Source organism: Heterodontus francisci, chromosome 17 (assembly GCF_036365525.1).
Source record: "Heterodontus francisci isolate sHetFra1 chromosome 17, sHetFra1.hap1, whole genome shotgun sequence".
Taxonomy (NCBI): domain Eukaryota; kingdom Metazoa; phylum Chordata; class Chondrichthyes; order Heterodontiformes; family Heterodontidae; genus Heterodontus; species Heterodontus francisci.
Genome location: NC_090387.1, coordinates 48321002 through 48393090, shown reverse-complemented (window position 1 = coordinate 48393090; position 72089 = coordinate 48321002). Strand labels below are relative to the sequence as shown.

At 41.4% G+C, this 72089-nt stretch overlaps 1 protein-coding gene across 3 annotated transcripts; it reads left to right on the top strand.

The window, feature by feature from the left end:
• Positions 1 to 31195: 31195 nt before the first annotated feature.
• n4bp1 (nedd4 binding protein 1) lies at positions 31196 to 61862 on the top strand. Of its 3 annotated transcripts, XM_068049388.1 has the most exons (7): positions 31198 to 31709; positions 33286 to 34853; positions 51303 to 51433; positions 51834 to 51930; positions 53889 to 53996; positions 56683 to 56790; positions 60822 to 61862. In XM_068049388.1, the coding sequence occupies exons 1-7, from the start codon at positions 31368 to 31370 to the stop codon at positions 61078 to 61080; spliced, it is 2613 nt and encodes an 870-aa protein (XP_067905489.1). In that variant the 5' UTR covers positions 31198 to 31367; the 3' UTR covers positions 61081 to 61862. The 3 variants fall into 3 exon arrangements, with proteins under 3 accessions (XP_067905490.1, XP_067905491.1, XP_067905489.1); XM_068049389.1 differs by lacking the exon at positions 53889 to 53996 and having other exon boundaries at positions 31196 to 31709; XM_068049390.1 differs by lacking the exons at positions 51303 to 51433; positions 51834 to 51930 and having other exon boundaries at positions 31197 to 31709.
• The last annotated feature ends 10227 nt before the right edge of the window (positions 61863 to 72089 follow it).

Here is a 72089-nt window from a genome sequence, read left to right as displayed (position 1 = left end):
TAGAGGGGCATCTGTTGTTCACAGCATTTCTCCTGTATCTGACGAAGGGAGAACAGCATGTCAACAACCACCCATTTATACTAACCCTACAGTAATCCCATATTCCCTACCACCTACCTACACTAGGGGCAATTTACAATGGCCAATTTACCTATCAACCTGCAAGTCTTTGGCTGTGGGAAGAAACTGGAGCACCCGGCGAAAACCCACACGGTCACAGGGAGAACTTGCAAACTCCACACAGGCAGTACCCAGAACTGAACCCAGGTCCCTGGAGCTGTGAGGCTGCAGTGCTAACTACTGCGCCACTGTGAGTTTCTGGTAGGTCAGTCCATGGCCTCTTTCTGTGCCTTAAACTTTCTATAATTCTAACTCGCTGAGTAAAAAAAATCTCTCCTTTGTTATGATTTTAAATTTGTCTCCTCTATTATCTAAGCATATAATTTAGATGTTTCTGGTGTGGCTCAATTAGTAGCACTCTCACCTCTGAGTCAGAAAGTTGTGGGTTTAAGTTGCACTCCAGGACTTAAACACAACAATCTAGGCTAACACTCCAAGGGAGTGCTGCACTGTCAGAGGTGCTGTCTTTTGGATGCAATGTTAAACCGAGGCTCTGCTTGCTCTCGTAGGTGGATGTAAAAGATCCCATGATGCTATTTTGAAGAAGAGCAGCGGAGTTGTCCCTGGTGTCCTGGCCAATATTTATCCCTCAATCAACATCATTAAAACAGAATCACTTTGCTGTTTGTGGGAGTTTGTTGTGTGCAAATTGGCTGCAATGTTTCCCACATTGTAACAGTGACTACACTTCAAAAGTACTTCATTGGTTGTAAAGCCCTTTGGGACATCTAGTGGTCGTAAAAGGAAGTATATAATGCAAGTTAATAAAAGCAAAATACTGCAGATGCTGGAAATCTGAAATAAAAACAAGAAATGCTGGAAATACTCAGCAGGTCTGGCAGTATCTGTGGAGAGAGAAGCAGAGCTAACATTTCAGGTCAGTGACCCTTCTTCAGAACTTCTGTTTTTATTTTATATTATATATATGCAAGTCTTTCTTTATGTTTCACTGACCACTGAAAATAGTTTTTCTCTATTTACCTTAAAAAAGACATAATAATTTTGAAAGTCTAGGAAATCTCCTGTTAACCTTAAAAGCTCTAACAAAAAGAGTCCCAGTTTCTCAAGTAAAATAAAAGCAAAATACTGCAGATGCTGGAAATCTGAAATAAAAACAAGAAATGCTGGAACCACTCAGCAGTTCTGGCAGCATCTGTGAAAAGAGAAGCAGTGTTAACGTTTCGGGTCAGTGACCCTTCATCAGAACTGACAAATATTAGAAAAGTCACAGGTTATAAGCAAGTGAGGTGGGGGTGGGGCAAGAGATAACAAAGGAGGTCTAGATTGGACCAGGCCACATAGCTGACCAAAAGGTCATGGAGCAAAGGCAAACAATATGTTAATGGTGTGTTGAAAGACAAAGCATTAGTACAGATTAGGTGTTATTACACTGAATATTGAACAGCAGCAAGTGCAAACCTGAAAAAAAAACAGTGGGTAAGCAAACTGAACAAACTAAGATGAAATGAAATAAATGCAAAAAAAAAAGATTGTAAAAAATGTAAAAAAGAATGTAAAAAAAAGGAAGAAAAAATAACTAAAAATGAAAGTAAAATGGGGGGCTGTCATGCATCCAGGATTGCAAACTCAGATAGACAGCCCATAATGCAGGACACCACTAAGATTAAATGGTGTCCGGCACGCCCCCCACCTGCCAAGAATGAGGAAAATTCATTTTGCCACATGAACATTGATTTTAAACTGCTGATGGTAAAGAAAGAATTTGCTTTAAAGAACAATTGGAAACTTTGGCTGGAGAGAGATATTAGCATATCCATAGTATATTTCAAAGAACAAAGGGGCCACTCCCTGCTCCAATTTAATCCACAATGGACTTTTGATTACCAGATGTTGAAGTTGGAAAGGCTAGCATTCCAGGTTAACTGCTAAGATGGCCGAATACACAAACAGACGTGGTCAGACCAGTTTGACCGTATGACTGGCTGACTGTTGGAGTTGTTAGAATTTTGAACTTGCCACAGAGTGTTTGAAACTCAGAAGGCTGTTAGCTCCTAGACTGAGAACACCTCTCTCCTGTCTGTTCTCATCTAGCTCTCACCAGCTTCAGAAACCATTGAAAACATATGAACACCAAGAGAGAAAAGTCTCCGAGAGTGAACAAGGTTTAAGAAGAATACTGGGCCCCAACGAAAAGTAAGAGCTGTCTACAATCAAGGACTCTACGGCGAGCTGGAACCACTGAAACAGTAACAAGAAACCCGCTTTAGTGACTGCCTCAAACCTCACCATTTTATTTTCCTTCTGGTCTTTTCTGTCCTTATTTGTATGTGTGTATCACATGTGCATGCTAGTGTGCGCCCATCGTATATCCGTAGGCGTTAACTGTATTAGAGTTTAAGTTTAAGGTTTACTAAATTTCACTTTTCTTCTTTAAACCTAAGAAGGCCTGTTTGTGCTCATTTCTTTGTCTTATAATTGGAAAGCAGTGAGCAAGGATTCACAAAGGGGGAGCTCAAAACACAGTGTGTTTAAAATTACACTCTGCGACAATAAGACCAGGTGAAGGCTGAAAGGACCCCTAGACACCTTTTTCACCTGGCATGGAAAACAAAATTAACCAAGAAGCGATAATTAAATGATGCCAACCCTGTATTTAAAAAGTGATGCTAGGTGTAAATCAGAGGTCTGACCCAAACCCGTGCTTTTCTTGCCAGGGGCATTATGTTAAAATTGAGGCTTATATTTTGTCATTTATTCATTTGGGGATTGTATTGTCACTTCATAAATTTGCTGAATAAGTGCAGTGGTGCAAAAGGCTCTCTAAGGGGGACAGTGGTGTGGGAATGTGAGTTCATGCTACCCACATATCTCAAAGTTCCTCATTGTTTGTGGGATCAGCACAGATTTTAGTTCAACTGAACGAGGATGCTTTGTAAAGGATGAGAAGCTGAAAGAATGGGAATGTCACTCATCCATGTCTTGAGGGCCTGGGACATGTTGTTTAGTCACTATTCATAGTCATAAAGTGACTGAAGAGCTTAAGTGTACTGTTAGCGGGAATGAATCTAGAAGAATCACTCGACACTCAGGTCTGCTCCAATGTCAAACAGTTTATTGAGTTACGCCAGCGGGGAGCAGGTCACTGGGCTGTCCAGATGCCTCTCCACCGAACAAAGGAAAATCATCAATACTTATACATTTTCAAACAGTTACTCAGCCCATCTTATCTTGACCTCGTTACAGGCTGGTACCTTTGTCAGCATTCCACAAGGACATCTGCTTTCCATTTAATGAGTCTTTGTTTGAATTTGTGTTACTCAGCTCCTGTGTGGAATGTGGTCAAGTTGGCTAAGCCCCATGATGCCTTGCAACCTCTTCATTGTTCACTAAGATTATACATTACCGGTTACTCAAATAACATTTAAACAGTATGATATTTACTGCAGGTGCCTCTGCGCTTGGGAATACCCTACAACAATCTCCCCTTTCGGTAGGGAGACTAACCCCATTCTCCTTAACCAACACCATTTATTGTTTTTTTTTAACCCTTTAAACTCGCCCAGTATTCCCTGCCTCAACTGTGCTGGCCAGTCACGTGATTTCAGGAACTCCGGTCGTATTATATCATATTAGTGTGATCCAAAGGGCTTAGCCCCCCAGATAGACAAATTGTCTCTCTTGCTTTTACTCTAGTTTTTACCTACATTCGCCGCACATATCGTCTGTATGATCGGCAGGCCAGTATGCCCCATGTTATGGCCAGTATCAACTGTATTCCAACTAGCACATGAGAAATTATCCGAATCCAGGGGTGGATATTCACATTCATTCCCCAATCCCAAATCTTCTCCCACCAGCTCCGGTTCTGCAGTTCTGTGTCCATATCTTTCTCTAGCTTTTTGATTTTTGTCTGCAGTTGGTGGTTATGTTTTACGGATTGGCCCACCCTGAGCCTTAATTCCCTTAGTACCTCGGCCAGGTGTGGGATGGGGACTGGTTCTGGTTCCTCGTAATCCTGTAGGTGGTCATGGAGGTAATCAGTGATGTTGATGGTCTCGGTATCTCTACGCCAAACCTGGATAATTCGGGCTTGCCCTATAGTGACGGGTCATAAGGGCGTAAAGCAAAAATTAGGAAACGGGATAGGGCATTGTAGATTATTGTAGCGGTAGGAACTTTCTGTAGTGGAAATGCAATATTTCCCTTTACCTCCGTATCCTGTTCTTGCGAAATGCATGGGGGCAGGTATGATTTCTACGACACAACCGTCTGTTCGATTAAACCCACATTCATCCAATTCTCCCTGTCCCACTGGGTGTGGACATACTGTAATGTCTCCCCTCTGCTTGCATCCCGTAAGGGAAATTCTATATAGTGTATTTTTCCTGAGTATGGCAGAGGTTTCAGTTAAATAGTAACGGAGGGAGGTGTTACCCCGTACGACCCCAATATTTTCCAATTGGTAATGGGGAAATGGCCCTGAGTCCCATGTTACTGTGGGGATCATCAGGATTACCCCCACTCCTGTATATTTGCCCAATTCGCAGTCTGGGATCACTGGATATACTCTGGTGAGTCCTTTCAGTGTACAATTGTCCAGTGTCCCTTTCCTCTCTGCTAATCGAGCTAAATGTGGGCTGTCTATCCAATTGGGCACCTCCCCCCTTTGGATCTGATCGGGATTGTGTCGTATCTGTCCCATCATCCATAAGCCATAAGCGTGGCAGAGTTGTCCCTGCCTTAGCTTTCCGGCATCTTCCTTTTCTCTATCTATGAAGTGAGTGATGGTCTTGGCATGGGCTTCGAATATCGTAATTCCATCTAATTGTATCCCCATGCCCTCTTCTCCTAGATTGGCCTGATCCACCTGATTTTCCTCGGCTCTCTCTAAGAGTTCCTTCATTACTCCTTTAAGTTGTTCTACCTTTTCATTTAGACCTTGTATGTCCAGTGAGTTTATGACGGAAGTACCAGTATTGACTCCGATAGCAACATCGTTAACTACCGCCCTTTTTGTTCTATAAAGCTGATCCTGGCCTCGAAATCTAGTGGCACCCATGGCATCGGCAGCCTACTGTATTACAACCTTATTTAATACACTATACATATTTCTTGCCTGTTCTGTACAATATCCCGGCATTTGTATTCCCAAGATATTGATCAGGACAGGCACAATTTCATGTTTAACATTATCATATAATATTTCACCTTCGTTAAAAAGCACAATTCCATTCTCTGGTCCTTTAGTGATCGTAGGACATGGCAATTTCTCAGGTTGGGTGGTGTTTAATACGGGGCGTGGTGTCGGAGGGGGAGGAAAACATCACCCACCTCCTCATAATACCCTCATAATCCCACCCCCTTTCTATAGGTAGTCATGGGCTGAGGTCCGATAAGTGGTGCACACAATATTCCGAACATGCACCCATCAGGTTTTTTTTTGTTTCACTTTGTCGGATGCAGCTGACTCTTGTTGCATCAGTGGAGCACTGTATGCATACTTTATCTTTTCCCGAGTGGACTTGTAACCATGCATTAAAATAAGCTTTATCTCTACTCCAGTCCTTGGCTGTTGGGATACATATACCATCAGTGAAATAATACAAAGCTCCATAGTTCATGTCATTACGTTCCTCCTGTGTTTGTTGTAGTTTCAGTGGTGCATCAGCATTCTCTTGTGCTTGTATTAATCTCAGAGTTCCCAGTATCATGAGCTCCTAGAGTCGAAGTGCCCCCTGTGGTTTCATCGCTTCAGGTGTTTTAATCTGGGGATTTAAACAAAATGACCTGGTCGTCACCAGGTGTTAGTTCCTGGTCTACTCATTTCCTCACCTGTATGGGCCGAAAAAAATCTATTGTTTATGGGCTAATAGCTGTGTCTTTTATAATCATACCATTTCTATCTCATCAAGTCCGTGTCTGTACTGCCGTCGGATTTGCATCTGAGCACGCTGCGCTCGTGCCTGAGTGTTGATCCATTTGAATACCACCCAGACTCCGGTTAACATCATCACCACTCCCAGTCCCCTGAACAATCCATTCTCTAATGTGTTTCACCACTCCAGGTATCATATGGCATACCAGGTGGTCTCCATGTTAGGAACTATCTCAGGCTCAGCCATCATTCCCTTGATTATATTTTTTCAGTTGGGACCATGTATTTCCATCGGCCCTTCCCTTTACCATTACTTTGTCTCCCACAACAGGCACCTTTGTCTGTTCCTCTTTCATGTCTGTTTCTATAGAATCTCCTGCCTCAGCTCATGCAGTTGTCTGCACAGTTCCTTCACAAATCTTTTAACCCTTTCTCTCGTGGGTCCTACTTCCTCACTAACTGCTACGACATACCTTGGCAGTCTCATCACCCTTCCTGTCATTAGTTCAGTTGCTCTACATGTAACAAATCACATCTGCACACTTACACTGGTATTCCAATGTCATGCCACATATTCGCAACTCTCAGGTGATCTTATCAAAAGATCAAATGTCAGTGGTGGGGAGAGGGGGTCACTGGTGGTGTCTGTCTGAGATTTTTGCTTACCTCCCCCTGCAGGGTCCTGATGTCTCAGGTTATGGCCAGACTTTAGATGTCGCTCTCTTAAAAACTCATATCTCCAAGAGAAAACTATCAATTGCCAGTCTTATCTACACTTTCCTGACTTTCACTGGAAAATTCGAGGCTTCTTGGAAATTTCACACTATATTAATTTAGCTGTTTGAATTCTAATTTCACCATTTGTTTATCCCCAGAATTCCTTTATTAGCTCTTGCATCAGCCAGATCTGATTGTCAATTCCCATTGATTATAATTCTATTTCATTTTGAGCCCTGGAGAACCTTTACAATTAATATTCATAATTCCTTAAAACAGAAATCAAACATTTCCATTTGATTCCAGGCATTAGTGTATATTGTTTGTGTTTTTTTTTAACCTTAGATGACATTTTAATTCCTTAAATAACTTGCCAAATTAAACTGGATTTTCGACATCTCAGATTATTCCAAATTCAAATAACAGTAAATTTCCCTTTGAATGCTTTGAATAACCACTCATATCAATTTAATTTTGTTTATCGATTCCAATTTCTTGTGCCCAGACTTGGTGATATTGCATTTTTTTTTATTAAAGACAGAAGTGCTTGCAACTATTTCTCCTTCTCAAGCACTTTGTCTCATTGATAAAGATAGCTGCAGCAAGGTTAATTTCTTTGCTTGTCTCCAAGGGGGCGTAGGAAAGCATTCTCCGCTGCGTTGCTTTACGTAACCCTCTTTCTTCCTTATCGAAAAGAACTAAACTCCATTTTAAATGTTTTTTTTGGTATCCTTAGGATTTTCAAACAACAAAATCTTTAGTAACATTATCAACTTCAAAGGAAACCATCTCCATCAGGAAACACAGCACTTTAGATTAAACTCCAATTGTTTCCAAACGTTTAGCATCTTTTGTAAGAGATTTCTAGTCCAAGGGTTTTATACAACCGGGATGATTCCAAATTCCAGTTCACATCAATGAGCATTTGACGTTTTCCTCAACTTAACAGGTTAGTTAACCTTAACAGTATTAATTTAATTCAGACTTATTAACTTATAATATTTATTAACCACACACAGAACAGAATAGCACGTGCTTTTTTTTAAAGATAGGTAAGTTACGTCATTTTTCTTCTTTCTTCAGGCACCTTTTCAAATGACTGTAATAAAACCAAAAACTAAAGAAAAAGTTATTTAACATTCTTACAACAAAAGACTTAACACCAGCTCCTTACACAAACTTTAATCTTTCCCATTATCTCCTTTGCTTATCCTTCTCTCCCTTAAAACAATATTCAATCTTTTGACATTTGCTACTTAAAAACGGTCAGTAAAACATGTCTTCAAGTTTAGACTGCAAAATAAAGCGATAGCAGAGTTTTCAATTAAAGCAATGTTTTAAACTTCAAATTGGATTTCTGCCAGACATCTTGAGACCTTCAAGGCTAAAGCTTATCTCTTAGAAAATTGTTCATTGCCTTTTCACAGTTGCAAAACCAACTTTAAAAAAAATAAAACTTTAACTTAAAATATAATTCAAATTTATATCCCATTCCTGGGTCCACAATCTTAAATCGAAATGAACACACGCAACAATCACTTTTCACACTCATTCAATTCCAAACAACTTAATAGACTCATGCTTTCAACATTAAAGCCAGACAACAAGAGTTAACGACAGTCAGTTCTACAGAACACAAGTTCTACAGAACACAAACTGTATGTCCCAGACATTCAATTCATTCGTGGACGCTTCCAACATTCACACATTCGAATCAAAGACACAGTAACTTGTTTTTACTCTAAAACTTAGTCTTTTATGTCACTCTGCCATAAACTTAGTGAATGCTTTTCTTCTTTTTGTCACCACTCCCTTTGTTTTGCGGCAGGGTCGTGGGGATTCCAAACTGAGTCAATCATCTTTCCTATTAACTTTTTGTGTTTCTCTGCCAGTTGGCAGGTAAGGGACCCCTCCGTTCCCCACTTGAGCTCCATCTTTTCACTGGCCATGCTTGGCTAGGATTAGAACCGTTAGAATCTACTCTCAGAAGTCCGCTTTCAACCTAGCGCAACTTGTAGTAGACCGTCTCCTGGCTAACTGTCAGGTCACAAGTCTGTCCGTATTTCACACCACAAGCTTATGATATATATACGCATACATATATTCCTAACCCTTCTCGACAGTGCCCTGCGAATCTTAACGAACTACCTACCACCGTTTGACCATTGGTCAGATCCTGTTCACAAATTTGGCATTCGTCGGTCGCGGAACACCACCCGGCCCCGAGATAAGTTTTAAAGTTACTCACCCGGTATTCCTGATGGCATCAAATGACCGCCGAATCCTGTTCTCAAGTTCGGGATCAGGCTCCAGCCAACTCCCCCTTGGCCCCTTTGTTCCCTTCGCCCACTTGATCCTGGCCGTCACGTGGGACTAGGTCCTCTTAATTCAGGCTCAGGCTGGGTGATTGGGATATCGGGGTTGCAGAACAGCTGACTTACACCTGATCCTGCCGACTACACCAATTGTTAGCGGGAATGAATCTAGAAGAATCACTCGACACTCGGGTCTGCTCCAATGTCAAACAGTTTATTGAGTTGCACCAGCGGGGAGCAGGCCACTGGGCTGTCCAGATGCTTCTCCACCGAACAAAGGAAAATCATCAATACTTATACATTTTCAAACAGTTACTCAGCCCATTCTGGCTGGACATGGTCCAATCACAACGATTATAGATCATATACATTGATTATTAGAGCCAATAGAAGTGGTTAATAGGCATGGAGAGACTGCACAACCGACCCATAGACAGATAGGGGATTACTCATGATGTTTTCCATTCCCTCTTATCCATTATCCTTGGTTCTCATGTACGCATACCATCGTATCTTGACCTCGTTACAGGCTGGTACCTTTGTCAGCATTCCACAAGGACATCTGCTTTCCATTTAATGAGTCTTTGTTTGAATTTGTGTTACTCAGCTCCTGTGTGGAATGTGGTCAAGTTGGCTAAGCCCCATGATGCCTTGCAACCTCTTCATTGTTCACTAAAATTATACGTTACTGGTTACTCAAATAACATTTAAACAGTATGATATTTACAGCAGGTGCCTCTGCGCTTGGGAATACCCTACAACATGTACCATATAACCATGGCAACATAATCATTGGGAGAGACTGAGATAAACATGAGTGTATCTTCTTGGCTCCATGTTATCTAAAGTCTACATTGTCTGCCTTTTAATGTATTGTAATTTAGTGTTACTATGCATGGCATCTAGAGATCAAAAGTAGAATTGGTATAAAGGTTTTGAGCAAACCACTATTTGCTGGAATTGTAAAGTGTGGTTCCTGAGCTCTTCTAGTGAATTGTGAACTCAATAATAAAGAATCAAGTAATGATATGGAATCATATTGTATGATTTGACTGAGTACTCATGTTGTATTGTGTAACATGAGCTCGTTAAAGACAAAGATCTGACTCTGCGGTTGTTACAACTGATGTCTGTGTTTCAAGAACAAAAGAAAATAGAACAGAAAACCGTCCAACAAGTGGTAGGAAACTGTGTAAGTGGACAGCCCTTAAAGAGTAAATGCAATGATAACATTTAAAGGGCTGCTGGAAAAAATTAAAAGTAATGCGATGGCAAAAAAAAGTTGAGAGAAGGAAAACTTAATTGTCACTGGTAGTGCCTTCCTTCTGATGGAGATCAGCTTCAAGTGTCCTTGCAGCAAATGGGATATTCCTGCAATTGGCTCTGTGCCAACCCAGAAACTGTGGAGCCAGTTCCTGACAATCAGTGCCATGTAGGTGTGCACAGGGCCTGCAGATATGGCTGATGGTATAATAGTTGTGTGATCAGTCTGGCTCTGGCACCTTTGCATTTGTCATCCTTCAAAACCAATCCCCATCATTAATTTGAACTTGAATTACTGACTGCTGGGATTTCTTCAGTTACATGTCTTCTTGTTCTGATTTCTGGTGAAAGTTTGCACTGTAAAAGTTGCTTTATTTCTTCATTTTTTCTGTTCTGCAGATTTCTTGCAAATGCCTTTTATTATATTATTATTATATTTCTGTCTTTGTCCAGTCAAACCTTCATGGGCCCAGTGTCTTATTCCATATTTTCCTCTTTTGTAGACTGACCAGCACAATAACTTCTATTGCTGTATATAAAGAACAAAGAACAAAGAACAGTACAGCACTGGAACAGGCCATTCGGCCCTCCAAGCCTGCGCCGATCTTGATGCCTGCCTAAACTAAAACCTTCTGCACTTCCGGGGACCGTATCCATCTATTCCCATCCTATTCATGTATTTGTCAAGATGCCTCTTAAACTATCTACACTCCTTTCCCTATGCTCATCATCCACCAAGTCCTTCTCCTTGGTGAATACTGATGCAAAGTACTCATTTAGTACCTCGCCCATTTCCTCTGGCTCCACACATAGATTCCCTTCTCTGTCCTTGAGTGGGCCAACCCTTTCCCTGGTTACCCTCTTGCTCTTTATATATGTATAAAAGGCCTTGGGATTTTCCTTAATCCTGTTTGCCAATGACTTCTCATAACCCCTTTTAGCCCTCCTGACTCCTTGCTTAAGTTCCTTCCTACTGTCTTTATATTCCTCAAGGGATTCGTCTGTTCCTAGCCTTCCAGCCCTTACGAATGCTTCCTTTTTCTTTTTGACGAGGCTCACAATATCCCGCGTTATCCAAGGTTCCCGAAACTTGCCACACTTATCCTTCTTCCTCACAGGAACATGCTGGTCCTGGATGCTAATCAACTGACATTTGAAAGACTCCCACATGTCAGATGTTGATTTACCCTCAAACAGCCGTCCCCAATCTAAATTCTTCAGTTCCTGCCTAATATTGTTATAATTAGCCTTCACAGTCAGCTTTCTGATGAAGTAGCAGACAAAATTTGGCTACTTTTGGTTCCACATATGCATTATTGTGAAAAAGAAAAACATATTTTTTCATAACAATGCTCAGAAAATTAATAACAGTAAGTGTCCTGCAAAACAAAAAAAAAGACTAAAACGCCTCAGCCCCTTTAAGAGCTTCATCACTTGTAGAATGTGTTATTTCTGGTGAGACTGCCAAGGACAATGTTATATGCCAAACTGAGCATGGGAGGAAATCTAACCTCATCTTTACTGTCTGGTTCAACCATCTCACTCTTAGCACAATTAGTTTAGTTTAGTTTAGAGATACAGCACTGAAACAGGCCCTTCGGCCCACCGAGTCTGTGCCGACCATCAACCACCCATTTATACTAATCCTACACTAATCCCATATTCCTACCACATCCCCACCTGTCCCTATATTTCCCTACCACCTATCTCTACTAGGGGCAATTTATAATGGCCAATTTACCTACCAACCTGCAAGTCTTTTGGCTTGTGGGAGGAAACCAGAGCACCCGGCAAAAACCCACGCAGACACAGGGAGAACTTGCAAACTCCACACAGGCAGGACCCAGAATTGAACCCGGGTCACTGGAGCTGTGAGGTTGCGGTGCTAACCACTGCGCCACTGTATCATTTCTCACAACTACACAATATCAGCATTTTGAATGGGAAAAGTAGAAAGGAAATAATGTGGAACAAAATACTCCAGAAAATTCTAATGCAAAAGTAAATTATTTTCAAATAAATTACTTCAATACACAAAATGTTAGGGTCAACAATCTGTGGGGTGGGGCACTTCTGCTGCAGACCCCTCAAAGCTCACAGGTTATGGGGCAATCCCTTCATTATCATGGCAATGTCAGACACCCACTTCAGGGCACCTATCCACCAAAGAGCGCAGAAAGTCTGGCAGATGAGTGGCTGACCGCTGGGGTATTGGATCCTGTTCCCCCATGACATCTGTCCCTTTTGTTTTAAAAAAAATCCAGTTCCTCTTCCTGGATCCAGGCCATGATCCCACACTGGCCACCTGGGTGAGCTGTACTTCTGCTGGTGATCAGTGTGGCATGCTTGGTCTCATCAGGTCTTATCTAAGCTGGGTCCCTCTGAGCGCTAGGAACACAGAAACTCCTGACATAGGAAATCCCCATCCCTGTTCTGAGCCCTTTCCCTGCCCCGCTTATGCCAATGGCCTCCATTGCCAACAAGCTGTGCCAGGTACTCCAACAATACATTGGGACCCAATGAATCCAACTCACAGCTGTTCCTTTCCTGTACACTCTGATCATAATTACTGTGGGAGTTTGCTGGAAGGGCTCCTAACGCTTGGCTCAAAATATGAAACTGTCATCTTGATGTTAAACTTATCAACTTGCCTGTTGTTTTTTTAAAGCAGTTTATACTTGAAAAAATCATGCTCTTTTTTCTTTTCTGATTCATAAAACTTCAATTACAACTATTTTGGTGCATTTTGGAATTTTTCATTCTATTTGAGAAGATAGGAAATTTTGTAGTTGTATCTATGCCCACTAAACTGCTGACCACCCAACTTCTGTTCTGGGCTCTCATGCTAGCTGACATGTAAATGATTCTCTCTCCTCAGATACCGTCCCACTCCTCTTCAAAACCACCATTATTATCCTCCTCCCCAAAAAACTCACCGTTGTCTCCTCTGTCCTTGCAAACTGCCACCCCATCTCCAAACTTCATTTCCTCTTCAAAGTCTTGAATGACTTCCCAAAATCTATCCCTATCTGTTCTACAACTCCATGTTTGAACCATCCCATCAGGTTTTCAACCTTACCCCAGCACTAAAACAGTCCTAACCAAAATCACAAATGGCACACACAATGATTGATCACATCATTCCCCTCCAACACCTCTCCTTCATTGTACAGTTGATTGTGATTGCTTTTCCTTCGTTCCACCCTCACCAATCCATTTCAACAGCAGCTTCCAAACCCCTGACCTCTACCAACTAGAAGAGCAATGGCAGCAGGTGCATGGGAAGACCACCACCTGCGAGTTCCCCTCCAAGTCACACACCATTTCATTCAGTTAAACATTGTCTCATGTTTGAACTAGACTGTTTGTAACCTCACTGCCCTATTTGACCCTAAGCTGAGCTTCTGGTCCCATATCTTCTCCATCACAAAGACCAATTACTTATATCTTGGTAGTATCACCAGTCTCCACCCCTGCCTCAACCCATATCCTGATGAAACCATCATTTGTGCCTTTGTCACCTCCAGCCTTGACAATACCAGTGCTCTCCTGGTTGGCCTCCCAACCTCCACCCTCCATAAACGTCAGCTCATGTCGCCAATATCCTATCCCATAACAAGTCTCACTCACTCATCAGCCCTATGCTCGCTGACCTACATTGGATTCCAATCCCCAACACTGCAAATTTAAAATTCTCATTCTTGTGTTTATGTCTCTCCATTTCCTCGATCCTTCCTATCTCTGTAACCATCTCCAGCCTTACAACCCTCTGAGAACTCTGCATTTAACCAACTCTGGTCGCTTGTGCATCCTTCACTCCCTTTGCCGCAACATTGGTGACTGTGCTTTCAGCCATCTAGGCAGTAAGCTCTGGAAATTCCCTTTCTAAACCTCTTCACCTCACTCTGCTTCTTTAAGCTTCTCCTTAAAACTCACCTCTTTGACCAAGCTGTTAGTCACCCCTCTGAACATGCTTTTCTTTTGCTTAATGTTGATTTGTGTCCAAATAGGCTTTTGTGAACTGCCTTGGAATGTCTTGAACCTAAACTCTGGAATTCCCTCCCTAAACCTCTCTGCCTCTCTAACTCCCTGTCCTCCTTTAAACAGACCTCTTTGACAAGGTTTCAGTCACTTCTCTGATATTCCTTTCTTTGTCTTGGTGCTGGAAGTTTGTCTGATTACAGTTCTGGGTTGCTTTGCTATGTTAAAGATGCTATAGAAATAGAAGTTGCTGGTGATTAATAAAAGTCTGAAATAGCATTTATTCTTCTTCTATTCAAAGCCAAAGAGAAAACAAGAGCTTGTACCAATTTAGTAAGCTAATTATAGCAATGGGCATTTCCACCCGCACCCTTTGGCAGATAGTTTCATTTTTAAAGACATAGTCCAATGTGTAGGGAGCAAGTTATGAGCACATTAGAAATATCTAGTGAAAGACTAAAAAGATACCAAAGTGAAATTTTTGATCTCCCAGCGTATCTTAACAGAAAATTAGTGGAAACCCTGGAGAAATGGTGTAAAGTGCTGTCTCTGCCATTTTTCCAGGATTTTTGCCAATCTTACACTAAAATTATGGTGGGAGATCATGAAAAACAGACAGTAAAGCCCCTAGTAAAAATAAAAAATGCTGGAATGCTCAGCAGGTCTAGTAGCATCTGCCGAGAGAGAAACAGAGTTAACACACTGAACAGGCCTGATATTAACTGTGCAAGTGGACGGATTTTGAGTGAGTTAAAATCTTGCCCAGCGTTTCAGGTTGATAATTGTTTGTCAGAACTGATGAAAGATCATCGACCTGAAATGGTAACTCTGTTTCTCTCTCCATAGATGCTGCCCGATCTGTTGAGTATTTCCAGGATTTTCTGTTTTTATTTCAGATTTCCAGCATCTGCAGTATTTTGCTTTAGTAAAGTCAGTAGGTCATTTTCACTACAATGATGCTATGTGCAAGTCAGGACTAGGGTTCCTAATCCTCCTGCTTTTGCTGGGAGCCTCCCAAAATCTCTCATTCATTTCCCAAGCACTGTCACTGGCAACTCGAGAAAAAGATCATTCAGAGACGACTTAACCTTTTGTTGCATGTTATTTTATTTAGATGGAGAGATTCAAAGTTTGGCAGACTGACATTTTTAAATAATGTAGCAATCAATCAGCTGTTCACCTCATCACTGCAACTGCTTGCCGCACCTTTTTTTATTCTTTCATGGATGCTAGCGTCGTTGGCAAGGCCAGCATTTGATGCCTATCCCTAAAATTGCCCTTGCAATGAGAAGGTAGTGGTGAGCTGTCTTCTTGAAACACTGCATCCATCTGGTGTAGATACACCCACACTACTGTCAGGAAAGGAATTCCAGGTTTTTGACCCAGCAATAGTGAAGGAACAGCAATATAGTTCCAAGTCAGGATGGTGTGCGGCTTGGAGGGGAACTTGCAGGTCATGGTGCTCCCATGCATCTGCTGCCCTTGTCCTTCTCGGAGGTAGAGATCGTGCATTTGAAATGTGCTGTCGAAGGAGGCTTGGCAAGTTGCTGCAGTGCATGTTGTAGATGGTACACATTACTGCCACTGTGCACCAGTAGTGGAGGGAACGAATGTTGAAGGTGGTGGATGGGGTACCGATCAAGCGAGCAGCTTTGTCCTCAATGGTGGTGAGCTTTTTGAGTGTTATTGGAGCTGCACTCATCCAAGAGACATCACACTCCCGACTTTTATCTTGTAGATGGTGGACAGGATTTGGGGTCAGGAGGTGAGTTACTCGCTGCAGAATTCCCAGCCTCTGACCTGATATTGTAGCCACAGTATATATATGGCTGCTCCCGTTCAATTTCTGGTCAATGGCAACCCCCAGGATGTTTCTATTAGGGGATTCAGCAATGGTAATGCTGTTGAAAGAGAAGGGGAGATGGTTAGATTCTCTCTTGTTAGAGATGGTCATTGTCTGGCACTTAGGTGGCATAAATGCTACTTGCTACTTATCAGCCCAAGCCAGAATGTTGTCCAGACCTTGCTTCATGTGGACACAGTATCTGAGGAGTTGGGAATGGTACTGAACACTGTGCAATCATCAGTGAACATTCCCACTTCTGAACTTATGATGGGGGAGATCATTGATGAAGCAACTGAAGATGGGTGGGCCTAGGACACTACCCTGAAGAATTCCTGCAGTGATGTCCTGGGGCTTAGATGCTTGAGCTCCAACAACCATAAATAACTTCCTTTGTGCTAGGTATGGCTCCAACCAATGGCAAGTTTTCCCATTGCCTTTTTCTAGGACTCCTTGCTGCCACATTTGGTCAAATGCTGCCTTGATGTCAAGGGTAGTTGCTCTGACCTCACCTCTTGAATTCAGTTCTTTCGTCCATGTTTGAACCAAGGCTGTAATGAGGTCTGGAGCCTAGTGGCCCTGGTGGAACCCAAACTGAGCATCAGTCAGCAGATTATTGTTGAGTAAGTGCCACTTGATAGTACTGTCAATGACACCTTCCATCACTTTGTTGATGATCGAGAGTAGACTGATGGTGTGGTCATTGGCCAGACAGGATTTGTCCTGCTTTTTGTGGACAGGATATACCTGGGCAATTTTCCACATTGTCGGGTAGATGCCAGTGTTGTAGCTGTACTGGAACACCTTGGCTAGGCGCGTGGCTAGTTCTGGAGCACAAGTCTTCAGTACATATAGGTTTGATATTGTCAGGGCTGGAGGCTTTGCTGTATCCAGTACCTTTAGCCGTTTCTTGATATCACGTGGAGTGAAATCGATTTGGCTGATGATTAGCATTTGTGATGCTGGCGACCTCAAGTGGAAGCCAAGATGGATTATCCACTCGGCACTTCTGGCTGAACATTATTGCAAATGCTTCAACCTTGTCTTTTGCACTGATGTTCAGGGCTCCCCCATAATTGAGGATGGGGATGTTTGCGGAGCCTCCTTCTCTGGTTAGTTGGTTAATTGTCCACCACCATTCATGACTGGATGTATCAGAATGGCACAGCTTTGATCTGATCTGTTGATTGTAGGATTGCTTAGCTCTGTCTATCACATGCTGCTTCCGCTTTTAGCGTGCATGTAGTCCTGTATTGTAATTTTACCAGGTTGGCACCTCATTTGTAGGTATGCCTGGTGCACTCCTCATTGAAGCAGAATTGATCCCCTGGCTTGATGGTAAGGGTAGAGTGAGGGATATGCTGGGCCATGGGGTTACAGATCGTGGTTGAATAGAATTCTGCTGATGATGATGACTCACAGCGTCTCATGGATGTCCTGATTTGAGCTGCTGGACCTGTTCTGAATCTGTCCCATTTAGCACGGTGGTAGTGCCACACAACCCGATGGACGGTATCACAGTGTGAAGTCGGGACTTCCTCTCCACAAGGACTGTGTGGTGGTCGCTCCTGCCAATACTGTCATGGACAGATACATCTGCGACAGGTAGATTGGTGAATGTAAGGTCAAGTAGGTTTTTCCCTCTAGTTGGTTCTCTCACCACCTGCCACAGGCCCAGTCTGGCAGATATATCCTTCAGAATTCAGCCAGCAGTGGTGCTACTGAGCCACTCTTGGTGACGGGCATTGAAGTCCTCCACTCAGAGTACATCCTGTGCCCTTGTTACCCTCAGTGCTTCCCAGTGGTGTTCAACATGGAGCAGTACTGATTCATCAGCCAAGGGAGGGCAGCAGATGTTAATCAGCAGGAGGTTTCCTTGCCCATGTTTGACCTGATGCCATGAGACTTCTTGGGATCAGGAGTCTATGTAGAGGACTCCCAGGGCAACTCCCTCCTGACTGTATACCACTGTACTGCCAACTCTGCTGGGTCCACCCTGCCGGTGGGATGGTGATGGTGGTGCCTGAGACATTGTAAGGTATGATTCCGTTATTATGACTAGGTCCTGAATATATTTAATGACCCAACCTCCACTGCCCTCTGGGGAAGAGAATTCCAAAGACTAATGACCCTCTGAGAGAAGAAATTCCTTTTCATCTCCATCTTAAAAGAGAGACCCCTTATTTTGAAATGGTGCCCCTAGTTCTAGATTCCCCCACAAGGGGAAACATCCTCTCAGCACCTACCTTGTCAAGCCCCCTTAGAATCTTATATGTTTCAATAAGATCACCTCTCATTCTTCTAAACTCAAATTAGTATAAGCCCAACCTGCTCAACCTTTCCTCATAAAACAACACCTTCTTCCCAGAAATCAGCCTGGTAAACCTTCTTTGAACTGCTTCCAATGCAAATATATTCCTCCTTAAGCAAAGAGACCAAAACTGTACGCAGTACTCTAGGTGCGACCTCACCAATGCCCTGTACAGTTGTAGCAAGACATCCCTACTTTTAGACTCCATCCCCCTTCAAATAAATGCCAACTTTCCATTTACCTTCCTAATCACTTGCTGTATCTGCATGCTAACTTTTTTACCGATTAGGCACACTACAGCCTGCCGGACTGAACATTGAGTTCAATAATTTCAGAGAATGACGGGCCCCCCATTTTACTTTTATTTTTAGTTACTTCTTTTTTTATATTTTTTTGTGTTTATTTTATTTTATTTCATCTTAGTTCGTTCCGTTTGCTTACCCATTGTTTTTTTCATGTTTGTATTTGCGGCTGTTCAATTTTCAGTCCGTTAACACCTTAGCTGTACTAATGCTTTGTCTTTCAACACACCATTAACATATTATTTGCCTTTGCTCCACGACCTTCTGGTCAGCTATTCTGTGACCTTATCCTATCTACACCTTCTCCTTTGTTTTTTTTTGCCCCACCCCCGCTTTACTTTATTATAACCTATCACATTTCTAATATTTGCAAACTTCTTAATCATGCCCCCTATATTTAAGTCTAAATCATTGATATAGACCAAGAAAAGCAAAGGACACAGTACTGAGCCCTGTGGAACCCCCTAGGACACAGCCATCCAGTCACAAAAACATCCATCGACCATTACACTTTGCTTCTTGCCACTAAGCTAATTTTGGATCCAACTTGTCACTTACCCCTGGATCCCATGCACTGTTACATTTCTGCAGTCTGCCATGTGGGACCTTATCAAGACCCTTGCTAAAATCCATGTAGACTACATCAAACAGACTACCCTCATCAGCCCTCCTCAAAAAATTCATTGAAGTTAGTCAGACATGACCTGACCTTAACAAATCCATGCTGACTGTCCTTAATTAATCCATGCCTTTCTAAATAATTAATTTATTCTGTCCCTCAGAATTTTTTTCTAATAATTTGCCCAACACTGAGGTTAGGCTGACTGGCCTGTAATTAATAAGTCCATCCCTTCCTCCCTTTTCAGACAACAGTACAGCGCTAGCAGTCCTCAAATCCTCTGGCACCACGCCTGTAGCCAGAGAGGATTGCAAAATGAGCATCAGAGCCTCCGCTATTTCCTCCTTTACCTCTCTTAGCAGCCTGAGATACATTTCATCCTGGCCTCGCAATTTATCCATTCATAAAAATGTCAAACTCCTTAATATTTCCTCTCTCACTATGTTTACATCATCCAATATTTCACAGTTCTCTTTAACTGCAATGTCAATACCATCCCAATATTTTGTGAAAAAAGAGACAAAGTAGTCATTAAGAAACATTCCGCCTCCAGACACAAAATGTCTTTTTGGTCTCTAACCTGTCCTACTAAATTTGGGAGCCCCACCCTTTTACTTGCTGCCAACCTATTTGTTCAGAACCTCCTCTATCTGCTCATTGAATGCCTCTCACTGCTCTGACACTGATTTACATTCAAGTAGCTATTTCCTGGCCACTTTTACCAAATCACATCTCAGCTCAGTAAAATTGGTCTATCCTCAATTTAAAAGTTTTACTCTTGGTCTATCTTTGTCCTTTTCTATAACTACACAAAATCTAACTGAATTATGATCACTACCACCAAAATGCTCTCCCACTCATTCCCCTTACACTGACTCAGTTTCATTTCCCAAAACTAAATCCAGAGTTGCCCCTTCTTTTGTTGGGCTTATCACATACTGGCAAAGAAAGTTCTCCTGAATGCATTTTAAGAATCCTGCACCCTCTATACCTTTGACACTGATTTCATCCCAGTTAGCATTCGGGTAATTGAAATCCCCTACTATTACTGCACTATTGATTTTGCACTTATCAGAAATTTGTCTACATACAGTCATAGAGTCATATAGTCATTTATGGCACAGAAAGCGGTCATTCGGCCCATTGAGTCCATGTCACCTCTCCCTGGAGTTTTGCAGTCAGTCCCACTCCCCGGTTCGATCCCCGTAGGCCTGCAAGTCTATTTCTCCCACGTGGCCATCCAGCTTCCTCTTGAAGCCATTGATCATCTCTGCTTCCACCACCCTTGTGGGCAGTGAGTTCCAGGTCATTACCACCCACTGTGTAAAAAAATGCTTCCTCATATTCCCCCTGCATCTTTTGCCCCTGGTCCTTGTACCATTTGTTAATCGGAACAGTTTTTCCTTGTCTAACTTATCTAAGTCTGTCGTAATCTTGTACACTTCTATTAAATCTGCCCTCAATCTCCTTTGTTCTAAGGAGAAGGGGAGGCAGTGGAATAGTGGTATTGTCACTGGACTAGTAATCCAGAGGCCTAGGCTAATGCATGGCTTTGAATCCCACCACGGCAGATGGTGAAATTTGAATTCAATTGATAAATCTGGAATTAAAAGCTAGTGACAATGAATCCATTGTCGATTGTTATAAAACCCATCTGGTTCTCTAAGGTCCTTTAGGGAAGGAAATCTGCAGTCCTTTCCGGATCTGGCCTACATGTGACTCCAGACGCACAGCTACGTGGTTGACTCTGAAATGGCCTAGCAAGCCACTCAGTTGTATCAAACCGCTTTGAAGTCTAAGAAAAGGAATGCAACCGGATGGACCACCTGGCATCGACCTAGGCACTGTAAACGACAACATCAACCCTGCAAATGTGACGAAATATAGGTATAATAGGAATAATTAGGAAAGAAGATAGATTATTAGGAAGAATCCAGATATAATCAATACATTACACTTTAAGAATAAAGATTCATTTCATACAATTAAAGATTGAATAAATTGTCAGTTTTCAAGAATCCCCTTTAAAAAAAAAGCAGGGTTAAATTTAATCACCCTTTTAGTTAAAAATCCATCTCAACATCTCTGTTAATTCATAATATAAAATAAAAATGAAAACATGCTGGAAATTTTCAGCAGGTCTGACAGCATCTGTGGAGAAAGAAGCAGAGTTAATGTTTCAGGTCAGTGACCTTTCATCAGAACTGGCAAAGGTTAGAAATGTAATAGGTTTTAAGCAAGCCATGGCTCAATTGGTAGCACTCTTGCCTCCGAATCAGAAGGTTATGGGTTCAAGTCCCACTCAAGGCTGAGCACAAAAATCAAGGCTGATAATCTTTCACAGCGGCACAGTGGTGCAGTGGTTAGCACCGCAGCCTCACAGCTCCAGTGACCCAGGTTCAATTCTGGGTACTGCCTGTGTGGAGTTTGCAAGTTCTCCCTGTGACTACGTGGGTTTTTGCCGGGTGCTCCGGTTTCCTCCCACAGCCAAAGACTTGAAGGTGATAGGTAAATTGGTTTAGTTTAGTTTAGTTTAGAGATACAGCACTGAAACAGGCCCTTCGGCCCACCGAGTCTGTGCCGACCATCAACCACCCATTTTTTTTTAATACTAATCCTACACTAAGCCCATATTCCTACCACATCCCCACCTGTCCCTATATATTTCCCTACCACCTACCTATACTAGGGGCAATTTATAATGGCCAATTAACCTATCAACCTGCAAGTCTTTGGCATGTGGGAGGAAACCGGAGCACCCGGAGGAAACCCACGCAGACACAGGGAGAACTTGCAAACTCCGCACAGGCAGTACCCAGAATTGAACCCGGGTCGCTGGAGCTGTGAAGCTGTGGTGCTAACCACTGCGCCACTGTGCCGGCCTTGATTCATACGCTTCTGTGATTCATACATGAGGACACCCAGATCCCTCTGCACCAAAGCACTCTGAAGTTTCTCTCCATTTAGATAATAATTCGCCTTTCTATTCTTCTGACCAAAAATGGACAACCTCACACTTATCCACATTAAACTTCATCTGCCAAATTTTGGTCCATTCACCCTAACCTATCCATATCCATTTGTAAATTTCTTATTTCTTTATTGCAACTTACTATCCCACCTATTTTAGTATCATCTGCAAATTTGGTTATAGTACCTTCTATCCCTGCATCCAAGTCATTAATATAGATTGTAAATAGTTGGGGCCCCAGGACCAAACCCTGTGGCACCCCACTGGTTACATCTTGCCAACCAGAAAAAGACCCATTTATCCTGACTCTCTTTTCTGTTGGTTAGCCAATCCTCTATCCAAGCTAATAAATTGTCCCTAACCCCATGTGATCTTAACTTGTGTATTAATCTTTTGTGTGGCACCTTATCAAATGCCTTCTGGAAGTCCAGATAAACTACATCTACAGGATCCCCATTATCTACTTTACTTGTTACATCTTCGAAGAACTCTAGCAAATTAGTCAAACACGATTTACCCTTCATAAAACCATGCTGACTCTGAAGGATTGTGTTTTGACTTTCTAAATGTCCTGTTATTGCTTCCTTAATAATGGATTCTAACAATTTCCCAACAACAGATGTTAGATTAAATGGTCCATAGTTTCCTACTTTCTGCCTCCCTCCCTTTTTGAATAAGGGCGTTACATTAGCATATTTCCAGTCCACTGGAACCTTCCTCGCATCCAGGAAATTTTAGAATATTAGGCCAAAAGTGAACATGTCATGGGATTTTGTGTGTGTGTATTTATATGTATAAATGTTCATACACTGAAAATCTTGACATTTTATTACACTCAATACTGTAAAGCTGTTCAATATTCAAATAATTTTATCACTGTTACAATCATCTGGTTCATGGTTTATGTTAATTTTCTAGAGGTAACTTTTAATTTGGGAATTGAATTTAATGCAAGACAAAGGAAAACACCTGGTTTGAGAAGCTGGCAACAAACCTCGGGTGGTTACAAATCAAAGGGTGCCCCATGTTTATTTAGTAAGGTCATAATGGGAAGTGTGAAGACCCTGAACAATGGGAACCTCACTGAACTTCTTGATGGAGATGGTGCTGCAGCTGATGTCTGCAGCTGCCTTAATCAGGGGTTTAAATTATTCATATGATTTCCAAGAACAAAGAGAAGATTTGGAGTTGGAAATAATTAGTTGTAAATTGCCCCTAGTGTAGGTAGGTGGTAGGGAATATGGGATTACTGTAGGGTTAGTATAAATGGGTGGTTGTCGGTCGGCACAGACTCAGTGGGCCGAAGGGCCTGTTTCAGTGCTGTATCTCCAAATAAAAATAAAGTGGGGGTGGGGAAAGAGATAACAAAAGGGAAGGTGTTGATAGGACAGAGGGTCAGAGAGAATAACTGGCAAGAAGGTCATGGAGCAAAGGCAAAAGGTGTGGTGAAAGTCATGATCCTTTTAATTAAAAATCCATGCCAATATCTTTGCTACATTGGAATATGTAAACTAATGGAACTGTGACACATTATACATGGTACACACTGATACCTATAATCTTAATGAGATGATAACGATATAGAATATAGACAGGTTGTCTGAAGAAGATGGTACAGAATGGTACCAAAGAACCATTATAAATGATCAATCACAAAATGGAACATCACTTATAAAAAAGATATTATGTGACCCTGAATTAACCCAAAAGAAAAATAGATTACTGAACGATCCTTGTTAAAAAGCTTTTAAGAATAAAACACATTTATGAAAATAAATAACCAATAAACCAAAGTCATGGGGCAGAATTTTACTGGTCCCTTGATGCCACGGGTCGCAGCGTGAGGCCTTGTAAAATTCTACGGGGAGAGGCCTGCCTCGACCCATGACGTCGAGAAGTGCCCGCCGCATATTACCAGCAGCAGGGGACCTCGGTGCGGCACCTCCCCCCGCACCCCCCTGCCCCCCCGGGTCTGGCGGCGGGCCCTTCATCTGCATATTCACATCAACATTAATGAGATGGAAATAAACTTACCTGCAGGCAGCAGCCATCCCACGCCGATTTTACGGCCGCCATTCATCCTTCGCGCACCTTCGGAACTCTGTACAGAGTTCCAAGGCGTGAACCTGGTGGGGAGGGGAGAGGAGTAAAGTTTTCAGGCGGGAGGGGTGGGAGAGCGGAGAAATCACTTTTTATTGGATGTGGGGATGGTGGAAGGGGTTGAAGGGCAAATGTTAAGAGGTTGAGGGGAAAGTGCAAGTTGGTAATAAACTTTCTTTTTATGCTAATTTCCCATAAACAAACATTGGGGGGGGGGTGGTAAAGGGCCTCCATTACTTATTTAATTTTTAATAAATAATCCTTTACAATATCATTTAAAAATGTAAATTTCTCCTAAGGGCTTGCAGCCCTTTAAAAATGACACTGGACACCGTTGCCGAGCTGCGGCCACCGCCCCCTCTACATCATCTGGGCGGCCGTTCCGCCCCTCCATTTAAATGAGCCCCCGCGTATAATATCGCGGTGGCTCCTCAGTGGTACTTCTCTGTCGGCAGGCCGCCAAGTTAAAAGCGTGCCGCCATGGAGCGCAGCGCGCTAATAAAATTCAGGCCATAGTGTTACTATAAAACACTACAAACATTTTGAACAGATAAAAACTCACAACTTCATGATAAGGGAATTCTCAACAATTAAATAATTAAGAATAATAGTAAATGATACAACCTTAAATGGATAATGAAAGAGGAAGTAACATTCACAGAGAAGTGACGCCCACATTTGCAAGGGATGACCTAATCAGATTGGAAACAATATAAACATAGGGACTTTATAGTCGAAAAATTAGAAGTATTGAATTCCTCAACAATGCTTCTTAGCTCATGGTAAAGGAAGCTAACTGCATGACAAGGTAATTCCACTCTTAATCGAGAGTTTGTCTTATTAGGCAGGAGGCTTACGCGGGGAATTTAAGGTAACAGTTTACCTTGAATTTTGATGGATATTCTTAGATGTTTTGCTGTAACATTGACAAGGTTGAATTTTTGGGATCCTATTTTAGAAATAAGATTATGTTTTCCATCTTTTAGTAATCTTTAATATTGTGATACACTTAGCCACTTAAAGTGTATTGCATGTTCAATTCTTTAATAAATTTATAAATAAGTTAGTAAATCGTCTCATTTAGCATTCATTAGAATGGCAAGAACCCCTCTCTGTACCTCCTTAAGTGGGGAGATACATATTGAAGAGGGAATCCCGTACCCTTATAATTTATTTAAAAATGGGCTATCTAAAAGATGGCAATATTCTCTGCTGATTTCTTTCTTTAAGGAAGAGCTAGTCCAGTTCTTCAAACCCAAACAAGTGTCTGTTAGATCTATCTACTTTAAACATAAGTGAGAGACATTAATAAGGGAGTTCTCCTGATTTGGTTTAGCTCTGATCAGGGGTTAAAGACATAAAATACTTCACAAAGTCCTCCTTAATAACATCTCAGGGCTTGTGTCAAAGTTGGGAGAGATGTCCCACAGACATAGTCATACTCATGAAATCATACCTTTCAGACAATGTCTCAGACACCACCATCACCATCCCACCAGCAGGACAGACCCAGCAGAGTTGGCAGTACAGTGGTATACAGTCGGGAGGGAGTTGCCCGGGAGTCCTCAATATTGACTCCAGACCCCATGAAGTCTCATGGCATCAGGTCAAACATGGTGCAAGGAAATTTCCTGCTGATTACCACCTCCTGCCCTCCCCACCATGAATCAGTGTTTCTCCATGTTGAACAGCTATTGGAAGAAGCATTGAGGGTAGCAAGGGCACAGAATGTACTCTGGGAGGGGGACTTCAAAGTCCATCACCAAGAGTGGCTCGGTAGCACCTCTATTGACTGAGCTGGCCGTGTCTCAAAGGACATAGCTGCTAAACTGGATCTGCATCAGGTCGTGAGGGAATCAACAAGAGGGAAAAAATTACTTGACCTCATCCTCACCAATCTACCTGCCACAGATGTATCTGTTGATGACAGTATTGGTAGGAGTGACCACAGTCCTTGTGGAGACGAAGTCCCGTCTTCACATTGAGGATATTCACCATCGTGTTGTGTGATACTACCACTGTGCTAAATGGAATAGATTTTGAATAGATCTAGCAACTCAAAGCTGGGCATCCATGAGGTGCTGTGGGCCATCAGCAGCAGCAGAATTTACTCAACCACAATCTGTAACCTCGTGGCCCAGCATATCCCCCACTCTACCATTACCATTAAGCTGGGGGATCAACCCTGGATCAATGAAGAGTGCAGGAGGGCATGCCACAAGCAGCACCAGGCATACCTAAAAATGAGGTGTCATCCTGATGAAACTATAACACAGGACTACTTGCATGCTAAACAGCGGAAGCAGCATGCGATAGACAGGGCTAAGTGATCCCACAACCAACTAAGCTCTGCAGTCCTGACACATCCGGTCATAAGTGGTGGTGGACAATTAAACAACTACCAGGAGGAGGAAGCCCCACAAATATTCCCATCCTCAACGATGGGGAAGCCCAACACATCAGTGCAAAAGATAAGGCTGAAGCATTTGCATCCATCTTAAGCCAGAAGTACCGAGTGGATGATCCATCTCGGCCTCCTCTTGAGATCCCCAGCATCACAGATGCCAGGCTTTAGCCAATCCGATTCACTCCAAGCGATATCAAGAAATGGCAGAAGGCACTGGATACTGCAAAGGCTATGGACTCTGATAAGATTCCGGCAATAGTACTGAAGACTTGTGCTCCAGTCACCATTTTTAAGCCACACTTCCGTTATTGCCACAACATTATATTCCCACACAGTTCATTGTGCTTGTAGTTCACCCACCTTAATCATCACATTTTGTGTGTTTATATACATGCAGTGCAAACCTGACTTTCTATTCCTCCTTATCCTTCTTAGTCTACTTGTATCTAATATCTACTTCCTTCTTTAATGCGGTCCAACACTCTCATTGCTTTATGCATCTTATTCTTCTTTTCTACTTCTATATGTGTTGGTCACTCCCTTAGTGGTTTGATCATCTTGCATTCAGCTACCTGTCCGTACTACCCAATATCTTAGGTTAATGTTTTACAAAATTGTATCACAATAGGATAATTTTTTTGATTTGAACTGAATATTATCTTTGGAATTTTATCAAGATGATTAATCATTTTGATTGATTCCTGAGATAGCATACTGAACTGACCCCTAATAATCAAAAGTCTCACATCAAAAGGAATCTTCATTGTGCAGAGGAAGTCCCTGATCTTACTCCTGCTCTGACCTCCCTGCCCTCGGCTTCCTATGCTGTTGCAGTGAGGCTCGGTCTGAGCCTAAGGAACAGCATCTCATCTTTTGATTAGGTACTCTACAACCTTCTGGATTCAACACTAATTACGTTCAACAGTTTTTTGCAAGTTCTCCCTGTGACCGGGTGGGTTTTCGTCGGGTGCTCCGGTTTCCTCCCATAGCCAAAGACTTGCAGGTTGATAGGTAAATTGGCCATTATAAATTGCCCCTAATATAGGTAGGTGGTAGGGGAATATAGGGAAGGTGGGGATGTGGTAGGAATATGGGATTAGTGTAGGATTAGTATAAATGGGTGGTTGATGGTCGGCACAGACTCGGTGGGCCGAAATGCCTGTTTCAGTGCTGTATCTCTAAATAAATAAATAAAATAAAATAAATAAATAAATTTGCCGTGCCCCTCGTCAAGCTGTTCCAGTACTGCTATAACACGGGCATCTACCAGGCAATGTGGAGATTTGCCCAGGTATGTCCTGTACACAAAAAGCAGGACAAATCCGACCTGGCCAATAACCGCCCATCACTCTCAATCATCAGCAAAGTGATGGAAGGGGGATGTCAACAGTGCTATCAAGCGGCACTTACTAAGCAATACGCTGCTCACGGACGCGGAGTTTGGGTTCTGCCAGGGCCACTCAGCTCCTGACCTCATTACAGCCTTGGTCCAAACATGGACAAAACAGCTGACCTCCAGAGGTGAGGTGAGACTGATTGCCCTTGACATCAAGGAGCCCTAGTAAACTGGAGTCAATGGGAGTCGACGGAAAACACCTCTCCGCTGGGTGAAGTCATACCTAGCACAAAGGAAGATGGTTGTGGTTGTTGGAGGTCAATCATCTCAGTCCCAGGACATCACTGCAGGAGTTCCTCAGGGTAGTGTCCTAGGCCGAACCTTCTACAGCTGCTTCATCAATGGCCTTCCCTCCATCAAAAGGTCAGAAGTGGGGATGATCGCTGACGATTGCACAACGTTCAGCACTACTCGCAACTCCTCAGATACTGAAACAGCCCATGCCCAGATGCAGCAAGACCTGGACAACATCCAGGCTTAGGCTGATAAGTGGCAAGTAACATGCACGCCACACAAGTGCTAGGCAATGACCATCTCCCCTTGATGTTCAATGGCATTATCATCACTGAATCCCCATTATCAACATCCTGGGAGTTCCCATTGACCAGAAACTGAACTTGACCAGCCACATACTGTGGCTACTAGAGCAGTTCAGAGGTTGGGAATTCTGCTGCGAGTAACTCACCTCCTGTCTCCCCAATTCCTGTCCATCATTTACAAGGAGCAAGTCAGGAGTGTGATGGAATACTCTCACTTGCCTAGATGGGTGCAGCTCCAACAACACTCAAGAAGCTTGCCACCATCCACAACAAAGCATCCCACTTGATTGGCACCCCATTCACCACCTTCAACATTCATTCCCTTCTACACCGACGTACAGTGGCAGCAGTGTGTACCATCTACAAGACGCATTGCAGTAACTCACCAAGACTCCTTCGCAGCACTTTCCAAACCCGCAACCCCTACCACCTTGAAGGACAAGGGCAGCAGACGCATGGGAACCTGAAAGTTTCCCTCCAAGCCACACACCATCCTGGCTTGGAACTGTATCGCCGTTCCTTCACTGTCGCTGGGTCAAAATCCTGGAACTCCCTTCCTAACAGCACTGTTGGTGTATATAGACCCCAAGGACTGCTGCGGTCCAAGAAAGCAGCTCACCACCACCTTCTGAAGTACAATTAGGGATGGGCAATCAATGCTGGCTCAGTCAGTGACGCCCACATCCCATGAACGAATAAAAAAAGAATAGGCCCAGCTTTTCCAACCTAACCTCGTAACAAAAATTTTCCATCCCTGGAACCTGGAAAATCTCTTCTGCATCCTCTCAAGGACCCTCACATCCTTCGTGAAGTGTTGTGACCAGAACTGGATGCAATACTCTAGCTGGGGTCTAACCAGAGCTTTACAAAGGGTCAGCATAACTTCCCTGCTTTGTACTCAATGCCTCTATTTATGATACATATTTGGTGTTCTAACTCTCTTTGACTGTTTGGGGGTTATGGTATATTCCCAGCAGTGTGATTGCCCCTTTTTTTTGTTCCTCAGTTCAATCCCTATGGCCTCATTCGATGATCCTTTAAGCATAGCATCCTTCCTCACAGTTGTGCTTGTTTTTTTAACCAATATTGCAACGCCCATTCTTTTTTATCCTTCTCTCTATTGCATTTGAAAACCCTGTAACCAGGAACATGGAACTGACATTCCCATCTTTCTATAAGCCATGTTTCAGTAATAGCTATGATGTCATTTCCTCAGCCAATAATCACCGAACAACTTCTTTGTTGTCTATTTTCCAGCCTTTGTTTTCACTGCCCTCCATACTTGCTTACTAATTTCCTGCCTTCCACTTCCAGCTTTGTGTCTCTCCCTTCTGAATCTATGCTCAGGTTCCCAGCCCCCTCTTAAGCTAGTTTTCATCCTCTCAACAGCACTATCAAACCTCCCCATCTTGATATTAGTCCCAGCCTTGCAGAGGTGCAATCTCTCTGGCTTATACAGGTTCAAACTTCCCCAGAACTGGTCCTAATGTCCCAGGAATCTGAAGCCCACCCTCCTGCATCATCTCTCCAGCCACGCATTCAACTGCACCATTGGGAATGGTGGGTTGGGGACAGTGTGAGTTTGGGTGTTCAGGGGAAAAGAATATGATTGGGAAAAGACTGAGGAACAGGCTTGACATGGGGATCAATATTTTCTGCAGCGGTGAAAACAGCAGCAACGTGGTGAGTGGGAGCAGTAGCATAAGAGGAGCAACCAGGAAAGGGGTGAGTGAAACTTGATGTCTTATGTTGGTTATATTCTTATGGTTATATTACTGTTGGTTATGAGGAAAATCTGAGTTTTATCACTATTACTATTCGTGGGTTATTATTGGTTATTAGTGGAATCAAAGTTCCTTCGCACCTCTGGTTCCCTCTGTGAATCGCTCCCCCGCTTTCGGTTTCCCTTCTTCACCTGTTCGTGGGTGGTACCCTGGTTCTCGAATCTTCTTGCTCAACAGCCGCTGCCACCAAACAACCAGCAAAGATACTCAATTACAGGGGACCCAACTCTATAAGATAAATATAGCAACTGTTGCAGATGTCATGTGATCATATGTCATATGATAAGCTGTTATGTGATCGGGGTATCAACTGATCAAACCTCAAGGAATACCTGGAACCTGAGTTGATAACCCTAGTGACCCCATGAGAGCTCACAAGATTCAATTTTGCATGAAGGTGGAGTACCCCTTCAATAATAACCCCACTAAGAATGATCTTTTTTCCTCGTGCCATAACCTGTCAATTGTAGCTTTATTCCTGTTTATTACAATGTATATTACATTGAAAAAGTCCCTGCCATGTCACTGTCATACATGTAGTGAGTAAGAGGAAAGTCCCTGTTTCTGCTCCTGCTCGTGCTCGGCCCCCAAGCAGGCGCGCGCCCGGGCCTTTTGTTTTCGCGACGCGATGAAGTTCGCAGCGCGCTGACGTCAGCGGCGTGATGGCGTCACCGTCCGGGGATTTTTCGCCTCCCTCCTCCTTCCCCCCCCCTCCCCCCGGGAGTCGGTGCCGTGATGTCGGAGGGCAGAGACCGATCCTGTTTTGAACTGGACCGATCAGGGAGCACAGCAGCGCTTCACGGCTTTACCGCCGCCCGTAGTCGCCGAGTGTATCTGTAGTCGCGCCCACTGACTGAGCAGTTATGGCTGGTGTGGCGGCCTCGAGCGGTCACCGACTTAAAGCGCAGCCCTGTAGGCCTCCTGCTGTCCCTGAGGCCTCAGCGGGAGCCGCTGCCCCTGCTCCCGGGTGGCAGGCGCAGACCTGCGGCGACCGCGGCCTGGGGGACATCAGCGATGAGTTCGCCGTTTGCAGCGACAAGCAGAACTATTTGGAGAGCAGCAAGGCCGCGATCCAGGAGCTGTTCAAAGTGGTCCTGGCCATCTCGGTGCCCCTGTCGATGGTTCATTACCTGGTGGAGTCTTCCAGCTCCCAGCAAATCTGGGTGCAGCTGAAGGGGAGACGCGAACATGTCAAGAAGGCGAAGGTGCGACTGGGGGTCGGGTGGACTCTGGCCCTGGGCTTGTTTACCGACCGTCCGGAGTCTTTCTCTTCCCGGTCTGCACTTTAGGGGGAGGGGGGTCGGAACAGAGCCAGAAATGTGAAAGCTTCAGTCAGTCTTGTAAAGTGATGGGTTTTACCCCTTTCTAAAGCTTCTCTGTGTCTGTTGTAGAGTAGCAATTGTTGCTTTGGCCAGGAAACTCAGCCTGGTGTTTCCCGAGAATTTGGGGTAATGTTTATAGGGGACTTTTTGTGTAAAGAGTTAATTTTGGGGGTGGGGAGCACTAATGAGAATGATTCCAGAGTATCTACAGTCGCGCGTCCTGTGAGGGGGCGGCTATGTCGCTTAAACCAATTTGCTGCAAATTTTTTAGATGATGCATGTCAGGAATCTTATATTTTTAGTAGTGTTCGTGTGGGTGACATCAGCTGAATTCATGTTTTAGCAGCAACTTGTCTCTTAATGACTTTCCTTGTCTTTTTCTTAACCTGGTGATATAAAATTCTAGTGCAGATTTATTTAATCTGACTATAAAAATATAGAAATTTGTGTTGTAACCAATATAACTTTTGTATTTGGTATGAATTTGTAGCATAATTACTGGGTTTTTTTTGTTTGTAACTAAATTGAACTCTGAAAGATACTCAAGGTCCCAAGTCTCTATTAAGGTGATGTAAAATGTTAACTTATAAAGTCTACGTCAAGTGTGTTACTGTAGAATTCTGGTTGGATCACTTGATAGTGATAGAAAAATTCCACAGTTGCAACATTTGAAAACCAAGGCTGCATATCCTCATTTGGTTGCTAAGCAATGGATCTATAAAAGGTAGAAGGAAGGAGAGTAATGTGGGAAGCCACCATTTGTTTTAGCCAACCAGTTAGTTTACATTTATATTTGTTTGGGCTAGATAATTTAAGTTGCAAAACAAGTATTTCTTAAGTTCTCTTGAACTATGCCTTTGCACTGTGCCATTCTTCTATTGTCACGTTATATTTTATGCTGCATTGAGCATTACCTCAGCAGTACATTTTGTAAAACTCTTGTCACCCTATGCATAGAATGTGTGTGTATTTTGGAGTGAAATAACTTTATAAATTTAACACGCTTTTTAAAATGTTTATAGATACAAATGTCGTCATGTTTTTGGATGGCTAATTACTGTATTTAATTCGCCATTGAGACAAGTGAGGTCGTAAATGAAATCAACGTCTAAATCAGATCTTTTATCAGTGAAAAGCATTGTATTTGACCCTTTTTGCAGTGGCCAACTATTACTACAGATTTGTGAAATATGTTTGACTTAGAAAGGATATTCTACCAGATTCAATGTCCTTGCTCTTGGCACCAAAAATGGCAAGTCGTATTAAGAGTTGGGCAGTTGGATCAGCAGTGATCTTCCTGGCTGCCCTCATACAGTAAGCTTGCAAGGGGTTTTTCTGAACTTGATTGGGGGTGAAAAAATCAATGACAAAGTAAGTTGAAGTTTTGCAAAAAAAATAGTAATTATTGTGTGGTATTGAGTAACAGTTCAACTACCTAATATTTCCTTTTATATTATAGGAATATATAAAGGGAGTTTGTAATCCAGAAATTCGTCACATTGAGTGTTATCCAAAGGATATGCATTGCGTTTTTGCAGGAGCTAAGGGCTTGTTTCTCAAGTGTCTCATTCAGGATACCTGTGCTGATATCTCCATGGCAAGTGCTGGAGTGATTGCCATTACAGGAAGCACTGAGGCAGTGGTTATGGCAAAAACTCGAATACAGCAGTTTGTGAAACTCTTTAGAGATAACCAATGCTTGCCAAACAAAAGGGAATCTTCCATTAAGAGGAACTTTAAACATTTTGTGGAATTACATGCTGATAAATATACAATGGATTTGCTGCTCTTGCCCAGTTCTGTAAAGGAAGAACTTATGAATCTTGCTCAAGATGTACTACGTCATGAAGAATTTATAGATCTTACTTTGGATTCTGATGATAATTCACAAATTGTTAATCATGATACATTTAACTCCTCCCACAATACTGAGTATTCTGAGGCAAAATCTAAAGATCTGTCTTCCTTTGAAGAAGCTAGAAAGCAGGCTGGCACACCTGTGTCTGAACTTGCTCAGCAAATGGACACGATGCTTACAGAAGTAACTCAAAAATCATTTAGTCCAGAAACAGAGCAAACATCTTGCGAGGAATCAACAGGAAAGGAGAGACTGCCATGCAAAAGAAGATCATCATCTAGCGAGGACAGATATACAAAGCGTCAGTTTTCAGGAGATGTTGATGAGTTTGCTGCAATTATCGCAAAAACTAATGTGCCTTGTGATAACTTAGTCACTGATGATCCCAGTGCCTGTAACACTCCTTCAATTGAACAGCAAGATAATCAAATTGAAGAGGACTCAACGACGACTCCAGAAATGGAGTTCAACATGCTTGTAGAATTTTTTCGAACAATGGGTTATTCCACTGCTATAATAAAAAGAGTTATTATTGAAATGGGGCAGAATGAAGAACCTATGTTACTACTTAAAAGAATTGTTGAAGAAAGTAAACATTTGGAAAAAGAGCAAACTACTGGTGTACATCAGGCAGCTGTTCCAAGTAGCTCACGTGCAAATCTAATGAATGAACCAAAGAAAAATCTACAAATGGAGAGACTGGAGACTTGTACTGCCAGAACTGCTACAGTGAAAGAGAGTAAACCAAAATCTAAATCAGTAGCTAGTTATTTAAAAGACCAACAGAAAAATGAAATACTTAAAGAACGTCCTCATCCTGTAGATGTAGTGTTGGTTGGTAATGCCCAGGAAAATAAAGATAAAGTCTTAAAAAAGCTTCCGACAGTCATGTTAACGGATGACACTGAGAATTTTCAGCCAGCCAAGCATTGCAACAATGACTTAGTTACCGAGAGCAGATTGCTAAATGAAAGTGAAATTATAGCAAGAGGCAGTTCTGATCAGCGACCATTGCCTGTGTCTTCTAATCAGCAAGTGGGTGCTTCAGTGACTGGAGTTCAGCGGTTCCATGATTTACTGAAAATCCCTTACAAACTAACCCTAACGAGCGATCCTGGGAAACCAAATTTAAAACATATTATAATTGATGGAAGTAATGTTGCTATGGCGTGAGTATTAAATTGCCTTCAGATTTATGTTTAACCGTGTATGCATTACACAGGAAGTGCCAAAACTTTGGGCAAGTGTTAGTTTGGCTCAGTTGTGGCACTCTTCTTTGAATAAATTTCAGTACTTAATTTGAAATAGTTTGAAAATTGAATAACTTTCTCTAATGAGCCAGTTAGCATAGGTATAGTTGAAAAAACAGGTGCTTAGCTAGGTTTGCAAAATAAATACAATTATTTTAAATTAATTAGTTGGAGTTAAGTTTACTGTTTTAATAATCTTTTATGTCATTATACTTAGTGCTATCGTCTTTAGTAATTATTTTTATATCTTGCTGGTGGAGACACATTTCAAAAAAACTGAAGTTTCAATAGTTCAATTTCTGTCTTCAAACTGGACAAAAACCAGATCCTGCTAATCTGAATGTAGAAGTTATAATCTCCAGAGCAGACATGTTGGTATTGTAAACAAAACAAGTGGCTACCAATCAACCTGATTAGGAACATAGGAGCAGGAGTAGACCATTCAGCACATCGAGCACATCATGGCTGATCATCACTTCAGTGCCTTTCCCACAATATCCTCATATCCCCTTATGTCATTTGTATTTAGAAATCTGTCAATCTCTGCTTTAAACATACTTAAAGAATGAGCTTCCACAGTTCTCTGGGGTAGAGAATTAAAAAGATTCATCACCCTCTGAGTAAAGAAATTTCTTCTCATCTCTGTCCTAAGTGGCTTCCTTATTTTAAAATTGTGTCCCCTGGTTCTAGACTCCCCAACCATGGAAAATATCTTAGCTGCATCTACCCTATCTCTCCCTTTAAGTATTTTATAGGTTTCAATGAGATCACCTCTCATTCTTCGAAACTCTAGAGAATACAGGCCCAGTTTCCCCAATCTCTCTTCATAGGACAGTCGCGCCATCCCGAGAACAAGTCTGGTTAACTTTTGTTGCAGTTTCTCTATGGCAATAATATGCTCCCTAAGGTAAGGGGACCAAAACTGAACACAGTGCTCCAAGTGTGGTCTAACCAAGGTTCTATACAATTGAAGTAAGTGTTATGACCAGGTGTCTAGGGGTCTGTTAGTATTTTCACCTGGTCTTATTGTAACAGGGTTTTATTTTAAGCAGTGTTTTGAGCTCCCTTTTTGTGAATCCTTGTTCACAGCTTTCCAATTATAAGACAAAGGACTGAGCACAAACAGGCTTTCTTTGGTTTAAAGAAGAAAGATGAAATTTATTAAACCTTAAACTCTAATGCGATTAACGCCTACGGATATACGACGCGCCTACGCTAGCATGCACACGCGATATACACATGCAAAGAGGGACAGAAAAGAGCAGAAGATGAGTAGCACAGTTTGAGGCAATATCTTGTTACTGTTTCTCGAACTCGCTGTAGTTTTTGATTGAAGATGTGGTCTTGCGTTTCGCTGGGGTGCAGTATTCGTTTTAAACCTTGTTCACATAGGAGACTGTTCTCTCTTTGAGTTTACATGTCTTCACAAGATTCAGTTCCATGGGAAAGGGATAGAGGTAAGCAGACAGGAGAGGAGATGTTCTCAGTCCATGAGCACACGGTGTTGTGAGTTCAAATCCTTTTGTTCGAATTTGAAATTCAAAAACTCCAGCCAGCTAGTCATCAGAGTAAAACTGGTTTGACCACTTCTGTGTGTTGGGGAAGCAGCTACTGGGTCCCCAATGCTTCAACGCCGTCTGTTACTGTACAAATGTCTTTCCAGTCTGGGGCTTGCAATTTTTTTTAAGTTTTAATGTCATGTGGCAAAAATCATGTGTGCGTTACTCTTGGCACGTTGTTTGGGGGGGGCGGGGTGGTGGCTGTGGGATTTGCCTAACACAGGACTTCACTACTCCTGTACTCATCCTCTTGCAATAAAGGCTAACATACCATTAGCCTTCCTAATTGCTTGCTGCACCTGCATGTTAGCTTTCAGTGACTTACTGACGAGGGCACCCAGGTCCCTTTATACATCTACACTTTCTAATCTCTTGGCATTTAAGAAATACTCTGCACATCTGTTCTTCCTACCAAAATGGATAACCTCACATTTTTCCACATTATATTCCATCTGCCACATTCTTGCCCATTCCCCAAGTCTGTCCATATCTCCTTGAAGCCACTTTGCATCTTCCTCATAACACACATTCCCACCTAGTTTTGTGTCATCCGCAAACTTGGAAATACTGCATTTGGTCCCCACATTCACATCATTGATATATATCGCGGGCAGCTGGGGCCCAAGCACTGATCCCTGCGGTATCCCACTGGTCAGAGCCTGCCAATGTGAGAATGATCCGTTTATTCTACTGTTTTCTGCCTGTTAACCTTAATCCATGCTAGTATATTATCTCCTATCCCATGTGCTTTAATTTTGCTAACCAACCCCCTGTGGAGGACTTTATCAAAAGCCTTCTGAAAATACAAGTATACCATGTTTACTGACTCCCCTTTTTCAATTCTGTTAGTAACATCCTCAAAAAAAACTCACAACAGGTTCGTCAAACATGATTTCCCATTCAGATCATTATTATCCAAGTGTTCATTTATCATGTCCTTTAGAATAGATTCTAGCATTTTTCCAATGACTGATGTAAGGCTAACAGGTCTGTAATTCCTGTTTTCTCTCTCCCTCCCTTCTTAAATAGTGGGGTGGTTAAAAGTGATGTGCTAGAATCTTAAAGAAATGAGTGATTAAATTTAATATTTGCAAAGCCTCTGATTATGCAGGGTGCGCCCAAGCATTATGATATAATCCTTGTAGGCCTTTAGATAAACATCTTTGGGAAAATATCCAAGATTATTTCACATAATTTTAAGTTTTCCTCAAAGAACATGGAGGCAATAAAAATAGGATTTTTTTTCATAGTGAAGTAGATTCCTGAATAAAGGTAACCGATGAATGAGTTTGAGGTGGTTTCAGGCTAGGCCATTAAAACTAACAACGCGTGTGACAATTGCTGCAGTTTAATGGTGTTGCTGTGTGCTGGAAGCCTTCATAGAGCGAAGAAGGGCAGGTTTAATTTTTTTCTCACTCCTCTGATTGCTTTGGCGGAAGCAAGAAGAGAAAATGCCAAGTAGAGCTGTGAAGAAGGATGGAGTAATTGTTTGATATATTTTTGCTGTTTTGTCATGGGCCTCCTGGCAGCTGACCAAAAGCATTGGAGCACCTGAGAGCAGGGTGACTTTGGCCCTATAAGTGTGTTTTCAAAGAGCAAAACAAAAATTGGAAAAAAAGAGATAACTCTGGGAGTAATCACTGGTTATCTAGTAGTTATTAAGTTGTCGATTTCTGGTTCTGTGCCCTGGTGATCGGTGCAAAGATGATAGCAAATAAATTTTAATGTGGAAAAATATACAGCAATGCATGGTAGTATAGGAAATCTATGTACAGTGTATGATCCAGATTTCTCAGTCAGTGACAAAGTCATGGTGCTTACTGTTGACCTCAAAGAAAGCTAACCACAGTTGATTGTGGAGGACTTTTTTTTTTAGCCAGCCTGCGTTTGCTTTCTTTAGGGGATTGTTAAAGTAGACAGTCATGGAAATTGTCCATTGGAAGGTCTGTATTTGATCTTTTCTTGTTATTCGTGCTTAGCTACTTAAAGGTTATTTACATACCAACTTTAGAGTTGCAACAAGGCAGTTTTCATTTCATACAATGTTAAAATTGGAGCATAAACACCCTTGTCCTGAAATACCCTCATCAAAACTAAATTCTTGATCATCATAGTTCCACCCCCTGTTCATCAATGGCGCTTGATAATTTCCATAGGAGCAGGAGTAAGGCCAGTCAGCCCTGCGAGCCTGTTGGCCATTTAGTTAGATAATTACTGATCTGTATCTTAACTCGATCGTACCTGTCTTGGTTCTGTAACCTTTATGATCTTTGCTAACAAAAGCTTATCAATCTCCATTTTGACATTTACAATTCACTTAGCCTCAACAACTTTTGGCAGGGGGGAGAGGGAGTTCCTAATTTCCACTACGCTTTATGTGAAGAAGTACTTACTGACATTACCCTGAACAGCCTACCTCTAATTTTAACATTCTGACCCTTGTGGGACTCTCCATCCAGAAAAAATAGTTGTGCGCTCACTCGCGCTTTTCACCACCCCTCATCAACTCCTTTGGTCATCTTGAGTCCCACAATTAGATCACCCTTTAATCTTCTATACTTAATGGAATGCAAGTCAAGTCTATGCAACCTATCCTCATAATTTAACCCTTTTAGCCTGGGCATCATTCCGCCATATTCTAGATGGGGTCTAACCAGAATTTTATGTAACACTAGCATAACTTCCACTCTTTTGTATTCCAGCCTCTTGCGATAGAGGCCAATGTTCCATAGCCTTTTAAATAATTTTTTGTATTTTTACTGATGTCTGTACTTGGAAACCAAAATCTCTTTGCTTATATGTGATTTCTAGATTCTCATTATTTTGAAAATACTCTGATCTATCTACCTTGGGTCCAAAATGGATGACCTTGCACTTCCCCATCCAGTATATCACAGTCTTATTGCAAATTTCTGCTCCCTCTTATACTATTTATTGTGCCACCTAACTTGGTGTCATCAGCAAACTTAGATGAAGGAATGGAGAGCCTTATATCTAAATCATTTATAAACATAGTGAAAATTTGAGACCCGAGTAAAGATCCCTTGGGACACCATGAGTCATATATTGCCAAATATTATGTAGGAATTGATGCTCATAGGCACCATACGTGACAACTTGAAGGCTGCAGGAGACTTCAAGTCATAGTTGTTGAGTGCAGTCACCAAGATGATTTGGCCTTACAGTTCTTCCCTACCTTTAGGAAGATCTCGTTTCATATAATGGCTAAAGGGCCTCCATGACTTTCACTTTCAGCTTTGCAGCTAACATTCATTCCATTCCAGAGAGTGGGTCTCATAACAAAATCTTGCAAGTTAAGAGTAGGTAGACATTGCCAATCAAATTGGTATATATATCAGACTTGTAGTTTTAATCTTCTATCTTGTAAGACATCAATCAGTACAGTCTTAGAGATTTGAGCTATTTGTTATTCTGCAGATTTTTTTTTACTCGTTTGTGGAATGCGGGCGTCACTGGCTAGGCCAGCATTTATTGCCCATCCCTAATTGCTGTTGAGAACGTGGTGGTAAGCTGCCTTCTTGAGCTGCTGAAATCCATGTGGGTCAGGTATACCAAGAGGAAGGGAGTTCCAGCATTTTGACCCAGTGACAGTGAAGGAACAGCGCTATAGTTCCAAGTCAGGATGGTGTGTGGCTTGGAGGGGAACTTGCAGGTGGTGGTGTTCCCATGCATCTGCTGCCCTTGTCCTTCTAGGTGGTAGAGGTCGCAGGTTTGGAAGGTGCTGTCGAAGGAGCCTTGATGCGTTGCTGCAGTACATCTTGCAGATGGCACACACTGCTGTCACTGTGCATCGGTGGTGGAAGGCGTGAATGTTTGTGAATGGGGTACCATTCAAGTAGGCTGCTTTATCCTGGATGACGTCAAGCTTCTTGAGTGTTGTTGGAGCTGCAGCCATCCAGGCAAGTGGAGAGTATTCCATCACACTCCTGACTTGTGCCTTGTCGATGGTGGACAGGCTTTGGGGAGTCAGGAGGTGAACTACTCGCTGCAGGATTCCTAGCCTCTCACCTGCTGTTATAGTCATGGTATTTATATGGCTACTCCAGTTCAGTTTCTGGTCAATGGTTACCCCCCCAGGATGTTCTTAGTGGGGGTTTCATCGATCGTAATGCCATTGAATGTCATGGGGAGATGGTCAGATTCTCTCTTGGTGGAGATGGTCATTGCCTGGCACTTGTGTAGAGTCATAGAATGTTACTTGCTGCTTATCAGCCCTAGCCTGGATATTGTCCAGGTCTTACTGCATCCTCACAGAGACTGCTTCAGTATCTGAGGAGTTGCGAATGGTGCTGAACATTGTGCAATCATCAGTGAACATCCCTACTTCTGACCTTATGATTGAAGGAAGGTTATTGATGAAGCAACTGAAGATGGTTGGGCCCAGGACACGACCCTGAGGAACTCCGACAGTGATGTCCTGGAGCTGCAATGATTGACCTCCAACAACCACAACCATCTTACTTTGCGCTAGGTATGACTCCAGCCAGTGGAGAGTTTTTCCTCTGATTCGCATTGGCTCCAGATTTGCCAGGGCTCCTTGATGCCATACTCTGTCAAATGATGCCTTCATGTCAAGGGCAGTCATTCGCACCTCATCTCTTGAGTTCAGCTCTTTTGTCCATGTTTGAACCAAGGTTGTATTGAGGGCAGGAGCTGAGTGGCCCTGGCGGAACCCAAACTGAGTGTCACTCAGCAGGTTATTGCTAAGCAAGTGCCGCTTGATAGCACTGTTGACTACACCTTCCATCACTTTACTGATGATTGCGAGTAGACTCATGGGGCAGTAATTGGCCGGGTTGGTCGTGTCCTGCTTTTTGTGTACAGGACATACCTGGGCAATTTTCCACATTGCCAGGTAGATGCCAGTGTTGTAGCTGTACTGGAACAGCTTGGCTAGGGGCGCAGCAAGTTATGGAGCACAGGTCTTCAGTACTATTTCTGGAATGTTGTCAGGGCCCATAGCCTTTGCAGTGTCCCCAGTGCCTTCAGTTGTTTCTTGATATCACGCGGAGTGAATCAAATTGGCTGAAGACTGGCATCTATGATGCTGGGACTTCAGGAGGAGGCCGAGATTGATCATCCACTCTGCATCTCTGACCGAAGATTGTTGCAAATGCTTCAGCCTTATCTTTTGCTTGTTTAAATTTTTTGCAAATCTGTCTTTTAACTGCAAATGGAATTCTTCAATAAACCTTTCCTGCCCCTATTCCCCCATTATCAAATTATTTCAGGAAATTTTGGCATAAATTTTCATTGTGAAGTTTGGGATGCTGAAGTGTAATTTCTGACATACGTCACCGCTCGTGTTCCACAAAATTATGGTCCATTAAGTCAGATAATTGATCTGGCCCATATGTGCACTAGGTCCAGGATCAAGAAACCTTCAGCTGTTGAGTGTTTCAAAGTCTAATTTCAAATCTTTGACGCTAGTGTAAACAAAGTCATCAGCATTTCAAATTTCAAACTTCGTTTTTGTGGGCAGTTTTGTAACATCCCAACGATGTCATCATGAGGTTTCAGAAAGAGGAAGTTGGTATGAATTTCGAAGAGCCAGTGTAAATTTACTTTCCAAACTCAAAGCAAACTTTGGAACAATATTCTGTTCATTTGTTTAAAAGCTCTTCAGTTCATCAGTGGATCCCAATTCCCATGGCATTCCAAGCAGCATCTAATTATATCTCTTACATTCACTCCAGTTATAGTGAATTAATTTATACTTAAATGCTAGCAGAGACCTGCAAAACATTTTGCGGTGAAATTAGTATCTTTATTGCAACAGTACATCTTTAAATCGCTATTCCATCCTTCCTATGCCTTCCCTCTCATGTCCCATCCCTCTCATGTCATGCCCATTGCATTCCTTTCATCCCTTTCAGATCATCCCCCTGCCATCTTGACCCGGTCCGTCCCCATGCCACCTCCGTCCCCTTGCCGTCGATGGGAGAGGCTTGGGCCCAATAACCAAGAATAGCTGGTTACTTGTGATCAGATAGATTCTTCCCCTCCTAGGTGGTAGTTAAAACCTTGAAAAGTCGATGTAATGTATGGCGAGCAAAATGACCTTGTGATGAAGCTAATGATCTTCCCAAAGCAAATAAGGACTAATAAGTAGACAATTTGAAAGATAGCTTTTGTCATCGAAATGAAAATAAGTATGCTGTTTTTGTTTTGCTTTGTTAAATATGTCCTCTTTTAACTTCAACTTTTATGATGTGATAATTAAGTTTTCTTTGTATCTTATTCTACACTACATTAAGTTTCCTGGTAAGCTGATTAATGTTCTTAAAATGCTGAATTAGTGTTTGTAGTAAAAAAAAAAGTCAGCTTTGAGAAACCTGTAATATCCTGTTCTCTCACATCATTTTCCACATATTTAAAAAAAAACAAACTGGCATTTAACTTTTTTACCTGTTTCACGCAAGACCAAAATCTATGCTATTAACTCCTGGACTGTGAATTTTCATCACTAGCTCAAAACTCAATGCATTGCTATAATTTTGAAGATCATGGCCAGGGTATCCCAATGCAGCTATCTGTCCTTTTTCTGAGGGTTAAGTCATAATTTTCAGTTCTGTCCAAAACCCAAGGGATTCTCAAGTACCCAATTAAAAACCATACTTGAGGCTAGAGTGAGATATGAGACTACCCTTTTAAACTGATTCTACCAAATGTTGCAGTGACCAAAGCATGACTAACATTTTTTCCCTTCCACTCTGCATATTTGTGAAGGAGTGGCGTAGGCGTGTCACACAGAGTATAAGTTTATACGTAAACGTGCTATTCACAGTAATAGCAAATAGCCATGTCAGTCTGAATCATAACTAGATTCTTCACATATAATTGTGTAGTGCAGGTGCAAAGTATACACTTTGCTATTCTGTGGAATGAGTCAGTTAATCACCATTTGTCTTCTGATTGGGGGATTCCCATATTACCACATTACCATAAACATCACTGCTTTGCAGTAACCTTTTGGTATTCTGTACTTTCCTCCCCATAACCATGTGAACAAATTTTTGACAATTTCTTTTGTAGGTTGTAGCTTAGTGAGAAATGTTTCCAAATCCTTAATTTAGTGGTGCCAATTTTCCTACTGCTCTCACGCATATAGAAATCTTTTGTTTGTATCCGAGCATAGAGCTTCTAGGAAGTTGATTATTTTTTGTTTATTAGGAATAGAGGGTTTTGATTTGAAATGCTGGAAACAATATTGCAAAGCATTTTTTCCATCTGACTTGAGTATGTTTCTCCCATAAAAAGCTTATGTTTTTAAAAAGTATGGTGAATGAAGAGAACTATATGTAGTGTTTAACTAAGGAAATGTAACTCATGCTGAAAAATTATAAACTTAAAAGTGGTGATTGATATCTCCTACGGAAATTTGCACGAATGTGTTTTTTTTGGCTCTGCTATTTTTCTACAGGATTTGGCTGAGAATGAGCCCCATAATTCATAAGTGTGTCATTTCTTCACAAACATTTTTTTCTTAAAAATATGCATCAATGTATGTTTATTTTATGGGCACAGTTTGTCAGTAAACGAATCAAGTCAATCAGTGCGTTTTGGATTGGATTGTCATTTTTTAGATTAATTGAAATTTTTGATATCCAAAACAAGTTTTCAACAAAAATTAAAATCAAGAAATGATGGAAATACTCAGCAGATCTGGCAGCATCTGTGGAGAGAGAAGCAGAGTTAACGTTTCAGGTCAGTGACCCTTCTTCAGAACTAGCAGATATGAGAAATGTGAAAGGTTTTAAGCAAGTAAAGCGGGGGTGGGGCAAGAGATAACAAAAGAGAAGGTGTAGATAGGACAAGGTCACAGAAAATAACCGAACAGAAGGTCATGGAGCAAAGGCAAACAATATGTCAATGCTGTGTTGAAAGGCAAAGCATTAGTACGGATAGGGTGTTAATGGACTGAAAATTGAACAGCCACAAGCACAAACATGAAAAAAAACTGTAGGTAGGCAAACTGAACAAACTAAGATAAAATAAAATAAACACAAAAAAAAAGAGAAAAAAAACAAAATAAAAGTAAAATGAGGGGTCCGTCATGCTCTGAAATTATTGCACTCTATGTTCAGTCCGGCAGGCTGTAGTATGCCTAATCGGTAAGTGAGATGCTGTTCCTCGAGTTTGCGTTGATGTTCACTGGAACGCTGTAGCAATCCCAGGACAGAGATGTGAGCATGAGAGCAGGGGGGAGTGTTGAAATGGCAAGCAACCGGAAACTCGGCATCATGCTTTCGGACTGAGCGGAGGTGTTCCACAAAGCGGCCACCCAGTCTGTGTTTGGTCTCCCCAATGTAGAGGAGACCACATTGTGAGCAGCGAATACAGTATACTACATTGAAAGACGTACAAGTAAATCACTGCTTCACCTGAAAGGAGTGTTTGGAGCCTGGAATAGTGAAGAAAGAGGAGGTAAATGGGCAGGTATTACACCACCTGCGCTTGAAAGGGACGAGATGGTGGGGGTAATGGAGGAGTGGACCAGGGTGTCGCAGAGGGAACGATCCCTTCGGAATGCGGACGGGAAGGGAGGGAAAGATGAGTTTGGAAGTGGCATCACACCGGAGGTGGCAGAAATGGCAGAGGATGATCCTTTGGATATGGAGGCTGATGGGGTGTAAAGTGAGGGCAAGGGGAACCCTGTCACGGTTCTGGGAGGGGAAGGGGTGAGGGTAGAGGTGCGGGAAATGGGCTGGACACAGTTGAGGGCCCTGTCAACCACAGTGGGGGGGGAATCCTTGGTTGAGGAAAAAGGAAGACATATCAGAAGCGCTGTCATGGAAGGTAGCATCATCAGAGCAGATGCGTCAGAGATGGAAAAACTGGGAGAATGGAGTGGAGTCCTTTACAGGAGGCACGGTGTGAAGAAGTGTAGCCAAGGTAACTGTGGGATTCGGTGGGCTTATAATGGATATTAGTACACAGTCCATCTCCAGAGATGGAGAATGAGAAGTCGAGGGAGGGAAGTGTCGGAAATGGACCATGTAGAGCCCCAACAGTGCTGTTTGATCCCTGCTTTCCTGCTGACACGGACCAGGGTTCCACTAGTGAGCCATGTCCCACATTCCACGCTTGTGCTGCTCCACCTGAAGCCTCAACACAGTGCTGGTGAGCTTAATGATCACCACCTTCGCGTTACCATAACACACCATCCAGAATTACCAAAGTCCTTGACTGCTGACAGTCTAAAAGCCCACTCCCCTTACACACTACTAAAAAATAACATCTGGAGCTCCAACTAGTACATTTTGCATGCCAGCTTGCTGTGTATTCTTAACTTTGACACTGTGGTAAGGCATAAAAAATGATTACCTCAAATAAAAGAATGCACATTAGTCAATCTCCCATTGTGTTGCACATGGGGAATTAAGACCAAATGCAGTATTCAAGTCCAGTAGGATTCGAAGGTAAAGGAAACTGGGAATAATTGAATTGGGCCATGAATGGTGAGTGGGGAGGAAGAAGTTCATATGGTGGAAAAAAGGCAAAGAAGAGGGAGAAAGGCAAGAAAAGGTTGTGGAGCGGGAAAGTTGGTGAAGGAGGATGCATGGAAGGATTGAAGCTGATCTGTTAAGTGAAGAGGTGCATTGCATAATGCTTGGCTAGTCAGGAAGAAGGGGGGAGATGAAATTAAGTTCGAGTTCCTGGTATGTTGCATATTGCCTGAATGATGTTCAGGGCTGAAGGGATTGGTTTATTTTGCCTATCTGATGCTTTGAGGTTTTAGCGGGGGTGAGGGTGGGTGCTGTATTAACATGTTCAATTGATGAGGGTTGTCGGGGTCCCAGCTTGCAAAGAATTGATGGTTGAGAGGAACAATTTTTTAAATATTTGTTCATGGGATGTGAATGTCACTAGCAAGGCCAGCATTTATTGCCCATCCCTAATTGCTGGTACGAAGGTGGTAGTGAGCCACCAAATGTCAGATCACTGGGGGGGTTGCAGTTTGATTGTTGGGAAGGAGGAGGTTGCTGTCGGTCATTGGAAAGATTATCAGTTGTGGAATTATTCATTTGTGTGGACGTTCTGGATTTGGCACAGATGAGCAAAGCAGGATATTCAGTCTCCTTATTAGCAATTTTTTTTTAGGGGGTAGCAATTAATTGTCAGGGATATTGGCTAAATTACCTTTTTAAAAATAGATACCTATTTTGTTGAACACCATGCAGTTGGGGAGAGCGAATATGAAGCTGGCCTCTGTTACCATGGTTTTGAGAAAACATGGTCCTATCACTAAACCACATGCCTGGGTGAAACCCAGATTAGTTCTTGGTGGATGTTGGACATAAATAATAAAATATACAACTTCCAAGTAATAATGTACAAGTTCTCCAGACCAGTCTCTGTTCCCTATGTATGTTTACTTGCCTTTTCAAAAAAAAGAAATGCAAGGGATGAGCAGTCGATGTTTTTGAAACGTGGCCTTTTGAAAGCCGCATAAGGATTGCAATATTGAAGTGTGTTCATAGGCGTGTTTGCTGGAAGGCGGCGTTTGCTGACAATACAACCAATAGGTGGCGCAGTACTGGCACATACGCAAATGCAGCCTCATCGACTGAAACGACACTGTCACCGCGTCTCAGGCAGCTGTCAGTAATAAAAAAGGCGCTGCTCAATTTGTCACAATAAACAAACACAAACCCCTCAGTTGTTGCGATTGGTGCTCCATCCCACTCCTAACAGTACCCCCCCCCCCGTTCCCTCCTGCCATCGCCGCTTCTGTTTGCAACTCCCTCCTGGACCCGTGTGCTCACCGCTCGCTTCCTACCTCGCCACTGCCTCCCCTTGGCTACTTGCTCCCCACCTTGCCATTTCAGCTGCTCATTCCCTGGTTCCTCCCCTGCCCGCTTGCTCCCAGCCTCACTGCTTCCCCGTCGGCCGCTCGCTCCCAGCCTTCCCCCGACACCCCTTGGCCGCTGGCTCCACCCTCAGCCACTTGTTCCCCGCCCCCACCCTGCCATTTCTCTGGGCGGTGGGAGCGATCGGGAGAAGGGGGGATCAGCGAACGATTGGCTGAGGGAGAGAAGCGGCAAGACGGGCAACAATTGGCCGAGGGGGAGAAGCAGCAAGGCAGGGAGCGAGCGGCCAAAGTGGCGAGTCAGGGAAGTGGTGAGGTTTGGAGCAAGAAGCTGAGGGGGTAAGGCGGCTGCGACACCAGGAGTGAGTGACCGAGGGGAGGCAGTAGAGAGCGGCTAAAGTGGGGTACTGTTCAGGGGAATGGAGCCAGCGATTGTGACCATTGAGGCACCACTCAGATGTCATTGCGTGGTGACATCAGCGCGCATGCATAGATTCATGTTGGTAAATCTTCGGATACACTGGCGTCAGCGATAGCTCTGCGTTGTCAGGAGACGTTCCGTTCCTGGAACATACATAAAATTGAAATTGCCTACATTTTGTTCATTTTTATTAATAAGAATATTTTCCAGTGACAAGCTTATGGGAAGTTGCAAGGTAAAGAATCTCGCTCACCAGAAAAGTGGAGGGGAGAAGAATACAATCTTATTGAGATTGGGTGAACCAGTTCTGACACTGGTCACTGACTTGAAACGTTAACTGTCGTTCTGTCTCCACAGCTGCCAGTCTGCTGAGTATTTCCAGCATTTTCTTCTATCTATTCCAGTGGAATTAGCACCAGTATCTCCAATCTTTCCTTGTAATTATAGTTTTGCATCCTAGTGAAACTACACTGTTAATATTAGGGTTAGTATAAATGGGTGGTTGTTGGTCGGCACAGACTCGGTGGGCTGAAGGCCCTGTTTCAGTGCTGTATCTTTAAATATAAAAAAATATATAAATATCATTTCTATAATCGGATATCCAAAACTTCACAAGTACTCTAAGTGTGAGCTAATCAATATTTTATGTAAATTCATTATTACTACTTTACTCTTCTACTGTAGGCATCTATTTGTAGAACCTAAAATTCTATTGACCTTTTTATGGTGTTATTTACCTACACTCGTGCTTCAAGGAATTGTATATTTAAAATCTTAGAAGTCTCTGTTCATCCATTCCAGTGCCTTTTCAAAAAGGGTGCAGTCGTATTCCTTGTTTTATCTACCATAGTGTATTATCTGATACTTAGCCACATTAGTATGGATCTGCCCATTCTGCTCGCCTTGTCTTTTTTTTTCTGTAGTCGTTTACTGCCCTCTTCACAGTTTGCCCAACTTCCAACTTCTGTTTTGTCACAGATTTCAAGATTGTGTTCCTTACTCCCAAGTCCATACCAAGAATAAAAGTGTGTCCAGCACAGACCCCTCGGGTACGCCACTTCAACTCCTCCTCCTGTCCAAGTAACACCCATTTACCTTAAGACTTTTCTGTGCATCAGCTAACTTTCTACCTGTGCTGCTGCATGTCCCTTTAAATCATTTGCCTAAACAAGCATACCATGTAAGAGAAAATGTGGCAGTGTGGATGGACAAGGAACAAGCTTTATGTAAGACACCTTATGGTTTTCAGAAGATATTCCGTATACACTGCATCGTCTTTAATTGGTCACTCCTCCAAAACAAATCTATCAGGGGTGACTTGCCTTTAACAAATCTATGCTGGCTGTTCTTGATTAACCCTTACATTTCAAAATGTTTGTGAATTTTATTTCAAATTTGGATTCTGAATTTGTCTAAAATAGATGACTAGCTGCTTAGTAATTATCAGATTTGTTCTTCTCTTCATTCTTGAATAAGAGTGTTGCATTGACTACTCTTCTATCCTACTACATAATTTACATAATTAAAGAGGATGAAAAGATTTTGTCCAGAGCCTCCGTTATCTCCCCTCTTTTATCAGCCAAGGAGGCATGCCATCAGGACCTGTGACTTATCTTTTTTTTTTTAAATACCTTGAAATAACCTTTTCTGTAGTTCTGTTACTTGTTCCATATCCTCTATTGCACTACTTTCTTACTTCCACCATCAATTGTAAAAACCAATGGAAAATATTTATTCAATATCTGTGCTATGCTTTCATTCTTCACTTTTAGAATCCTTCCTAATCTGAGTAGTTCTACCCTCTCTTTATCTTTTAAACATCCTTTTATGTTGCCTGTTAACTCTTTTTCATATTCTCTTTTCTTAGGTCTTCTAATTTCCTTTTTCACCTCCTCCTACACTTCCTTTCAAGTTTGTTTTTGTTTTAATCTGTCTTTTTATCCACAGACTTCTACACTTGGCATCCTCTTTTCATGATGTAGAAATGTATTTATTTTTTATGCTGCATCACATTTTTTCCACTGCTTACGTTAACCTGTATGCTGATTTTTTTTTGCCCACTTTGCAACAGGTCTCCTTTTATCTCATCGTTTGCCTTTTCTAGTTCAGCACCTTTTATCTTTGACTCTTAATTATTTGGTTCTATTTTTGCATGGATCCTAACTGTGTTATGGTCACTATTTCCCAATTCTCGTAATCTCATCAATTATTTGCCCAGTTTTGTTTTCCAGAATAAAATGAACTTTGTTATATAATAAAGCTATAAAAGCAGCCATAAAAATCAAAACAAAGCACGGGTTCATTTCTAGAGGAATAGAATGGAAACGAAGAGCTGTTGTGTTAAACTTATATAGAAACTTGGTTAGACCACACTTGGAGTACTATGCACAATTCTGGTCTCCATATTACTAAAAGGATATGGAGGCACTGGAGAAGGTGCAAAAAAGATTTACCAGGAGTATATCAGAAGCTATCAGGAAATACCGAACAGGCCAGGGCGCGCTCCTCTCAAAAACAGAACGCTGAAGGGCAACCTAATTGAGGTCTTTAAAATTATGAAGGGGTTTAATAGAGTAGATGCACAGAAAATGCTTCCACTTGTGGGGGTGTCCAAAATTTGGAGTCATCAATTTAAAATAGTCAGTAATAAATCCAATAACGAATTCAAGAAAAACGTCTTTATTCAGACGGTGGTTAGAATGTGCAACTTGTTACCACATGGAGTAGTTGATGCGAGTAACAAAAATGTACTTAAAGGGAAGCTAGATAAATATCTGAAGGAGAAAGGAATAGTTGAATATGCAGATATGGTTAGATGAAGTAGAAAGGAAGGAGACATGGCTCAGTTAGGTTAAATGGCCTGTTCTGTACATTTTACGTAATTGACTTCAGATTATATCCTAAAATCTCTCTGTAAAGGCCAAATATTGTTACTGTCTTGAATTTCATTTTTATATATATAATTCAGTTCAGTTTGCTTACAAATGATATTTGAGATAGACGTCAAATGATCTTTCTGGGTAAGTGATTTTCTAATTCAGGTTGTGATCTCATTTGTTAATTTAGTAGGATTAATAAGAGGTCTGTGTAAGCAATTCAACTTTTCCCTATGACAGTCAATTTAAGTTTTACAATGAAGTTCTTCTATGCACTATTAATACAAGTCCAGATAAACTGTGCTGCAGAAACATTACATAGACTACGAACCATGAAGTCAGCTTTTGTGATAAATATTGAGTACCAGGCAAACCTGCTACCAAAAATTGTGTAAATTTTTTGACTCTATGCACATATTATACTCGATTTTAAAATTGCTTAATTGTACTTCACTGTACAAATGGCCAGGTAATTCAAATATTATGAGGAAAAAATTCCTTTTGAATACATAAACTGAAGTAAATATTTAGCTTTGCCATTCGGAGAATCTCCAGGTCCCTGTCCTGTGCAGCAATCATGATTGATTTAAATTCATATTGCAAGAATTTATAATGCAAGTATGTCATTAAAGTCTTAATCGTTTTACAGTTTATCGTACTATATTTTTATTCTCATAGCCATGGAATGAAAAAAATATTTTCCTGTCGTGGTATTGCTATTGCAGTGGAATATTTTTGGAATCGTGGTCACCGAAAAATAACTGTGTTTGTTCCTCAGTGGAGAACCAAACGCGATACCAAAATCACAGGTATGTTCTAAAATTAAAATCTGCATTAAACATTTAGAACATTGGGATTTATGTGCTTGAACATCAAAGTATTTTACATATAATGAGTTCAATAAGCATGCTAACATTCTTGAGGCAAAAAGTTGTCTCTGGTTTTGCTGATGAGTGCAATTCTAAGTACCTCATGACATTCTTAATTCTTTTGGGATATACAGAAAATGTGCCATTTTTAATTTGTTTCCACTCTGGGTTTTTTTTTCAGAGCTGCATATCTAACTATCATTGTGTATAAATTAAGAGGATAAAACGTGGACTGTGAAAGCCATTAGTTTTTCAGTGCAATCATTTTTTGCTTGGCATCTTAAGTACTAGTCTGAAATTACAAGATGAATGTGATAAACGTTATTTGTTTTTCAAACAGAGCAGCATTTCTTAACTGAACTTGAAGAATTGGGTGTGCTTTCTTTCACACCAGCTAGAACTGTGTGTGGAGTAAGAATTGCATCTCATGATGACAGGTAAAAATACATATCCAGCACACTTTCATTGTGTTCATTACTCCAGACCAGTGCTGATGAACTATGAGTTATTTGTACTCCGTTATTTTTTGATATGTACTTTTGTTTGTAATTTTTAATTCTGGAATTTAGAATGCAGTTTAAATCAATTGAAGTACTGCACAAATGAACTTTTTATTACTGATTTAAAACTGTAACAAAACTGTTTTAATATGTTGGTACAGAACTAACAGTTATACTGACTATAATGTTTGCTTCAGATATCAGACTTCCAATTGTTAAAATGGGTCAAATACAACGTAAACATTTTTAAAAATGACTTTTTTATTCAGATCCCCACTGAAAAGAACTGTTTGTTTCTTTCCGTCATTGAGTAAAATGCTATATATCGTGAACTCTGTTGCCTACAATATTGGGCAATTAACTTGAGCATTTATTAAGTCTGCAGGCCAGTATTAAGGGGAATGGAGTTTGCCATAGATGGTATTTTCTTTTGTATGTGAGCGCTGCAGTGTTGAGAAGAATCCAGTAAGAGATAATGTAAATGCAAGGATCCATGTAAGGGAAATAAAGTGGAAAATTATGCGAAACCATAAAGCAAATGGATTGAAATAGACCAGTATGAAAGTAATTTAATTTAAGCCAAATACAAAAATGCAGAGGAAGGCAAGAAAGAAATGTAAATGAAGAGACAGAAATCTTAGCATTTTCACTACTTTCTGAAGATTGGTATAGGTTATTCAAAAAGGTAATGTTTGATCATCGGTACTGTATTTATTGATTTGAAAAGAACAGATGGGACTATTGTCGTCTCAATGAAGTGACCGCTGAATGATGAAAAAGGAACCTGTGTTGGATGTCTTAAGTGTAATAAAAGGCAGTCACTGTAATGAATGGAGTTGTAGCCAACACAAAGAAAAAGTATTGCAAGATCAACTTGCATCTGCCTGGCAACATTGTGCTGCCCTTTAGGTACTGGCATGAGAAAAGTTGTGATGGAATGCAAAAAAAAGTATCGCAGCAGCATAAGGTGCTACCTTTTGCTTGACCCACTTCTAGTTTGTGAATCAATTCAATTAGTATGGAAGGAATGCAATCAAAGGGCGGCACAGTGGCGCAGTGGTTAGCACCGCAGCCTCACAGCTCCAGCGACCCGGGTTCAAATCTGGGTCCTGCCTGTGCGGAGTTTGCAAGTTCTCCCTGTGTCTGCGTGGGTTTTCGCCGGGTGCTCCGGTTTCCTCCCACCACCAAAGACTTGCAGGTTGATAGGTAAATTGGCCATCATAAATTGCCCCTAGTATAGGTAGGTGGTAGGGAAATATAGGGACAGGTGGGGATATGGTAGGAATATGGGATAAGTGTAGGATGAGTATAACTGGGTGGTTGATGGTCGGCACAGACTCGGTGGGCCGAAGGGCCTGTTTCAGTGCTGTATCTCTAAATAAAAAAATAAAAATCAATTTAAGCCATAGCTAGTAAATTGCTGAGCTTTGCTTACATTTTCATACTCTCCCTAATTCCAGTTGATATACATTTCATATAAATTCAATGACTTGAATTCAGCCATGATTGTATTGAATGGCCGAGCAGGCTCAATAGGCTGAATGGGCTACTCCTGTTCCTATGTAGTACATGTAGCACCTTTAATGTAGCAAAATGACCCAAGGAGCAGATGACCAGAAGCTTGTAATTAGTAATTTAAAGATGGGGAGAAGAGCCTTATTGTGGTATAGGATATCAGAGCTTTGGATGGGTTTATTCATAGGGGATTCAAGCCTAAGATGGTGACAAAAGAATATGAAATCAGAGGCGTAATAATGGGTTGGGATATGGATTGGTGAAGTGAAAAACCTGAGGTATATTTGAAGTGCCTTCTACCTCCAGTACTTCGCAACTGTAGTTAATAATTTATTCTAATATTTCCAAATGATTTTGATGTACAGTTCCCCTTTTTGCAGGTTTTTGTTGCACCTTGCTGAGAAAACTGGAGGGATTATTGTTACTAATGACAACCTGAAAGAATTTGTGTATGAATCTATAGCCTGGAAAGCAATAATTCAAGACAGGTAACCATACGGCAGTCTTATTCCTTCAACAGTATCCATTCAGCGTACTAGGTATACCATGAAGTAAAGGCTGTTTGTGTATTGTTATGACCACGTGGTGAGGGTTGTGAGTGGTTCCCACTGTTCAACTCCCAATGGACCACAGCAAGTGTTTTTGTTACTAAAGTTTTTATCTCTTTTATTTTTCAAATAAACAGACAGCAACAGGTTTTCTTGTGGCTTTAAAACAGAAGATTACGATTTATTGAGCAATATTCAGTCCCAAAATGGTCACACCCGCACTTGCATTCCCTAGCACATGTACACAAGAAGAGATAGACAGAGAGGAAAAGAGTTAAATGGTTTGAAGTGAAGTAGATTTTCGGGGTTCACGGTAACCTGTTGAATCTTCTCAGAGGTCAATTTCTTCTTTAAGTTGCAGGCCTGGGTTTTGTAGATTTCTTTGGTAACTGGATCTTCAATCTGGAGATCACTTTTAGTTCTCTGCTGCTTAAGTTGAAGTGTAAAACTCACAGCAGGTCACCTTCTTTGGCTTGCTGGATTTTCTCCCAGCTCTCAGCTGGACAGGCTATCGTGATGTTTGTCCTGGGTGTGTGTCTCACTCTCTTTGTCTCTTCAGAGAGCTACTTTTAAGATCAAAATGATCTCTCGTCTTGCCGCTGTTGGGAGACATAGATCTTCCTCTCTGTAGTGACTGATGTTGGCTCAGGATGTGGCTACCTTATGTCATCATTTCTTCAGAAGAACCCATTCAATTCAAAAATGTGTCTTGATGGATTCAGGGTGGTGCAATTGACACCTCTTAACTTAGAATGCTTTCTATTGTCCATTTTTTAAAAGAAAAGCCCATTCTTATAGCTCTTCAATTTGAGTTCTTTCAATCACTGTACTACACATGAACGTAACAGTATGGTTTAGGTCAGGGCAAGTCCTGGCATCAGGAGTCTCAGAGGAATCATGGAATCTGGGGGTAGTAGGAAGGCAGTTTCAATCTAGAGCACTAGGAGCAATTATGAGTTCAGGGAACACTGGAAATGTGGTCTAGGAATTTGAATACTAACATGCAAGTCTCAGAAAGTGGTCCTGGAGCCCAGCAGGACTGGGAGTAATTTTGGAACAGAGGACATGGCTAAATGCCTGGTGGTATTGATTGGGGTAGCTGCGGTCTTGCTGAGTGGAGCAAGTGCCATTAGCCACTTTCCAGCCATCAGACCCCAACCCCCTTCTTATGTTCCCACTTGTTGTCGACCTCCTTCCAACCCATCCATTATTTTCTTTGTGCCCTCAGGTGTCCTGTCCATCTCTTTTCCTGTTATCAGTTCCTCTCTTCATGAATCTTGCTTTATAGCATTAAGCATAATTTTCTACTTAAAATAACTAGGTGGAAAATCATGGGCTGGGTTACGTAATTTCCTGATGCGCACTCCAAGCATATGCCAGGAGTACAGAAATAGGAAATTTAGTGCACATTTGGTGAGGTTACTGACTTTTGCAGTCATTAATAGACAAATTTTCATAAACAGAAGTTACTTCAGTGCTCAAAAGTTCAGGTATATATTTTTGTACATGGAAAAGATCTTTATGCTTCAACACTGGTTTAGAAGCGATTTAACTGAAGTAAATAAAAATATTACATTACAATTGGCAATCTGTTTACAACTGTTATTTGAGTGATCATTTCATTTATTTTTTTTTAAAAAGATGTTAATGCATTTCAGTAAATGCCAGACCTTGATGTATAGCATTGAGAATTTTATCTCTTGTGCCTTAGCTTAGCTGATACAATTGGCTTTGTATCCATGAAAGACAGCACCACCATGTGACCTGACTATACAAATGCACCTTCCAGCAGGAGTGACTGGATAATAATTGAGAGCAGAAACACTGCCTATGCTTTTTTTTTAAAAAATTTCCTCCCTCGCCCAGGGCCACTGGTTCCAGTTGTAGTACACCCATCATTGCCTGGTTGAAGTTCTATAACTCATGTAGACCATCATAATTGTGTATGTCAGTACAACAACAACTTAATATTTGTATAGTACCACACCAAATGGTGCATTTAACTATTTAAGCAATCGGCGAGTACCTTTTTTTTTTGTCTTTATAATTGAGATCAATAAAAGCTGGAATATTGTTCATACATTTGGGTGAAACCCAGTAGAATGCTGTAATGCTGGAAGATTAACTTCAGATTGAATTTGAGACTGCTCTGCTACCTGGTACAAAATCTGGTAATGCAGATCTGTGCTGTTGAAATGCCTAACAGACTACCTACATTGTTCATGCATCCAATTTTTACTTTAGTACTATAATTAAAGATATGCCATTAATTGTAAAGTTTTGGAGTATTCGTTTCCAAAACTGCATTATATACATATTTATTCGCATTGATAAAGTGACATTCAGAGTCCTCAATTTAACAAATTGTCTAATTAGACAGAAATTAGTGCTGGAGTCCATTGGTCCTATAATTTTCCACAAAGTGAAGTTTTATTCTTTTGAATTCCAATTTCAGCAAACAGTTGATATCTGATTCATTTGACTGATGAGAATGAACAAAAACATCATCTTGAAGGGAGAAATGAAGTTATTTTCCTGAAATTTACTTGGGAAATATACTTGTGACTTTTTTAATACTAATTTGTTTTGGTTTGGGCAAATTGTAAGCTATTTATTTGTGAATTAGGTTACTACAGTATACATTTGTTGGAGACATATTCATGATACCGGATGATCCCCTTGGGAGGCATGGACCTAGATTAGAGGCTTTTCTGCATCAAGTGGATACTTGCAGGTACTTCTTACAAAAAGACCTTTTATCAACTGTTTATATTATGGAGCGTGGTTACAAGTTATTTTATGACTTTTCTCCAGAATTCAGATTTCTTTTAATTGGAAACTAAGTTTTCTTTGTATTTTTGATTATTTTCTGAAGATACTGATTCCTTGTAACATAGTTTCATGAGCGCTAGGAATCTCCAATAGCTTGCTGAAGTAGTTCTTTATGCTTGAATCTAGGTATTGTAAGCAGTGCCAACAATGGTAGGTGCAGTTATGCCTTTGCCTGACATCGGCTCATGTATTTCAGGAAGGAGCACTAAACACGTTTTTGTTCCTGAGATACTGATTCCAGTTATGGTACTTCTATTGTCAACAATATTGAGTCAGCAGTGTCCAGGGATAGGATATGGAACCTTCCTGTTTTCCATAGCTCAGCTGCTCAATGTTTCAACCAGCTGAACCAATATGGAGTTGCCATTCATTTTTGTAATCTATGTTTGCTATTTATTTTCAGGTCAGTTAGTATGCAGAAAAAAAGCTAGACCCTGATATGGATATGTACTGGATCATCAGGAGCTTGTATAACTTAGCAAGTGAACTGTTAACTGCAAAGTGCTTTTAGATGTTCTAAATGTGAAAGATGTTACTTAATGCTAGTTATATATTTTTTGGTGATTCTATGATCTGAATATTTACCTCCTCTGTATTAGCTGAAGCAAAGTTATTTCTTTACATCTTCTCGCTCTCCACTACAAACTTGCCTCCTTTTAGTAGTCCAACTCGAACCTTGACTGTCTTTGTTACTAATATATTCATGACATAGCTTGTATTCATCTGTTTAAAAACCTCAGCCTTGAATCCATTCCCTTTTTTTACTGGGATATACTTCAGTTTGTGCCTTTTGCATCTCTAATAATTTCCTTTTGTTGATCTGTGGTTCTATTTGCCAATTTTTTTCTTCCATTTTATTTAGGCAAGTTCTATTTTCACCTCCCTATATGTTGCTTTATTCTAGTCAAGTATGTTAGTCAAGTTTTTTCCTGTTCTGCATGTGCATTGACCCTAATCATATATTGTGCTCCCTTTCCCCAAACGTTTCCCACTTTAGGTCACCTGATTATTCTCCTTTATTGCCCTGCGCCAGGTCAAATCAGCAAAAAGTATTGGTAGAGGAAACTGCTGTGAAAATGCTGCAAAAAGCCTCTTCTTTCTCACTGCACATATTTCTACATCCCAGTCTGTTTTTGGGTATTGTTAAACCTACAATTCTGATTTTGTTAACAGTGATTATTGACAACGCAGCCGACAGCTGACATCATCCGACTGCGCACATGCGCAAATTGGTCCCTACCCTCTGCGCATGCACTGCATTTCGCATTGCTAGGACTGGTCGGCGCTTGCACAGAAGACGTCATCGCGTAATGCGGGCAGAGGGTGGGGGGAGCGGGGAGAGAGCGGCCGAAGACCTTGATGGTGGTGGGTACGCTCTCCTCCTTCCCACCACTGCCCGCACCGTCCCTCCCCGGCCCGTTCGCTCCCCTCCCCGGCCCGCTTGCTCGCTCCTCTCCCCTCCCCGGCCCGCTCGCTCCTCTCCCCTCCCACCATTCTGTGCTGCCATGTGTTTAGGTTGCCATCGTGTGATTATTTGAGCAGCGCCATCTTTAATCCTGGCAGCTGCCTGACGTTGGAGACTGTGACATTTTAGTGGCACAGTCTGCATTTGCGCATGCGCCGCTGCAGCGCCACCTAGTGGTTGCGTTGGCAGCAAACGCAGCCTTTTGTTAATGCAAATCCGTCTAATTGGGGTCTACAAATTTCTTTCCTCTGACACATGCCCTGAGTAATGTAAATTATTCCTTGCTGTTATTTTGTTCGATCCAAAGAGATTTTGTTTAGGACACTTCTCAATTTAAATCTAGTACTATATTATTGCTACCCCTCTTTTCTTTCTCCCAATCAATCCTGAAACTTTAATTGCTAGAAATATCCTGACCAAGCTGCAATCGTGCTTGCTGCTATGTCATGATTTTATTTTAGTCCTCCAGTGTTTTATCTTATGTCCTTGTATTGATGTGCATTCACTTTAGTTTGAGTTCCCTTTGGTATGACAGCATTTTCTTTCATTGCTTTCCCATATCCTGATTTTTTTTTTTAACCTGCTTAACTTCTTTTTCAAACTTAAGATCTGGAGCCTTTGAGATAATTTGGTCTTCCTCCCAGGTCATATTAGTTCAAATCCTTCACAGAGCAGTTAACCTTCCCAAGAGACTATTGGCCCTAGCCCTCTTCAGGTGTAGGCCATCTTGTCAATCCAGTTAACCCCTGCCTGAAAACAGGTCTCAATGCCTCAAGGTTCTGAATCTTTCCCTCATGCACAACATCTATAACAGTACACTTACCTCCCTAATCTTGCTGTTCCTAATTCTGCTACTGCATAGAACTGGTGGTGGTCCTGCAATGACCAATTTGAGCTCCTGGAATTCTTTTTCCCTATTCCTCTGTACATTCAGATGAGGTGTTAAACTGCAATCCCACCAGCTTATTCAGGGAAAGTAAAAAATCCCATGACACTTTTTCAAAGAAGAGCACTAAGTTTTCTTGGTATTCTGGTAACATTCATCCTTTAAAATCACCAAAGCAGATTAACTCATCAGTTATCTGGTGTTTTTGGGGCTTGTGTAGAAATTGGCTGCTATGTTTGCCTATAGAAGTGTAATTATACTTTATTTAACAAAAGTAGTTCTCTGTCTCCACCCCTGTCCCCATCCACACCCTCATCCACCACCTTAAACATTCACTCACTCCACCACCGGCGCATAGTGGCTGCATGTGTACCATCACAAAAATGCTCTGCAGCAACACACCAAGACTTTTTTGACAGCACCTCCCAAATCTTTGTCCATTACCACCTAGAAGTACAAGGGCAGCAGGCGCACAGGAATACCACCACCTGCAATTTCCCCTCCAAGTCTCGTACCATCCAGAATTGGGAATGTATTGTCATTCTTTCATCACTGGGTCAAAATCCTGAAACGCCCTTCACCACGTGGACTGCAGCAATTAAAGAAGGTAGTTCAGCACCACCGTCTCGAGAGCAGTTGGAGATGGGAAATAACGATGCCTGTGCCCAGTGAATGAATAAAAAAATTAAGCAATTTCAAGCTTTGAACATAAACAGGAGACAGAACTTCTTGCAAATGTTTGCCATGGTAGCTCAAATCATATGTCCAGATATTCTAAGATTAGCGGAAAATTAAATCAAAAGTGCATGACAACACTGTTGTTTACCAAATTTAGCTTGCATTTATGTTCTCATTCAAGAAAGCATGTTTATTTAAACTGGGGTCTGCAGATTCTTGGGGGTTCGTGAAATAATGTGAACAGGACCCTTTGCTGCGAAGCCGCGGAGCAGGTGCGCGCTGTTGGATGTCTAAGTTACTGGCGATGCCCCAGTGGCAGAAATGCCACATGTCAGGCAGCGATGTTTGAATGCAAGCAGGCCAGTAAACAGCAGCGGGGGAGGGAAAAAACCCTGAAATACTCAGCAGCTGCATATAGCAGGCTGTGGAAAGTTATGCTTGGAGCGGTGCCAGCATTCTCAGAAGGAGCCTACTCAGCTTAATCTCAGTCCAGGAAGAGCAAGGAGTGTGATGAAGTATTCAACAGGCATGTTGCTGAACCTGTAGGATTGCCTTCAGAAGGGAAGATGAAAGTTTTCACATCACCAATCACATCAATGTTCACTGCATTGGACAGCCCTGGCAGGATTTCATGCAAGTCTGTTTAATAGGATATTGATGAATTTTGCATTCAGAATAGTAAATGTGCAAGAGTTCATAGTATTACAGTTTAGGTGGGCACTCTGATTCCTAATCCATTTGAAAAGGAGTCTTTCAACTAAGAGTTTGAGAACCACTGGCTTAAATTCATGTTCATGTAGAAACAGCTGAATATGTGGTGGTGTAACCCATCGCATAGTAAACTGTCCTTTTAGCAGTTCTTTTGGTATTAACACCTTTTTCACATTTTTCTCTTGCTTTCTAGGGCTTTACCAGAGAAGCCAAATGTATTGTTTGGTCAAAATTTACCATTTACAGCACAACCTGCCTTTTTCCCATTCATCTTAAGAGAACCTGGAATCCCCCCTTTGCGATCAAAAGAGGAAACTGAACAGCTAAAACAAGAGCTGTTGAAGATATTTCCGGAGTTCAGCCAAAGGCAAAAAATAGATCAAATTCTAGCAGCACACCCACATATGAGGGACCCTAATGCACTGTCTGCAATGGTGCTGGATCAAGAATAAATTGCCATGTAATGGATGTTGAAATGTTTGTATTGTTCGAAAATAAATAGTCATTTTTGGTGTACCAAATCTAACTTCCAGTCGACCGGTAGTGGAGGAGTAAGGCCCTTCTTCACAGCACCATGATTGCTTGCCTTAGAGATGAGGCAGAAGTTGGCCTTTGAACCAAACATACTGACGTTTTTGCCCAGTCAAAGGCTGGAGCATTTCTATGGGACAGAAGGAGCTGGTACAAGACTCATCTCGATGAATCTACTTGCAGCCGACGTTCTCTTTCTGTCACAGCTGGTGTAACGCTGAGTCAAGCGTGTTTATTTTATTTGTCGCTTTCATTTAAGGACTTGTGATGGAGGTAGCTTGAAGAATAGGATGGGGAAATGTGATGCAGTTCTTCAATTAACCTTTCAATGTTAATGTAAAGTGTAAGATCTAGAGGTATATTTAGAAAATAGGTTTTTAGCAATAGATTTGCAAATACTGAATATTCATTGAAAGAGCATTTATAGACAAGCCAGTGTATAAACTGGGTGACATTTTATTTAATTACTGGCTACAAGAACATGTAAATAGTACAAAAATTATATATTTTTGTTCACATTTTCAAGTGTAAATTTTAAAAGAATCTCATTGGTTGGCCATCTATAAACATGTTTGAGAATATATTTTGTTAAACAAAAACTAGCTGGTAAAACTGTAACTGTAAAGATTGAACAAAATTGCTTAAAATACTTCAAATCAATCACTACTGAAATACCTAAAGTTGGATTAAATTTGTACTTTAATACTTTGTTTTCTGGTATGCTACTTTTTGTTTTTCAACCAGTTTCTTTGGACATTGGAAAGCTGGCAATCAAATTAAGTGTTCTGCACATTTATACAGTGAGCAGAACCATACCCATTAGGATAATCCACAGGTTTGATCCCTGGTCTATGCTACATTAAGTGATCGTGCCTGTTTCCTCGTGTAAATAATGGCCACCTTTATATGATAATGAAGTGTGGGTATTGCTGTTAAATTGCACCCTGGAAGGAGTCAGTGGCTCCTAGAAATGAGGGGGGAAAGAGAAAACTGACAACATCTTGAAAGCGCTTGAGAAATTACCATTTCAGCTTGATGTATTTTCTTCTTCTTAGAAAATGAGTAATGTTTAATTGGATTGTCATTTTACCTTTCTGGAGCAGATTGGATTATCAAAGATATGTGGATCTAATGTTTTATCATTTGCATCCAACAGGATGCTGGTATAAATGGTTTCTTTAGCCAATATTTTGTATAGTGTTACTACTTCCATCAATTGCAAAATTGTTACTTAGTTTGTCAATAATTTTTGAGCACTGCTTTTCCTATTAACTCAAGCAAGTGCTGAAATGAACATTTTAAAGCCTTTTTCTGTAACTTGTATGAAAACAATGCTGTTGCTTCATGGGATAGCATTCATTTTTTAATAAGTATATTTGAAACTGAAGCATTCAATAACATTTTTATCTTAACTTTAAATTTTAAATTTGACTTATTGCAGCCTTGTACATTTGTACTCTACAATTCAGCAAGTTAACTTGTATCCTCCATGGATCAAGTAAACCTAACCTACTTGGGTAATATTCAGTGCTTCCTTTTGTGTATTTTAATTGGGCTGCCAGATGCTGTTTTAGGGGCATTGTTGCACAAAATGTTAACTCTTTATCAGGGCTGTACTGAATTCAACCAAACCAAATTCCAGATTATCTTTGACTCCAAAAGTATTGTATGACAACATTTTTGAGGGTTAGGTCCTGTTTCGCAAGCCAAACCAAGTAAAGCTATGTATATGGGCTGACTGATCCTATGTTGCATGACCAAGAAACAACCTTTGCTACTTTTGAGGTCTTTGTATTGTTGCTGCTCTCAGTCATTTATGGCACAGAAGGAGGCCATTTGGCCCATCAAGTTCATGCTGGCTCTCCACTGAGCTATGCAATCAGTCCCACTCTTCCGCTCGATCCTTGTCGCCAGCAGCTCTATTTCCTTCAAGTAGCCATCCAATTTCCTTTTGAAGTCTTTGATTATCTCCGCTTCCACCACCCTTGTGGGCAGCGAGTTCCAGGTCATTACCACCCGCTGCATAAAAAAGTTCTTCCTCATATTCCCCCTGCATCTCTTGCCCAAAACCTTCGGTCTGTGTCCCCTAGACCTTGTATCATTAGTTGATGGGAACAGTTTTTCCTTGTCTAACTTATCTATGCCTGTCATAATTTTACACACTTCTATTAAATCGCCCCTCAATTTCCTTTGTTCTAAGGAGAATAAAGCCAGCTTTTCCAACCTAACCTTGTAACTAAAATCCCCAATGCCTGGAACCATTCTGGTAAGTTTCCTCTGCACCCTCTCAAGGGCCATCACATCCTTCCTAAAGTGTGGCAACCAGAACTGTACACAATACTCCAGCTGGGGCCTAACCAGAGCTTTATGAAGCCAAGATCCCATATGCTTTACTAACCACTCTCAAAATGTCCTGCAACCTTAAAAGGTTGATGCATATGAATCTCCAGGTCCCTCCACTCCTGCACACACTTCAAAACTGTGCCCGTAAGTATAGTTTCTCCCTATTGCTTATGTCAAAATGCATAATTTCACACTTGTCAATATTAAATTCCATCTGCCACTTGTCTGCCCATTCTGCTAGCCTATCTATGTCCTATTGCAGGTGGTTCATATCATCCTCACTGGTGTCATCAACAGATTTTGAGATTCTACTCTGTATTCCAAGATCCAAGTCATTTATATATAGCAAAAAAAGCAGTGGTCCCAGTATTGACCCTTAGGGAACACCAATGACTACCATCCTCCAGTCTTAACAACAACCATTTACTACGACTCACTGTTTTCTGTCCTTAAGCCAATTCTTTATCCAGTTGCACACAGATCCTGCTACTCCATGACCCTCAATTTTGTTAACTAACCTTTTATGTGGTACCTTCTCAAACGTTTACTTACTTTCTCTGTTAATTCATCAAAATATTGAATTAGATTAGTCAAGCATGATCTGCTTTTTACAAATCCATGCTGGCTATCCTTAATTAACTCAAACCTCTCCCAAGTCTTTGTTTTTTTTCCCCCCGATTATTGTTTCTAAAATCCTACCCACCACTAATGTTAAATTAACTGGCCTGTTGTTGGTAGAACTGTGCTTACATCCTTTCTTGAATAAGGGCGTCACATTTGCCACTGCAATCCTCTGGCACCTCCCCCATATTGGGGAAGATTATGGCAAGCCCTTGCGTTATCTCCATCCCCACTTCCTTTAGCAACCTGCGATGTAAGCCATCCTGCCCAGGTGACTACCCTAAGCATAGCCAGCTTTTTTATTACCACCACCCCCCCCCCCCCCAATTTTTACCCTATCCATTGTCTCTACCCTCTCTGCTTCTACTGATATTTTGTCAGATTCCATTTCCTTAGTGAACATTGATACAAAGTACTCATTAAGTAAATTAGCCTTGCCCTGCATCTCTAAGCATATATTACCTTTGTCCCTAATATGCCCCACTCTACCTCTTACTATCTGCTTACTATTTACATGCACATAGATTTTTGGGTTTCTTTTATGTTGACTGACATTCTATACTTATTCTCTCTTTGCCAGTCTCATTTTCCCCTTCACCTCCCCTATTAAAGTACTGTATATGGCCAGGTTCTCACTTGAAGAATTCACCTGCTATGCATCATATGCCCTTTTTATTTTTGTTTCATCATAATTTCTATCTCCCTTGTCATCCCAGGAGCCCTGTTATTGGTTCCCTTATCTTTTGTCCTTGTTGGAACATAACTAGCCTGTACGTGAAGCATCTCTTCCGTTACACCAAGGTGTTTTGTTGAATGATATTTTTCTTTAATCCACTGACTGGAGATCTGAATTTTTTAAATACATTTTTAAAAGACAAGTTGCTAGCAAAGTCATCCTTTCAGTTTAAGACGATCATCTAGTTTGCTACATTGTATCCTACATTGCAAAGGACTGAGAGGAGAGAGGCGAAATGTCTACTCAATCCCCAGCAGGAGCCAAGACTCGGGAAGTTTGAAGGACCTGTTCTCTCGTGAAGAAGAAATACTGCTAATTGCTATGTTTAAATCAATGAGTGACTGTCATGTGATAAGCCCTTTCCCCGTTTGTGGCTTTAAGCTGGTGTTTTCGCTGCAGCCGAGGAGAAGCATCTGGACTTTGCCACGAACAGACCCTAAGTGGGGTTCTCTCTACCTCTCCATTCCAGCTTGAAAGCTTTCAGATCCTGCTTCTTTATTAACCACCTTTGCATACTTCAGCTACAACCAGAAATACTATTGGAGAAATTCATCCGCAAGGCAAACTCACTGAACCAGTTATTTACTTCTTCAAACTAAAAGCCCTGGGACAACTGAATTCAGTCAGCTGAATCACCAAACCCCACAGACTATACCTTTTTTTGATGCACTCTGTAACCTTACTTGTGTGTTTAAACCTCCAGTGTGTCTGTGTGTAAGAAAGTTGGTGCATTGTTTATTATTTTTATTAGTTCAGTTTAGATATGATAACGTTAACCCCTTTGTTAACTCAAGAAAACCTGTCCGATTGGTTCTGGTTATGATCATAACAAGAACCAATCAAAAACCTACTGAATTGGCCAGTACATGCACTTTAAGAAAGAAGTAAACCTGTTGTGATCTAACAAGGCAAGAGAAAAGAGGGAAGCCCTTGAATTGGCCATTATAAATTGTCACTAGTATAGGTAGTTGGTAGGAAAATATAGGGACAGGTGGGGATGTTTGGTAGGAATAGGGGATTAGTGTAGGATTAGTATAAATGGGTGGTTGATGTTCGGCACAGACTCGGTGGGCCGAAGGGCCTGTTTCAGTGCTGTATCTCTAATCTAATCTAATCTAATCTAACCCCTCCTCGCTTGACCGTAACAGTTCCGATAGAGCTCCTCCTGTCAGTTGGTTCCATTCTATCCTGGCTAGATCCCTTCTCATCGCGTTGAAATTGGCCCTCTTCCAATCTAGCCGTTCTACTTTTATTTCATTCCTTGCTAGGCGTTCTACCTTTATTTTGTTCCTCATCTGCAAATAATTGAGAGAAGTTGTCACAGACAGGATGTAATGTTATATTTCATAAACCCAATTGATAGACTTCAGGGGTTTGGCAATTACTGCTTTTTAAAATATATTTACACATGCAAAGATAATCGAAAATGTAATAAATCAATTACAAATAGTGGTTACGTTGAACCATTTGTAATTGTAATGAGGCTCAATTTCAAATACAATATGTAAATTTACATTGTGATTGCAATTTATAAATATATACTGTAATGTAATTTATTGAGACTATGGATTTCGCCATAGACTTTATAACTTGGATGACCCAGATGTACAAACTTCGATCAGAGTTTAATTAACTGATGCTGGTTCCTGGTTCACTTACGATCTACTAATTGGGAGGTTCTTGTCCTTTTCTATGATGCTAACTTCTTTTCAAACCAATTTGATTTTGACTCTTGCAGATAATTCTAACTTATATGACATGACATTACTTTCTCCTATTCCTTCTAACATACTAATTTATCATGACTAAAGCATTACTTCAAGCACTGATCAAGGTTCGAGTTCCAATTAGAACTACACCAACGTCCTTAAACTACAGCTGTCGAACAAAGTATCCTGCAGCACTTTCTCCATCAGCATTAAATTGAAAGCTTGCAAGTTTCAATTTCTTGATCATTTTAAAAGAAAGGTCAAGTAAGCTGGTAAGCTTCGAATCATCATTCACCTGTGCTTTTCCCCCACTTTTTAAAAAAAAAAATCCAAATAATATAGCTCTTCGACAAGCTATGGTAGTAACTGGGTTCAGGCTCTGAAGGTAGTCATAGATAAAATGCATGTTCTTTTGCTTTTTCCTGGAGTTGGTAGGTTACTTACCAAGAGTGTTTTTACAGGACCCAAATGGTTACCACAAACGGCTTGGACCTTCAGCAAGGTGAGTAAATATTTCATGTGAGGTACTGAAAGAAGTCCCATGTGGTCACCTTTCCTACACCAGATGGACTGTAGCAGTTCGAGAAGGCGGCTCACCACAACCTTCTCGAGGGCAATTAGGGATGGTCAACAAATGCTGGGCTTGGCACAATGCCCACATCCCATGAACGAATAAAAAGAATTGGTCAATCTGGATTTGACCCTTCGAAAACGCGATTGTCATGCTTTCTTCTAGATGACCAGGCTTTGCACTAGAAGTGCACATTTGCAAAAATAGACTAATACGATAGTGAAATAAACCTTGATATTGCTAATTTAAATCGGATTGCATCATTACTTCATACCAAATCACAAGTCTCTGCCTTGAGGTCCACAATTTGCATCAGCAACTGATGCACTTCAACAGTAGTTGAATCCCTGTTGCAGAAAAATACAGTAACCATTTTGCACACAACATAAATAATCAGATAACTTGTTTTTATTTTTTCCATATAATATAGCATAATACAGAATGGAGTATGTTTCAAGGCAGTAACCCATCTGCCTAATCTGCAATGAAAATAGGAAGTGTCGAAAATACACAGCATGTCAGTTGGTATATGTAAAGAAATCTGAGTACGTGGGAGTACTGCAAGATCAGAGGTGTCATGCTTCAATTGAATCATTGGACCAAGGACCTGTCTTGTCCTTCAGTGAATGTAAAAGATCAAATGACAATTTTGAATAGAAGAAAAATCACCATTTATTTCTCAACCAACATCACTTCAAAAAAAGTTACTTTGTCATTTTATCTTGTGTGTAGAATGGCTGCCAGATTTATCTGCTACAGTGATTGCGCTTCCGAAGTAGTTAGTTGGCTGTGACATGCTTTGGGATGTCATGGAAAGTGCTATATAAATGCAAGTTCGTTCTTGCGGCTTGTTTAATGGGAGAAACGGTGAAAGAAGGAAGGGTTAAATAATGGGACATAATTTCCTGTGACAGCATCTAACAGTATTTGCCGTTAATGAAAGCAAGATACCGCAGATGCTGGAAATCTGAAATAAAAACAGGAAATGTGGAAATATGTAGCAAGTTAGCATCTGTGGAGAGAGAGACAGTTTCAGGTTGATGACCTTTCATCAGAACTGGCAAAAGTAGGAGATAGAACAGGTTCTAAGCAAGTAGAGGGGCTCAGCTAGGAGAGAACAAAAGGGAAGATCTGTGATAGATTGGAAGGCAGGAGAGATTAAATGACAAAAGGAAAGTTAGTTGGATTTGCCTTTGCACTTTTAGGTTTTAATATTTTTTGTGCCACAAGTTGCTGAAAGTGCAAGCTGATAACATCACAGATAGGGAAACGGCACCTGGGACCTGAGTGAACTGTGCATATTATTAACCAATCAGATTTAAGGATTGTTAAATTGACAGTGCAAGGACTGAGAAGGAAGTGGAAATTAGAGTGGGTGAATTCAACGTCAAATCAGGTACCAAAAGAAATAAAGGGGAAGATTGAATTGAGAGAAAAAAGACAAGTTGAAGAAAATATTACAATTTTACATTTTTAAATCAACAATTAAAACCTGGAGGAATGAGACTGTGCACTTGTAATAGTTAATTTTCAGTGCCAGAGAGGTTAATTGGCACTAATTAACACAATGTCAATCAAGATAATCGGGCTCACGGTGTGGCACATTTGTGCATACTGGAAGCTGCATATATTAATACACAGGGCCCTGTTCTTTGTTGACAGAAAGAACATGCACACATTGTGCCTGTTTCAGCTAAACAGAATAAGTGGCAGCCATTCGCTGGTTCATTCCTCAGGGCAATGCTTTGACCAATCAGAGTCAAGCTGCCTGGTTTAAATTTCAAACAAAGCTTGGCAGTTAACTCTCAGTCACCATAAACTGGTGCATTCTCCATGACAATGCCTCTACAAATCAGAGTCCATTTGCCAGCCAATCAGCACTCTCTTCTCATACAGTATAAATTTATTGCTTTCCCTTACATCGGTATTCTTGCGAATTGTTCTGATGAGTGCTTCAAGGAAAAGCTTCAACAAAATGTCTCTGTTTCAGCAATACTTGCGATGTATTTAAAAGTGTACTAATCTGGAATGGACAAAACTTAACTTTCTGTTATTAAAAACAGAAAATGCTTGAAATACTCAGCAGGTCAGGCCATATCTGTGGATAATGAAACAAAGTTAATGCTTCAGGTCGATGACTTCTCATCAGAAGTGAATAAAGTTAGAGATGTAACAGGTTTTAAGAAAACAGAGGCAAGGAAAGGGGAAGGGGAGGAAAGAACAAAAGGGGAGGTCTGCTAGGTTGGATTAATTTTCTGTGCTGAGTTTAGTTCCTATCCACTGCACAAATATGGCAAATTCATGCCATTCAGTGCATTTCAATGGCGAGGCAGATAACAGATTGATCATCTGATGCCGCTTAAAGGGTGATATATTCTGGCTGCAGACACAGGGAAAAGCATTCTGAGTAGAGATGTGGGTTGAAGAAACTAGCGGGAGGTTACAAGATTCTATACTGCCTGGTGCAGGCAGTGGACAGGAGGTAGTTTCTCTCTTCCCCTCCCCCTGCCCCCAGATGACAGAGCGCCCTCCAGGTATCCACTCCATCAATGGGAAGAAATCATAAAACATAGGAATGTCAAGGAACCAGGACATGGCTGCAATGCCAGAAAGATTTAAGACAATAGTATTTCGCTATGCTCGTGGCTGCACTAGTTACAGCCTCATTAATCACAGCACTTACAGGACTCCCCTCCCTGCTTCCTTTCACTCTCCCACAATCACTACCCCATCTGTTCCTCATGGTCTCAGAATCACAAATATTACAACCCTCAACTTACCCACAACTCATATCTTGCATACTATCAACTATTCTACTATTACAGTTGCATTCTCCAAACATAGAATACAAGGAACATGTAAAACAGGCATTAAGGACTTACACAAGGGTAATTCTTAATTATTTATGTGAACTATCACCTAACAGTGTAATTGATTTTTTGTTTTGTTCTCACTTGATGTTTATTTTTGTATTAAAGTGAAGGCATGACCCATAACTCTCGACTGAAGGAAGGCACTCAGATGGTGGTTGTAAGGAAAGTGGTAGGTTTCTAAGATGGTTGGTGTGTTGGGGATGGGAGAGCTGATTTAGGTGAAGTGCAGCTCGATGAGCTGGTCTCAGAGCTATATCAGTTAGGGACACTGGTGATCACAGGGTGAAAGAGTCATGACTGCTGCTGGAATAGCAGGTACAGACCGGCATGATGTGCCGCCTGTTGCAAGCCAGCAGTATGCTGCTGGAGTGGAATCCCTTTCGATTGATAAAGATGTCAGGCTGGTGATATTGAGAACACAAGGCACCGTATGTGCAGTCTATGGCACCTTGTACCCAATGGAAGCCTGCCATGCTGGCGAAACAAAGTGCTCTGTTATGAGATGTGGCTGATTGTCACCTGTTGCCGCCTAAAAGGAGCTTGTGGCATAAAAGCTGAGAGCCACATTCTTGACTGGCACAGGCAGTGCTCTTCATGCTATAGTTTGAAGCTCAAATTTTGGATGCAGAAGTTGACGCAGTTTGGTGACTGCCTCTTTTGTGAAGCAAAGGTGCCTCTGACATTGCTTCTCAATAAAGTTAGTGTAGGAGATGTTCTTGCTGAATACCTGTGGTGGATTTGCCTACTGTGCAGTGCCCTGTTCCTTCCTTCCTCTTCTGGCACTGCTCTTGCCCTGTGATGTCCTCTTTGCTGCTCCCCCTCATCATCTAGTTCTAAAGGTAGCCCTATGAAACCGCCTATGTCTAGAGCAAACTATTTCTAAGGCACCTAACACAATAACACATAAGAAATAGGAGCAGAAGTAAGTCATTTGGCCCTTTGAGCCTGTTCCGCCATTCAACAAGATCATGACTGATCTTCTACCTCAACTCCATTCTCCCACGCCATCCCCATATCCCTTAATTTCCTTAGTACCCAAAAATCTATCAACCTCTGACTTGAATATATTCAATCATAGAGCAGCCACAACTCTCTGGTGGAGAATTCCAACGATTCACAACCCTTTGAGTGAAGAAATTTCTCCGCATCTCAGATCTAAATGGCCGGCTCCTTTTAAAGATAATTGAAGTTATCAATTATCTAATCAATCAGGATTGTCTGCAACCAATATGGTGGGAATGTTGAGTTTAATCAGATTTTAAGACAAGATATAACACACTAATTACATAGCAATAACATTCTACCGTGACAAGTAACCAGTATTGGTATGAATCTCCAGTAAACTACACTACAATCAATTACACGTCGAAAGAGATAAAGTTCTTGTCACAGAGATCGTTAGATCTCTCAGCGCAGGTTTCTTTGCAATCAGCGGCAACCACTGTTGCTTCGCTGCTGACTACAAATTATGGGCCAATGCGAGCTTGTGAGCATCTCCCCCCACCCACTCAAAAAAAAATCAGGTTTTCACTGGGGTTAGAGGTAATTCATGTTGAACAATCCGATCAATTGGAGGTTGGGAGTGAAGCCTGTCAAAAGCAGATCGATCTTTCTGCCACTGTTAATTGCATGAAAACTTAATGTAAAGTTTTTAAGTAAGCTGATGATGAAAATGTATTTCAACTGTTTTTTTAAGATGAGGCGTCTTTTCCTAGTGTCCGCACTTTAACTAACTTCATATGAATACTTCAGTCACTACATATTGTCAGGGCTTGGAAATAAAATAAGAAATGGAGTTAGATTGGTGATGCGTTTTGCAAAATTTTTTTTTGAATTGCACTGGGACCCCCATTGTTAGGGTTTTTAACTACAGTATTTAACTAGGCTATGTTGTACAGACTTCTGTCCTATTCGTAAGTGAGTTGGGGTTGGGCATGGTTGTGTTCTGTAACTTTTATGGACAAGTGGCAGAAGTATCAGTGGGGGAGCATTTCGGGGATAGTGACCACAACGCTGTAAGATTTAAGGTAGTTATGGAAAAGGACAAAGATGGACCGGAAATAAAGGTACTGAATTG

What these genes read in the sequence shown, in the direction of transcription:
- n4bp1 (XM_068049388.1), top strand. Translation starts at nt 31,368, where the DNA reads ATGGCTGGTGTGGCGGCCTCGAGCGGTCACCGACTTAAAGCGCAGCCC. An exon ending in AAAGCAATAATTCAAGACAG is followed by an intron (nt 53,997 to 56,682) that starts GTAACCATACGG and finishes TTTGTGAATTAG; the next exon opens with GTTACTACAGTATACATTTG. An exon ending in CATCAAGTGGATACTTGCAG is followed by an intron (nt 56,791 to 60,821) that starts GTACTTCTTACA and finishes CTTGCTTTCTAG; the next exon opens with GGCTTTACCAGAGAAGCCAA.